Raw genomic sequence first — 72,089 nt, 5'->3', positions numbered from 1 at the left:
GTCTTGCTGTTCAGCTCAGCAGAAGATTGATGGCAAGATGTCTCTTTTGCTAATCCTGATACTTGTTGTTTGCCAGTAAGTGCCTCTGACACTGTTCACAGAGATGGGAAGACTGCCTGACTGCTGGCTTTGCTGCCCTCCATGCTGTTATTGAGAAACTTCTAGGGAAGTATCCAGAGGAAAATAAAACAGAGCTCATTTATTTGTGACACTTCCTTTCTGATTATGACATTCACTCATATTTTGAAGATAAATGTATACTTAGGCAACAACAAGTTAAATAGCATTTTTCCCTTTTCTGATATATGAATTTATCAGAGTTCTTTTTCAAAGAGAAAACTGAGAATGAAACTATATTGTTCTGAGTGTTATGGAAGAGAGTTTTGAGTGATGATTCATGCTCCTCCAGACAGAGTTTATAGTTTATTCCTCATGCTACAGTAGTTTCAGTGTGACAACAGTTACTCATCTTCCCCCGTAAAGTACCTCTCGTGAAAGTGGTTCTTCATGCTCTTGTTTCCTAAGCTGTTTCTGTAATTTACTATAAAAGATTACATAAAAGTTCACAATTTTCAAGGAATGAAGAACAGCACAGTTATTTTCAATCATAGGCTGAAAGAAAAGGATCACATGTTTATATTTCTTTAAGACCTTGGATAAAGAGTTTAATAGAGCTCATTTAAACAAAGTTCTTTTTCAGAACTTTGGAAAAATAAACAGCCCGGCAAGTCCTGCTTTTGCTCACAGTGAACTGAAACACCTTAAAAATTGCTTCTTTGCTCTTTGTAATTTGATTGACTATACAAAATAAGTAGTCTTAACTCAGAGGTCAAACAATCAGCATCAATTAAAAAACCATTCTTATACACAGCTGTGATTAGGAACATACACAGCTGTGCAGGGGTTATACCTTTATACCTAAAGTTCAAGCTCAAATGTATGAGAGTAGTACATATTCTAAACCCTGGGGATAGTTCAGCTGGGTCTTTTGCAAATGCTTTGCCTTTTATCTCTTACAAAGTGCTTCTGAAAAATGCAAACATGACCAAGGATAAAGTTCTCATATAGAAAGAACCAACATGTGTAGAGATACTCTGCATATAGGCTACCTGCAGTGACAAAGTTGAATATGGACATATACATCCTTCTGTGTTCCTGTCCCCCTCCAAAGCAGCCAGAATATCAGTCCTGATGGTCCAGCCTGCTGAACCTCAACTCCACCGTGCCATGGCTTAACTGAAGGGAGTCTATTCCAGAGACTCCCTCCAGTGTCCCTGGAGCTCCAGGCTTTGTGGCTTTTGGAACCCTAACCCTGAGTGGAGCAGTAAAAGCAGATGTTTGCTGAGGCTGAGGTTTCTAGCACATGGTTTTTGCTACACATGCACTTTTTCTTGATCTTTTTGACAGTGAAATCACAAAATAAAGGTATCCTCACAGGAAAAAAAAAATAATTCTTCTGAATACTCGACATCTCCTTCTTTTGACAGTCCCTCTAATATTAAACTGCTTATTATAAGGCTTACACTCCAGGAAATCACAGTAAGCCTTCCAGTGATCACACTTGTTAATACCTTCGACAGAGCTTTTCCTCTAATTCAAAGAGCAGTTTTGATTTTCCATCATATTACATGTAGGAGGATGTGGCATGTGTTCTTGATCTGACTCAGTCTACTGACACCACTAAAACCAGTAAAGTTAAACCATTGCAAACATGGAAGCAAAAGTGATTCTTCCACCCTCCTAGGTCACAGGTGCAGAGCTATTTTGAGCGGTGTATTCACAAATCCTGATTTGAATAGAGCCCAGAAGAGCTGACCAAACCCCTGAGCACAGCCATGACCACCCCTGACTTGTAAAACCAAATCCAAAGTGAGTTCACTGCGATGGAAAAAAACTCAGTGTGACTGAGAAGTAATAGTCATAATAATCAGCACTAACTCTGAGCTTGACCCAGGACACCCACTGAAGCAGAAAGTGCTCTGGGAAAAGTTTGAGCCCAACAGCCTGCAAGAGGAAGTTTGCCTCTGAGTTAAGGAAAAATTAAATGTAACTCCCAAGAGGTCTCTCATGAACCTTCAGAAAGTCATGGTGGTGATGATATGTGAAAAAACATGCCTGTCCTGCAAACCATAAGCATTCTTAAATTGCTTGTCAGAAACATTAATAACCTTAACATACAGCCTTGTAGGATGGAAATAAGTCTAGCAAACACCTGAAACAGGATGGAAACCTATTCCTGTCTGGGTTCTAAGAATCCAACCTGTCCTTCACACTGTGGCACCTGGCCTAGAAACCACAGACTGGTGTCTCAGCTACCTCCCCTGCTGCCAAATGCATCTTTCCTGACCTGAGAAGCAGGGGAATGACGCAATCTCATCTGGGTTTAGATCAGACATCTGAATTTGTGGGCTTACTCTATGTTCACAAATGATTTTTGAACACCTGCTGGTTTTTTAATGCTTGATGTTTGTGGTGCTACCACATCTGCGTGGCTAACATGCCTGAGCTTCTGAATTTCAGTCATCTGGTCACATGTTTGCATTTTGAAAACAGCACCTATTTTAGGTGTCTTCCTAAAATAGAGGACTGCAATTCCGTTTGGAAGATCTTTGTGTGATTAGTGCTGCAAGAAAGTCAGGTATAATTGTTAACTTAAATGCCCTAAGTCAGTCATGTCTTTGAAATCAGATAAGCCTGAATCTGGATAACTCAAGACTCTTTATCCCATGGGCAGGAAGACAGGGGCAGCCACAGACAGGGCAGAGTTCCCTGCAGGCAGGTAGAGGCAATGGTCCTAACACAGGCAGGTGTGACATGCCCAGAACTGTACTTTGGGGATCACCCTTCAGACTGTGGCCTAATTCAGTACTGCCACCTAGAAATTAGATGTGCAAAATATGGTCATACTCAAGAAACTGTGAATAAAGAAGTCAAGCATTCAAAAGTTTTTGCTGTCACAGTGCTCTGTTACCTCCCCTTGGGAACAGAGTGGAAACTGTCCTTTTCAAAGTGCTGCCACCATCCTGTCATGATAATGTAACAAAGAAAAGGGGAAACACTGCAAATGCTTAATAAATCATAAGAGACAGCTGAAACAGTTACTCGGATGGAGAAGGCTTTTTCCATATAAATAATGAATGGCTTCTCTGTGAAAATGGCAGATATGGCACATATGTAAGAGGGAGCGATGTCACTCCAGCAGTGTTTTGTTGAGGAAGGAGAGATCCCTAAAGGCAGGATTTTGTCCTAGAAAAAAGTGCTTCCAATCTGAACAGGAGCATGCACAGGTGATAGGACAGGGCGCTTCCAACATCTTGGGAATGGTGCTGTGCAGGGCAGGGAGTTGGACTCAGTGAGCCTCGGGGGTCCCTTCCAACTCAGCTTATTCCCTGATTCTGTGAATAGCTGTTACCATGATGCACACAAGTCCCTTGAAGCCCATGGAAGGGGATGGTGATTTTAAAGCTCACAGAAGCAGGAGCATGGTGTGTGAATGTGGGAGTATGGTGAGGTTTACACAGCAAAAATTTAAGGAGGCTACCAACTAGAAATTATCTATAGGAATCACTGCCCTGTTTGTCAGAGGCTGGAGGATAAGTTTTCATTCACAGTAACAGCAACAACCTAGACAGAAATTTTGCTTCCATTATAGTTGTTCAGAAAATAAGCAAATCCCATAGTTTCTGAATAAAGTTTCTGTTACTTTCCTCTTTCCTGCTTAACTCCAGTATCAGAAATCAAGTTTTTACAAATGTTTTATTGCTTGACAAAATGGAATGAAGAAACAAACAACCTATAAAGAAGCAATAATAGTATAATTTTGAATGTATTAGCTAGAACTCATACTGTTAACTCCTGAAGAAAGAAAGCATTGATGCTATCTGTTTTCCATCCAATGTTAAAGAAATCAATCTGACCACATAAATGCTTTATAGCATCATTACTTGAGTCACTATAAATTCTATTAAATCAATTTCCTAAAATGTCAACAATTCATCTCTGCAGAAAAATACAAAACACATTTAAGCATCTTAGCCTTAGGAAAATAAGCACTAAATTTATATTTGCTGCAAGAATCTCAAAGAGTTTAAGGATCATTTTTATTTGTGCTTTCTTAGTATACTAGCTGTAATTTTAAAAAACCTAATGAAAGAATATCTGTATTATTGACTTAGAGCAGTGTTATTTAGAAAAGTTGTACTCAATGAATCAGTTTACATTTAAAATTAAGTACTAAACAAAGAAATTATACAGTCAAAGCTGGAGTTGCAGGTCTGAGTAAGATTAGTCTAAAAATTAATGTCCAATTAGAGAATTGATGAGGATGTGCAAGTCCTTTGCAGGTTTCAGCAGTGGCCTGCCAAATAGGTGGTAGTATTATTCTCTCTGAAAAAGCAAGAATATCTTAAATGTAGAGAATGGATATGTGTTCTAAGTTGGCTTCTCTTCTTTCCTATTATGACGTAAAGAACTATCCATTAATTTGTTTTTCATTTTTGCCTTTCCACATAGAAGATGCTTTAATTTTTGACTAATAAGCTTCCTTCTCTTAAATGTTTAAATGTCAGTTGGAGAGTTATTCTTGATTTCTGATGGATTTGCTGAAAGCCAGTGAATGTATTGAGTTCACATCTGCCTTGCTATGTGCATTTGTCTCTATGACAAAGGATTTTTCTCCTGTTACCCACTCTATCACCAGAGGCTATTTCTAAGCTTCTCCAGCTGTTTACTACTCATAGAGAGTTCACTCACCTGGCTCTTTCTCAATGCAAAGGTTGCAATAAACCAGTCCACAAAGATGTGTTGAAACTCCTTCTGATGATCCCACATGATGCCATTTTATCAATTACTTTCATCTCCTAAAATATTTATTCAGATGATAGTGAAAATGTAGTTAGAAATCATTATAAGAACACAGCAGGACTCCATCATTTATTTTTCCTTTAGAAGGCTCATGTTATGATGCTTCATACTTTTTTCTGGGATAGAATAATTTTCTCAGTCAGAAGGAGCATTAAAGGTTAGAGGTTCTTACTTTCTTGGATAGATACATTTTCCCAGGATGGACTTCCAATATGAAAGGTTTTTTTCCTCTATCCGTGCTCTTGCTCCTTTCCCTCCTTTTTCCAAAATGAATTTAAAAATTTACTAAAATAGCAGCTGGATGTCATAATTTCCTTTTAATGTCTACTGCACCTTTTTGCTGCAATATTGCAACTTTTGTGGATGGCCTATGAGCCCAAGCTTGAAGTCAAGGCAGATCAAGATAGTGCATCCCTACCAATGAGGTCTTTGGGGGACTCACTTTGAACTTAAAGTCATTTTCAATATGGAATCATTTTATTGTGTGGGTGCATCTGCACATAAAGTTTACATTGGGCTCTGAGCAGCATATAAAGGCTTGTGAGAGGAATTAGGCTAAGTAAAGCACTCATCATTAATCAGAGTACTAAACAAGCATGAGCGCTAGAGAATGAGCACAGCTGCCACTTCATTTATCTTGCTGTCAGAAGGTAACTCTCCTACAGAGAGAAGCTCCAAAGTGGTGGCTGAGGTTCTTTTGTGTCTCTCAGCTTGCAGAGAAAATAAATGCTCATATATCTTAAATGCACATCTACATTACAGACAGAAATGTTTTAAAATTAAAAAATATACCATATACAAGCACATTTTCTACTGCTGTGTGTACACTGATGTTTGTGTTCTCAGTAGTCCTAAACTCTACTTGGGAGCTTAAAAGTGAGAAATATGCCAGTTTACTTCAATATTTGTTACTGATTTTTGTATAGCCTGAGTTTCTGACTCAATAATAGAAATCTTTTCTACAGTCTCACAGTTGAGTTACCTTCTGTGATAACTTTCATCAGTTCACCCCTCATGGAGATATGATGTGTAAGTAGCTGATATGGTAAATCAGAGTATCTTAGCTTCCATTTCAGAGTGAACATGTGATGCTGGAAGGTGATAGGACCTATATTCTAATTTTCTTTGGGTAAAAAACCCCAAATACAAGTTACTGAAAGTCTCCAAGTGTTATTTTTATAGTGGCTCTTTGTCAAAGGATGTTCTGAAGACAAACTAACAGACAGCTTGTCATATACTAAGTTTATAGGGCAACTGGGTGTCTGGTCTTCCTCAGTCTGACCTTTTACATGACAGCAATAAATCAGTAGCCCTCCATGTCTCTCGTATTTTCCCAAGCTCTTGGGAAAAGGATGATTGAATGGGAAGAATTAGTGCTGCTGCATAGGATTTAGCATAATGGATAGATCATTAACCTTTTAAAAGTCTGGTATCCTGGCTTCCAAACCGGCCTTCCATGACTGCTTCAAGGGAGCAAAAATCTCCATACAATAGCAGGGTTGGTTTGTGCAGGCAAGGGGGAAGATTTCTGCAGCCAGAGCCTTGAGAATGGGCTGCTGTGACACGGGTGGCACTGCAGCCACAGTGGAACAGCTCTGTGAGTTACACAGACAGGGACATGGCACGTGTATGGCTTTCTCCACACAGCACAGCCAGAGCTGGGCACTCGCTGTGACAGGGTTCTGCTGTCCTGGGGTGTCATCTAGACCTATCTCTGAGCTAGCTGAGATGCCTATAGTCTGAGGGAACAGAAACCCTGTGTGGGCTGCAAGCAGTCAGGTGGTTTGAATTTTGGGGCATTTTCATTGCTACCTTGCGAAGAGCATCCAAATTAGGTAGTTTCAAGGGAGCCAAGGAGTGGACACCTGACCACTGATGCAGGATCTGCACTCATTTTGATGGCAGTTTTTAGTTTATGTGAAAGAGCATGTGTGATTTGCTGCTCCTCAGCCAAGAACTTTCAGGAGAAAAATACATCACCACCTAAAAGGACAGAGATACCCATACCCGGCACTCTAGTATGTGATAATATCAGACACTCTGGTACCATTTCCTTGAGTATCCAGGACACCTGCAAGAACAGGTATAGGGAGGCCTATGTGTTACAGGGAGACCTGAAATTTCTTTTGCAGTGACAGATGAAGCCCAAGCATGATACCCTCACTACCTAAAATGTGCCTGCTTCCCTGATTTAGGCAACTGCATCCTGTCCCGGATGTATGATTACAATGGAGTCCTATTAAAGTTGGAATTCAATGTTGAAAATAAATCAAGTTTCTCATCTCATGTTGGATATATGGTCTGAAAGAGGCTTCTCAAAGGTACAGTTTCAGTTCCATTTGGTTTGAAGTTACTTCACAGCACGTGTTGCAACACTTGACAAGGTATGTCAGAGGACTCCTCTTGACAGGGCTTTCCATAAGAGAAAACAGCTAGATGTAGACAAAGCTAGATGGGTGACATATAATCAGATCAACCTCAAAAGTACCAGCTAAGCACATTCTTAATTCTGGTAATTTTCATGAGCCCACACTGAAAGCACGCATCCACAATGCAGTTCAAAATGATAAAATTTCTTTTAAAAAAGATTTTATGCTCCAGGAACTTTAATTCATGTCCTAACAACACCCCACACTGGTCATTATAATGCTTTGTGTGTTGTCATGCCATCTGCCTACAGAGAGAAGTGACAGTCCCATCACATTATACTGTTGATACCATGCTAAAGCATAGGAAAACATCTGAGAAGTTTTTGGCTTGATTGATGCTGTGATATTTTATACAATAATATCAAAGGTAGCAAGTGTATCAATTTGAACTGACTTACACCTCACACTAACAATGCCGTGGAAGTCTAATTGTGATATTTTGTACTTCCTCATCTCTTATGACCTGTTACTGACAAGTGGCAGTAGCACAAGAGGTCAGAGCAATAATCTGACTTTAAAGGAACGGAGAAAAGGCATAAACTTGTTTCCAGTCATAGTAACACCTCCTTCTGGCAAATCACATGGGAAAGTGGGGAATTTACAGGTGGACCAAAGCTGGAGTCTGACTGCTGAGGCTGCCTGCTTCTGAGATGATCGAGTATATAGCCAGTTGCTTGGCTGCCTGGGTTGTGTGTGCGTTCACAAAACTCTGTACAAAACCTCTGAGCATATATTAGGTAGAGATTTCTCTTTTAAGAATTGGCTATTCATGTTTAACCCTGCCCACCAGGTGTTTTACTATTATTGCCTCTATATGGTCCCCTGGGCTTTGCTGTCCTTCCCGTGCGGGTATGTTGCCACTTGCCCACTGCCTGACTAATCTCACCTCAAGAAACCTTCTATTTCTGTACTCTTCTCAAGTCATGTCCTTACTGGTCTGGTTTTCCTGCTGTGCAAAAGTTTTTATTAGTTTTATTAATAGTGTAAAAGCAAATTGTTTAAAAAGCAGCAAGCATCACAAACATCTGAGTTTCTACCAGTTATCTTCCGTCACTGGCATGCGTACTCACGTACACGTGTAACAGGCTTCACCCTTGGGAAATCAGATTTTCAACTCCCACATTTGTTTTGTGCTCTGCTGATTTTAGCAGATCAGGTGAGAACTGGGGAGCTAAGCACCTCCTATAAACACAAGTGAAAAAAAATTAGTCTAGAGCTAGCTGTATGGGAAAACTTCATCAGGTCTTATCAGAACCCAGGATATTCCTCTGGCTGCCCTGGAGGACTTCAGCCCCTGCCCAGGGGCTCAGAGACCTTGGCACAGAGCCAAGACCCCTGTGTCTTTGATTTAGCCTTTGGAAAAAACAATTACCAACCTTATATGAAGAATTACAAGCCACAAAAGTTTCAGTAGAATGACAGTGAATTTATCACAGGGTGAAAAATAGATCTGGGGGTTTTTAGAATGGGGGTTCAGGGGGCAAGATGGAGGAACCTGGGTGTGTCCAGCCTTTCTCCTTCTTCTTCTTGGCCTCCATCTTCTGCTGTGATGTTGGCACTTTTAGATTGGTTTAGAATAGAAGTTTACTGTCTAACACTGATGATAAGTATTAGAAAGTAATTGTAAATATTGTATATGTAGTTTTTAGCATAAAAAGATAACACTGCCCCAGGGGCAGGCAGAGTGCCTTTGTCTGACCTGCTGAGCAGACCTCGGCAGGCCAGGAGAAAGAATTTTATAAATAAGCAACAATAAACAACCTTGAGACCAAAAAATGAAGAGCTCTGACCCTTCTTCAAGTGCCGGGTTGGGAAAAGAGACTTTCTAACACATCTTGGGGACACTCTGACCAGCTAAAGTCACAAGAAGGTCTAAAATTCACAGTTCACCCGCAGAGACTTCTTGCATGGTCAAGGTGTGAGTGTCAAGAAACCAGAGGACTCTCACATTGTTTCTCCATGACTTCACCTTTGAGGAGATGCAGAAGTTCAAGAAGAAAGCAAGGCTTTTTGCCTCTTCAGGTTTTTCTGGGAAGATTGTGGATATGGTGTCTAATGGCCACATTTGAAAATGCTGACAGAAACAAAACAAGGTTTTGAAAACAAGACAAGTTGTTTACCAACTTGTCTTGTTCTTGTCAACAAGAACTTGTTTTTCAAAACAAGTTCTTGTTTTCAAGCATGTGTACACATAATTCAAAAGCTATTGTCTTCAGTGTGAGTCAATCTTCTAAGTACCCCTACTTTCACAGCGCCTTAAATACTTTCATGTACTTATGTTTGTACTATCCATGTGAAACAGGGAAGGCACTAATCCAGTTTGTGAAACAGGGAAGGGCACTAATCCAGGTATTCAGAGGTATTTGTAAAGATGTACAAGCAATCCCCTTTGAACTAAGGGATTGCTAGGATTACACAGAAAGCTTACGGGCAATGCAGGGAAATGGATTTTGTTTTCTGTGATTTCAGGACCTCAAATACCACTGCTGTGGTACTGCCTATCACACAAAAATAACTGTCAAAGTAATACATGAATGCCAAATTTGAACATAAGTCTTCCTTGGCAAGAAAGATAATGGCAGAGTTGATATCACAGTCAACAGGTTCAGTGGTTAAAGATCAACTGGGACTGTAAGTGCCAAGTTATTTTAAGGGGAAATATCTATTCTGACAAGCTGTGTTTCAAAAGATGCAGGAAGTTACAGAGCAGCTGGCTCAGCAACAGAAAGTCAGCCTTAGAATGACTAAAGACCATTCCTTTTTTTTTTCTTTTTTCTTTTTTCTTTTTTCTTTTTTTGCTACTTGGAAGAAACCACCAAAATTAACTTAGTTGGCTAGAACATGGTGCCAGTAATGCTAAGGTTGTGAGTTTGATCCCAGCATGGGCCATTCACTTGAGAGTTAGACTTGATGATCCTTGTGGGTCCCTTCCAACTCAGAATATTCAGTGATTCTATTTTATACTATTGGGGGGAAAAAAAGCAGCAAGCTTTTTCAATTTTTTTTTCCCCAAAAAAGTGTATTCTGTGTTTCAGCAGAAAATGTCAATTCATTTACTTCTCAGGCCTGGAAAAATGTGGACACCCAACCTACTGTTTGAGATGTTCTAACCCGTGCTATGTCTTGACTTTTTTACTCCTGCTGTAATTTAAAACCAGATTCCTATTAATGACTATTACCTATGAAGGTAACTGAATGAAGCAGCAGCACTTTTGACTGGGCTGAACTTTATGTTGAGGTTATTATTAGTTATTATTAGTTTTAGTTACCTTGCACAGTACTTGGCTCCTCAGGCACAGAGAAGTATACAACTTAAGAGCTGTGACTCCTGTAAAAAACCTGCAGTCCAGAGATAACATGCTGGAAATGCCTGTTGTGCCTACTGAGGAAATGTTTTCTGGAAGTGAATTATACGTGGTATTATCATCTGTAGTATAAAGGATATCTATAGTAAAAGCAATAATTTTTCTCTGGCTGCTGGAACCTCATAATGTTGTTCCACATCCCTACTGCTGTCGTGTGAATAATTCTTCTCTGCGTCCTGACATAAATGTTAGTTATCAGAATAAATATAGACACAAATACCAAATGGCTTGAAGTTTACATACAAGAAAAATAAAGGGCATTGTCTGCAAAACACTCATAGTACACCAGTGGTGAGGAGGTTTAAATCAGTATTTCTTTATTATACTTACAACTTCCTTGGTTAGAGACAAGAAAGTTGAAAAGAGCTACTTCACAATTCAGTGCTTCTGGTGCTCACATGGCATTGTGCTTCCTTGCACTGGTAAACTTTTTTTGTATTTTATGTTACTTCAGAGACAAGAGAAGCCACTCCAGCCAACATGCTGGTTGCCATGGCCCAGTTTCCCCCTCCCACTCTGCCCACCTCCTGGAGGAGGGCATTGCAGCACAGCAGGAGTGGCTGCTGCTGGCTGGCACAGCCCAGCCTGGTGCAGCCCCTGGGACACACTGCAGTGCCAGCAGCCTGATTTTGGTGACACCCAGCTGTACCTGCCAAGGAGCTGCACAGCTGTCAGCAGTGCAGAGTCCCCTCTCAGACTGTCCTAAAGGCTGCACCTGTAAGGGAGCAGCACCATCCCTCCAGCATCCATGGAGTCCTGATCCTGCCAACAACAGGGATGAGATGAAAGCCCTGGCCTGTCACCTTTCCCTTCAATAACTTGATGCATGGACAGCTTCAGACTCCCTCCAGGCTCTCCAGCACGCCAGGAAGGCAAAGGCAAGGCACAAAAGCAGCACTCAAGGTATGCCAGCAGGGCAGATTACAACAAGAGAGGCAAGACACAGAAAAATTCCATTCTGGGATTATGGTAATAAGAAAGAGACTTCTCCCCAGCAATTCAGGCACCTCACTGAAGACTGGGCATTGCACTGAGCACGATGCATAGAAACCACGTATTACAATATACTGAGTGCTGCAATGCTGAGTGTTGCAGGGCATGAATCCCATTTGTCTCCCTGTGGAAAGGGGATCAAGGATCCATCAAATTCTTTCTGGGCTTTCTCGTGGCCCAGAAAGAAGGTGCACCAAGTAACTCTGCAGAAGTCCTCCAGCTGGTGATCTGGTGGCACAGGGGAACCGAGGGTGGTCAGCCTTGGTTCATGTCACCTTTTATCTCTCTACTTCAACCATTCACTGGTTAGGATGAATTGTAGCTCTCTGGCACTGACTCATGCTTGGGACTCCATAGGTGGAAAGGCTTTATAATTCTAAGCTTGAGGAGCTTATTCACTGCTACAGTTCTACAGTTCTGTTAATTATTTTCTGTGTGCCCTTTTTCCTCTGAAAACGTCATGTCTCAGGACACAGCTTGTGCCTGAACATTTTTTTCCTGACGTATCAGTGATATAGGAAAGATTATTCAACTGAATCATTCAGGATTTTTTTTTTAACAGAGAGTTTTCCAACTAGCTGAAAGCTCAGAGGTTGGAGGCCTCCAAATGTGTATCAGCAACTGTGTGGGATGAGGGTTTCCAGCTCTGCATTCAGACAGGGAAGCAATCTGCTTGCATCTCTCCATGCTAAGATGTGGAACTGACTTCACTGCTCCACATACTGTGGTTGGAACATTGGAAGGACCCAGTGATGATGTCTTGCTCATATATTTTCTCAGTTTCCTTGTCCCTGTTCTTGGTCTGGGGCTGAGGACCCCAGACTTCTCTCTGCTCCTCAAGCAGAGGAAAGAGCTCAGCATAGCAGCTGATGGTCACAGCTGTGATTAAGGCATTGCATTACTCCTGTCTTGCCACAACATGTCAGTATAATCCCATGTATGGTTCAGCCACCCTTCTTTTTATAGTTCCTTGGTGTATTTAGAAAACGTTGCCTTGGGATTTGGGATTTAGCTGTTGTCTTTTCAGCTTTAATTTGTTTTCCAATCAGTGAAGTAACAGCTGGATGCACTGACTAGAAATGTATATCTTCTGAGAAAAGTAATGCAGACTTGTTTCAGGAATAAATCCCTCCTTTTTATACTTTTCTTTTAAGAAGGAGAGTTCAAGTATTCATCAAAGGCTCAGTTCTGAAATGTACTTTTCCAGGGCTGGCTCCTGCCCAGCTAGGTACATTTATCAATGAAAAATGAAATTACACCCTATCACTATGGTTTGATTTTTTTTTTACTTGGAGTTTTTAAATTAGAATTTTCTGTACAAAGTAATTCTGACTTTTCTATAGTAGTGAAATATTCACATCTGGTGTTCACATCACGCAGACCATGGCTAAAATGCTGTCCCTAATCAAGTGAACAGATGATCTGTACCACTGTGTGAAGTTAGCCTTTGGACTGTGAAAACTGGCTCTGATTTTGGCACAGCCTGTAGAAAGCAGGGAGTCTGCCCCTGCTTCTGCTTCACAGCCTCTCCAGATAGCTGTGGTACCACCCCAGACTTCTGGTCATCCACACCCATTATGTCCAGTACCACTCTCCAGTACCTGCTCAGAGCTTGCTTAAAACCATGAGTAACTGGCCTGGTTAAATACACAGCCTCCTGAGTCAGAACAGTAAATGCAAAACGGCCAAGAAGAAAGACTAAACCTCTCACTTTTGTCTCCTATTTTGCCTCTAAGAAACTGAAAATAGTTTGGGGGAATTCTGTGTTCTCCAAATCCCAAGGATGCTCTAGGACTTGAGCCCACTGAAGCAGCTGTCCTCTTGTTGAGTTGGTCCATGCTGTTCTCCAGATAACTTCTTTAAAATGCTTTAAGGCTGGAAGGACCTAATCTGCAAAGGTCTAGGTAAGTCCCTCAAAACTTGCTTCCACTTAAGGAATATTTCACTAACACAGTATGTTTAATAATGTAAGCAGCTAGTTTCCCTGCTCTGTAGGTTGCTGTGTGCATAGCATGGGTGTAATGCCTTCCAGCGTCCTCTTTTGGCCTGCTGTTTGTGTCACTTCGGTCTTCAGCTTGCACAAGTCTTGAAATTCAATAGAAATACTAGCACTGGTGTTTGGATAGTAAACATTAAGCAGATGTTTGTAATCTTGACTGTTTGTGGGAGTACACCCTGTTCTGCGCTGTTCACCACTGAAATGAAGTGCAGGGTGGGAGTTAATACTCAGTTTGCTGCACATAAACCTCAGGGAGCTCTTTGGACCCTCATGCTTACACAACGTTTCTTGGGTCTTGTTTTTTTCTTTTCTAGCCAGCACAGCAAGGAAACAAGATGTTGTGAAGTGTAATTTGTGAAACTTGCACGTTGTGAGCAGGAGCAGAGCCCCTGGAGCGAGGAAGAGGCTTGATCCAAGGCAGAGGAAATTCCTTTTTCTCTTGTCACTGTAATGCTGATCTGTCAGTCTCTGCTGGTGAAGTCACAGGGCTTCTTGTCATTAACAAGAAGCTGAGGGTGGCTGGAACAGCTCCTGAAGCAAGGCTGATGAGTGTGCAGAGCAATGTCCTCTTTTTGCCTCCTGCCTCGGATTACGTGGGCTTACTGCACTCCAGGCAGGATTGTTGAATATTATATATTGAACTGTACCGCCTTCAGAGAAATAGCACCTCACTAAAAGCATTCCCAAAGGTCACTGATTGCAGTATGAGCTCTGACTGGATGTGTTAGATAAAGATTGATCAGAGCTGTCAAGGACAGTTTTCATTCCGGTCCTACTCCAGGAAATTTAGACATGTCATTGGAAATCTCACAGTCTGGAAAATTAAGGACACAAGGGGCTTTTTCCCACAGAGAAGAGAATCTTATTTTATTTTTTTTCACTCAAAAAACAAGATGCTGCCAATTTTAATAAGTGGTATTTTTTCCTCTCAGCAAAATTCCAGTTTTTCACTAGAAACGTTTTTCTGGAAGTGTTTTTGTTGATAGTCTCCACAGGCAGGGCAGAGGCTTATAGAAAATCAGCTGAAGCTTCTATGCTATTCAGTTTGCCCTCCTCTGTCACAGACATGTTTTATGAAAAATCCTTTCCTTAGGATTTGTTCTGAGAAGCTGAGAGGCCTCAGAGGAAAAGAAAAACAATAATAATCTGTTGCTGTGGAATGCAACAGGTGCATCTTTGATTGGTCTCATGTCTTTGTTTCTAATTAATGGCCAATCACAGTCAGCTGGCCCAGACTCTCTGAGATTCACGAGCTTTTGTTATCACATCATTCCATTCCTTTTCTTTGCTAGCCTTCTGAATAAATCCTTGCTTCTATTCTTTTAGTATAGTTTTAATATAATATGTATATCTCATAAAAATAATAAATCAGCCTTCTGAAACATGGAGGCAAGATTCTCATCTCTCATCCTGGGACCCCTGAGAACACCACCACACTCCCCTGCTTGTCTTTTTTCCCCACCTTACACCATAACATACCTGGCTATCCTTGGACCTTAAAAGGTTGTGTTTCTTGCCACAGGTCATCAGGTGTTGGTTACACCAATGCATGGCTCTTCTGTTTGGTCAGATTGATGGTTTCACTCTGAAATGTTATGAAATGTTACTTTTCCTACTTCATCCGAAAGTAGCAGAATCTTTTTTTTGTTGTAATGGTCAGTCATGGTAAAAACATGAACAACATAATGTTCCTTTGGATGACTGATGGTAATTTGAGTTGGTTCTTTCAGCTGTCTTTAATATACAGCAGGTATAATAATTAGGGAAGGTGCCTTTTCCCAGTCCTAGCAGGCTGTCCTCCAAGGCATGACAAATACTGTGTTTGCACACACTGAAAGGGTCACACAGCTGCAGCAGCTCTTGCTTGTTTGTGCCTCTGGTTCTTTTTTGAGGTCATAGCACAGCTTGTAGAGCAGGAGGTGTATGACTGGAACATTCAGAATCACTCATCTCACTACGTCTCCCAGATGGATTCCCTAGTTCTGGGCGTGTCCTGCTCAGCTCTTCCCATTGCTTGTGCTTGGCCCCAGCCTCTTGTGTTTTAAAATCTTGGGCACTCAAAGTACATTGCACTTTATATCACTGTGTCTCCTGTTATTTCAGGGACTCTGTCTTTTTGTGGCAAACACCAGTGAGTAGAGAAAATTGGCAAGAAGTAATATCCTTATGTGCTCAGGGATGGCATTATGATAGATGCTGTGCTGCTCAGAGGATTTTGCTATTTATTTAGTAAGTTTCGGCACTTTTAGCATGGATTTTCATGGTACTTATGAATGGAGAAATATTTCATTGAATGAATCAGCTTCAAGAAAGTATTCAGAATGAAAGTAATAAAAAGAAGTACCAAACTGGGATCTCAGTCAATTCCTGAAGTCTCTTCACGTTCATTTTCCAGTTTCATTCATCCTACTCCATTTCCCACAAGATCAAATTTAAAAGTGATCATTCAAAGGCAAAGAGAAGATCTTTGGCACTAGAAAGGCTACTGTGCCCAAGGTACCCTGCAACTCCAATGTACATATCAGCATTATCTCATTATCATACATATCAGCATTATTTCATCCCCATAACCATGTTTTCTCTTCAGATTTGTTAATGTAACCTTACAAATCAAATACACATGACTCCAGGGTCCAGCTTATACCTGGTAAATATCCCATTAGTACATTACAGCAGTATTTCAGTGGCTGGAGTAGAGCTTCAGTCACCCAAGCACAGATGTTGTGTGCATGACTTCGGCTGCCCCCGCCCCAGGACGTGAGGATCTCATGCAGATCCCTCACTGTATCTGCCAACCACACATGAATTTCTCTCTCTGGCTTTAGAAATCTTCTCTGTAATGGCTTTTCTGCATTGCTGCTGAAATAGCTGAAATGGTCTCTCTGATCAGAACACATCTATGTTGTGTCCTTATCTTCTCCTTGACTAGGGACACATATGAGAGAGTTTTGCTCCACAGAAGTATGGGTCTCCTTTTCAAAGGCAGAAACTGCTTAATGTCTGTGTAATTCATCAAATTACTTTGCTCCTATTTTGTATGCTTGTTGAAATACACATTTCTGCTCTAATGCTTCTTCCTAGCCCTAATGTGCACTTTGTCTTCTTTCCTTTTCTGTCTTTTCCAGCAGTTTCTTCTCCAGGTTTATGTCTCTGAGTCTCATTCCACTCAGGACATGATTCCACAGACCCTCTGGAAGTGTTTAAGTTTGATTTAACACAGACAATTCTATTGTTTATCTTTTTGCTGATATCTTTTGGGAGCTTTATTCTTTCAAATATAAGAATTTATATTCAGAAGTTAGCCTAGAAATAAGACCTTATCCCTATAACAATGATGTTCTTGTCAGCTGTTCAACAAACCCAGTGTCACCTAACAAGCAATGCTAAAAAATACTCCTCTGTTGTAAAAAATGAAAAACAGGAGCTTTCTTGGAAAATTGTATGATTTGTGATTTCTTACACCCCAAAAAAGAAAATAAATGTATTAGAAAGACATTGCCTGAAATAAATAAGTTAAATTAATAACAATTTTCCTGATGCTCTTTTTTGGGTATAGCAATTAGCACAAAGGCTCTTCATTGTCATCCTGTTCTTGTGTTTAAAAGTAAGGACATTTCTGAAGAGTCTGGTCCTCAGTGTAATACTCCTGGGCTGCATTTTTTTATTAGTAAGGATATTTAGGCAACTCAGCATCCGGTCCCCAATGCCTTAGAAAAGAGCAAAATATTTAAAAATTTAAAACTGTCTTCAGTATTTACCTCAGATCATGGAACTTTTTCAGGTATTTCATTCCTTGTAAGCATCAGGGCTCAAGCTTCCTATTTTTCCCTATCCCAAGCCAAAATTCTGGTATCAATGACCCCTTTAACTTGTTTTCAGTGGAATAAACACATAACAAAATAAAACAACCAGTGACTTCATAATTTGGAGAATTACATTTAAAAGGTTTTTTTTTTTCCCTTTGGAAATCTTTTTAAAAAGATTCTGAAAACAAGTTGCAAAGGAGACTCTGACTTTCCTGACCATGAACACCAGTGACATTTGTTTCCCTTCCCTTCTCTCCCCTTGCTTTGTGTCCTGTGTCCTTTGTCACAAATGACTATTCAGGAGTTTGAGATTTCTCCTTTTCTTTCTTTTTTTCTTTTTTTTTTTTCAGACAGGTTTTACAGATCAGTGTCTTTGATCCTTGTAGCAAACAGTGGAATCCAGAGAAATCCCCACCTATTTATGATTAATTCCCTGCAGTCTGGAATACTTGCTAATGTCTAACAGATCTGTGGCAAAAGCCAAGTGTCATTTCACAACAGAACCCCACCCTGAGCCACAAAGCGGTTCTCAGCTGAGATCAAGCCATGCAAGTGTGTAAACCCCAGGTCCACTTCTGATTAAAGCAGATTCAGGGGAGGTATGAATGGGACTGGCCAGATGCTGCACCATATGATAAACACCCAGGACCATGGCATCCTATAAAACTGGCCATTTATATGGTACAGCTGGCTATGCATAATCTTCTCCTAATTTATAAGGCTGGAGCATCTGGTTCATTGCTGTTGCTCTATCAGCTTTTCTGGAGGCCTGTTCTTGATTTTCTGGTGGCTGAATATTGCTCTTCTGAGTGCCAGTGGAATGGGAAGTTAAATCCATTTACAGTAGGAGATCAGCTCTTATTCTCTCTGGCAGATCAGATAGGTTCAAGCAAAGTCATGAAAGTCAGAAGGGTAGGCAGGCCCTCGTGGGATGGGTTCCACTTCACAACAAAATCCACAACTGCAAACTCTAAAAGAATAATATCTATTTCTCATTGGCAGAATCCTCAGATGAGGATTGTGGCAGACTGTGGTCATGACTGCAGACATCCCTCAGCAATGTGGCTGGTGGGAGTTCACAGAACAGATCTCAAGTCCTGCTTTTGTTACTGCTTGATCTTTCCCTCCCAGTGCCATGGCCCTAGGAGTCAGCATTTCTCTCTTTCCTGAAACAGAAGCTGGCACTTGGCTAGAAAATACCTGCTGTGTAAGTGACTAAAAGTACAAGAGACAAGTGTTCTCATCTGGGTCTTGAAAACTTTTTGCAAGGAGGAGCCAAGCCAAGAAGGTGAAAGCATACTGAACTGAATGGTGTGCACATGCACAGCCCCCTGTGCAGCTGTGTGCCAGCCTGGGCAGTTCCAGAGGTGTGGACCCACAGCAGATGGTTTGTGCCACGAGGAGAAAGAGAAAGGAGGCTAGAACTCACTCTTCCAGGTATTTCCAAACTGACTTGTCAACAGGAAAGTCCTGGTTACAGTTAAGAGAACTCTTTCTCCATTCCACCCTCGTGGAGTTGCAAACAGCAGTGCAGCATGCAGTCTAAGGCACAATAAGTTCTTTTTTGAAGTTACAGCATCACCAAGTCTGTCTAGAAGCTGAGAGTACAGATCACTCAGCCTTAGGGGAGAAAAATTCAGCACCAGTTATTCTATCAAACCCTTCCCCAGTAAAATTATATGTCAGACCAGCACTGAAAGAAAATTTGCATTTCAGATGGAAAGGGAAAATATGCTTTTGCAGAACATCATGGGGTTGGCAGTAATAAATCATGGTCCTGTCAGAATGGAAGTGAGTTCCTGCAACTCTTGCACTGCTTTCTGTAAGCCTGTGTTGTTGCTGAGGAAGTGAAATCTGGTTAGCCCACAACTTAGCACACAACTGTGCAAGACTTCTTCAGATCTTTTATTGCTTTTCCCAGCATTCGTGCTGCACATTTTTCATAATTTCATCAAATTGAGAAAATTTCAGGTTTCAAATGTCTTCACAGACCCCTAGCATGGCAGCTGCTATATTTCTAGCTAGGTCTGAATGCTTCAGGTACTCTTATAGCTCTGCTTCTTTTCTTTTATTTTTTTCTTTTTTTTTTAATGTTCTCTATAAAACAGTTTTATCCTCTGCATCTGACATAGGTACAGTATCTGGAATTGTCAGAATCTGCTCTCTGATAAAGCTTTACCTTTGTGTAACGACGGCAACACCAACTCCCATAAGAAAATAAATGAAATTCAGAAAGAACTTCAATTACTCCAGATACTGTTTTCAGGCTGTGATGACCCACTGCTGAAATACAAGATTGACTATTTCTTAATTGTTTGCCTGCACAGTTTTTCTGGACAGTGCAAGACAGGCAGCTGGATCTCACACTTAGCTTGGCACCAGGTATTTTGCTTCTCAAAAAAATCTTACCTAAATAAAGAAACTGTGGGATATAAGAGGGCAAAGCAACTGGAACAATTGAGAAAGGAGCAAAAAGGGAAATGTGGTGAAAGAAACCTGGTTTTATGGACTAGATGTGTGGATATGGCTGGATGTCTGCAAACCTGGTTGTTCAAATGTATCATGTGTAACAATCAGGTGTGGAAATATTTATTATGTAACAACCTCTTTCATTCTGTTAAAGGCAAGAGTGACCAGCATTAACTTCCTCAAACGCAGCCTCTTCCCAAATGCCTGCTGCCATCACCCTGAAGCAGTTCTCAGCTCTGATGCCTCCAGGGGAGGTGCTAGTGACAGACCATGAAAAATGCTTTCAATCTGGCTTCAGAGAACTCAATGTCTGTTACTTAAACTGAATTGATCCACCTTTGTGTACGTGAATCAAGGAAAAAGTGGATAGTGGTTATGTAGCTGGGACCTCCATTTTTCTCAAGGCTTTCTTTGCCCTTTTGTGTCTGGGCCACTCTCACCTCCTCCCATTTAGTCTGCAATTACAGAACATAGTCAAGTACCAAGATTCTCATTACTTACAGACCTTGAAGATCTACAAAAGCTATTTCAACTCTCCCTCCTGGTGTGACTTAGGGAGTTGCTACCCAGACCTTGCCCAAGCAATTTTTTCCCTTGTATGATAAGGGCTAAAATAATCAGAAATCCCAGGTAATGTTCAGCATTCAGTCACCATTTATTGTGAGGTGGCTAAAATAGAGGTCACAGAATCACAGAATTCTTAGATCTGAAAGGGACCTCTGGAAATCATTAAGTCCATGCTCCCTGTCCAGGAAGGGCTGCCTAGAGGTGACACAGGAATGTGTCCAAGTGGGTTAAATGTCTCCAGAGAGGAAAAGTCCATGACCTCCTTGGGCAGCCTGTTCCAGTGCTCTGCCACCCTCAATGTAAGGAAGCTTTCCCTCCTGTTGAGGTGAAAGTCCTTGTGTTTTAGCCTGTGGCCATTGCTCCTCATCCTGTCACTGGGCACCAGTGAGAACAATCTGGCACCAGCCATCCTCTTGGCACCCACCTTTCAGATATTTACATGTAGTAATGAGATCCCTTGTCTTCTCTCCCCTAAACTATCAGACTCAACTCCCTCAGATGCTTCTTACAAAAGAGATGCTCCAAAGCCCCCATCATCTTTGTGGTTCCCCACTCTTTGGTCACATCTTGTCTCTCTTGTACTGAGGAGCCCAGAAGTGGACACAGCACTCCAGATGTGGCCTCACCAGGGCTGAGTAGAGGGTTAGGAACATCTCCCTTCACCTGCTGGCCACGCTCTTCCCTATGCACCCCAGGATACTTCTGGCCCTGCTGGCCACAAGGGCAGTGCCAGCTCATGGTCATCCACCAAGACTCCCAGGTTCTTCCCTGCCAATCTGCTCTCCAGGAGGTCAGTCCCCAGCCTGTGCTGGTACTTGGGGTTATTCCTCCCCACTAGCAGGACCCTGCACTTCACCTTGTTGAACCTCCTTACGTTTCTCTCCACCCAATTTTCCAGCCTATCAGGGTCCCATGAATGACAGCACAGCCTTCTGGTTCATCAGCCACTCCCCACAGTTCTGTTTCATCAGCAAACTTGCTGAGGGTCTCTTTCCTCTCCCTGTCTTTCACTGAATGGAAGAGAGGGTCTTTCCTCTTTCAGTTCACACTCATTACTGCCTAATCACATTTCACTGTCAGAAATATTATGTTGAGGGTCCTACGAAGACACTGTGAGCATGGAATTGCCCCTGTATTGCACATTTCTTATTTTACAGGAAGGGCACTTTTTTCATTTTCAGTTGTAATCATTGTAGAAAACATAAAATATCTGAAACTTCTATTTTATAGATAGTATTTTAATTTCGAGACATAAAATATAAAACTCCTAGAAGCAATCTTTAGGATATTTCCACAAGACTTTTTTCATGGTTTTATTTTTATATTACAAGTCGGTTCAATTTGAAAATGCAAATATATACCATCATAAATTGTAATATGGGACATACAAAGACTCCTTGACCTTCATGTAGCATAAAAGGATTGTGATCAAATAATCAAATAATTTAATGCAGCAAAGGTTAATTTAAAAGGTATCCAAGTATGTATTCCAGACATAGACAGCAGATGTTGATTTCCAGCTGGACCTGTGATGGAAGGCATCTTCTGCCATTATCCCTGTAATGGGGAAGAGAAAGAGAACTGCTGCTGGCCTGTGCATTTAAGCTGGGTAGGATTAAACATTCAACAGATGCCATTCACCTGCATTTGTCCTGTCCCTCTGCAAGTTGTTTGGAAGTCCGGCTCTAACCTGAGTTTCCAGCTCTTTACAGTACAGGGCAGGCAAGGGAAAAATGCAGGAAAATCCCCTAGAAAGTGACTCCCTCCTTAGCCTAAACCCACTGACCAAAACTCAAGAGACACAAATTATAGGTATCAGGTTATGAAGCAGAAGAAAGGAGAACTTCTATGGGTTTAGGGTACAGAACTCAGAACAGAAGCCCACGTTAAAACTGACACTTTTCCAGTTTTCCTCTGTTGCCCCAAATCTGAGCTTGCTAAGGCCAATTCCAATGAAGTCAAGTTTGGGTTAGGTCTTTGTACTCTCTGTGCCTTTGTGCCTGCAAGGCAGGATTGATAGCAAATCTTTGGCTAGGCATATGAAATGTGACAATAGCCTAGCGATTGATGTAAGTAAAAAACCTGATTTTTCAGATCAGCTAGTGGAGATAATTCTTGCATTTTGGCCCATGGGAACTCATGACATTTGATGACTGATTTCTTTTTAAAAACACTGCACTGAAGAGTATCCATGAAAAGAGGACAGGCTCATTTTAATTATTCCTTTGGATCAATTCCTGAGCAGAAAAGGCTGGCAGAGCTTGCAGGAGAATTGTATGTTAATAAAGTTGGAGGTCACTCATTTTTCTAGTTAATTATTACTTGACAGAAAAACATTTATGAAAGCCGTGCTATGTACAACTATTTAACTATACTATGCATAGCTGTTTAAAGAAAGGGAAGAAGCAGGTATTTCTGAGGACAGTGCCAGCATGCAAATAATTATCTCTCCCATTCCTATAATCATCTTGGCCTTATCATTCTTACCTGGTGTGCATCTGAGATTATGTAAGTATTCCAGCTAATATTGTCATGTGGGATGGCAGTTTCTACGACACACCTTGTTCTCTGCTTTTGGAGAGTATCTGCCTTTGGTGAGGGGACAGATCTTGACTTCCAGAGTCATCTCCAGTTTCAGACAGTGACTCACCTGTCTCAGAGGTGGCAGCCCTGTCACTGCAGCACGGTACATTGCCTGCTGCTGTAGGCGCTGCTGTGGTCCAGCACTGGCATGTACATTTTAGCCACGATGCAGTAGCTGACTCCAGGCCTCAAATCTTCTATTTTAATAACCTTGTCTTTCCCTTCATACACCAGGACCCTGTGTTGCTTCATACAGAGTGGAGAAAGGAGAGCCAGTCAAGCACATTTCCCTAGCAAGTGTGTCTGTGAGTGAAGTTTGATGAGAACAGAGGATGCAGAACAGCACATGAACTTACACAAACTCAACAGTATTTATAACTTATTTATGCTTTTTAAAGAAAATTCCCTTCCCCCCTCAGATTCCTCTCCTATACCAATTTTTTAAACTAGATTATGAAGTATTAAGTTGATGGAAAATAATACAGGGAGGAATTACAAATCAATTCAATCAAATTTAATTCTTGAAAAATAAGCCTACTTTGTTTTCAAACACTTGCACAGTTATTGCTGCTCTCACACTCCCAGAAGACTGTTTCAACAGCAAAACAAATGTGTTGTGCCCACACTTTTCTGACTATTCAGTGGTAAAGAGTTCATATCTGAATATACTCTTACCTCATCTAGCAAGTTGTTAATTATGAAGACTTGATACAGCAGATCATAATAATTTGTCATTGGTATTTTGCTGCCTCTCTTCCTTCTATAAGGAGAACGTGGAGCCTGGAGCTTCACTGTTATGGATTTGTTGCTATGAACCACAGTCACCATTGGAGGTCCTATCATAGCTATGGAAAAAACCCCAAAGCTATAAACACAGTTATAGTTTATGAATAATATCTCTAGAATGCAATTTGAATCCGTTCAACAAATGCTCATGTTACCAACAATGTATTATGCTGTATTTACTCCTCAGGTGACACTATGTAAATTGTCACTTCTTGGTGTTTATTGGGCTTGGTTATTGTTATTTTGGAGGTGACATTTCCTGTGTTTGTAAATCTATCTTTGAGCCAAACTTTTTGAAATCCCTTAGAGCTGATGTTGCTATGTGCTGACTGGTCAAGAAAAATTCCAAAATTGCCCTGATTTTCTTTTCCCCTCATATTTGTCTTTGTGCTTTCTGCACAAAACATCCATTTAAACCATTTCAGCTGTGCCAAGGATGCAGCTTACGTCATCTCTTTCAAATATTTTGCAATCAGCTTGGTTAAACCCAGCTAAGGCTTGAAGCTAGTGCCTGCATAGATGTGTGTGCAGCACCAGGAATTTGGGGACAAGGGCAGCAGCTGCCACACTAATCTCTCCAGGAGGAGGTGGCACAGAGCAAGATGTTCTGGTTTTGCTGCAAGGTACTTCTTTATGTCAAAGCTTGTGGTTTCATCTGTGCAGGAGGCTCAAGGTAGTTTGCACTTCAGGGCTGTGGAGTGACCCACACTGACAATTTGATTTTGCATTGGCCAGTGAGGGAAAATGGGTTAATTCCTGGTGAACTGACTGGTAGGTAGACTGCTATTGTTCATTGTGGGCAGTTCTCCATCTCTAACATACTGTGGCTCTATAATGACAGTGCTAACCAAAAGCTTTGCACATGTCCTTTCTATGTCCTTTCCTGCAGTCAGGATAACAGAGAAATGTGAGAAGAATAGTGGCCACACACCATGCAGCTCTGTTCTCTCTTCTTCCCACAAAGAAAAAATGCTTCCTTTTTTATTGTCTCGAGTCCTGTCTTTCCAGCAGCTCCAAAAATGCCTGAAAATGATTTGTGTACTTCCATGCCCAGAGGAAGAGGTTGAATTAAAGGGATCTTTTGATCTTCTAATTGCTGGTAAATGGCTCTTTAGCCATTTGATGAGAACAGAGGATGCAGAACAGCACATGAACTTACACAAACTCAACAGTATGACTTATTTATGCTTAATAATTGCTTGGCTTTCAAGTGTGTGGAGAATTGCTCTGGCATAACACTTCACCTCAGAGCTATTGACTCACTTCTTTACATACAGCTTTGTGGCTAGAAAAGGATAACTCATGTTTGCAAGCTGTAAGCAGAAATGATGCTTTCCATACCATGGAAGATCAAATTCCTTCCAGGAGGCACATATGTTTGCACTTACTTTCTCTCCAAGGAGTGAATCTGCAGCTGAGGCTCCAGTTGGAATAGACACCAGCCAGGGCTGCTCTCACTCTGCTGTAGTAAGGCTCCTGGATGTCAGAGGTCTCGTGTGTTAGGTCACAGACATGGCTTGAAATCCCCCAGCACTCATCTTTGTTTTGCCATGTGCTCTGCCCATACCTATGGAGAAAGAGGAGGAAGGATATAAACTTTAGGGGTCACTGTCTGTGTCCATGCAGATTCTCAGCCATCTCTTTTACTCTCGTGGCACAGACAAGCATCCTACCATGGAAATTAAGTGCCTTCAGTTTGGTTACAGGGAAGGTTGATTTCATGGGAGTTTGGGAGCTACAGGTTTCTGTCTTTTCTGAAAAAAGTCTAAAGCAGAGACATGGGTCACCAGCCCTGTCAGAAGCCACCTCTTAGCTGCTCCATGGGAGAGGTGGGTAAGCTTCTCCTCAGCCTGTGTGTTCACTGATGGGCAGAATGCCAGATCTCACCAAACTGTTCCTCCAGGGCAATAATCATTTCAGGCACTCACAGTGTGCCAGGGATGGGAGCAGACCCTGGAGACCAGCCTCTAACGTTGCCTCAATCTCTCCATGCAAGGCACCCTGAGACAGTGATGTGGGCAAGGCAGGCCACTGAAATACCTTTAATGTTCTATTACAGAATAACTTGACCTACCTAGACCTGCTTGAGGCAGGTGGCTGGAGCCAGTGGCTTTCAGATATCCCCTGCAAACTAATTTTGCTTCAAATCCTTGGTGCAATGAGGGTGCAGAGCTGGAGGTGCTCACTCCTTGCCTGCCTCAGGCTGCTTGACTGCACCTCCTGACTGTTGCCCAGGAGTGAGAACCTCCTGTCAGCTGAGAAATCATTTTAGCCCCAGCGGGGCTGAGCCCCAGCAGAGCGGGAGGCGCCGGTACTTACACTTTATACTGCACAAAGTAGAGCACATCTCTGGCCTCTCTGGCCCACCCAGGCTGCCAGTGCAAAGTGGTGTTGAAATTTAACGAATGGAACTCTACCTTCTGTGGCTTAATCGAATCTTGCAGGTCTTGGTTCTCCAAAACTAAAAGCGCTGCGGATAAGAGGGAAAGATAGCATAAGGTGTTTGTCCCAGACACACTCCTACATATTTCAATCAGAGGGTATTGCTACAGACCATCTTGTTTCATGACTAGCAGACCACAGGGAAATGAAATCTCCTGGATCTCGCATTCAAAACTTTCCAAGTCACGAAGTCAAGCAGTTACAAAAGAAACACATTTACAACTATGAAAGGAATACTTTTATGTGGTCTGAGTGTTTGAGGTGGGGTTTTTTGCTGTTTGTTTTGGGTTTGTTCGTTCATTGTTATTTTGTTCATTTGTTTTTCTTTTTCTTTTTTTTCTTTTTGGTGGGTTTACTGGTATATTTTTCCTTAGTGAGTTTGCTGCTGTGAAAGATGCAGCACGACCATCCCAGGAAACAAACCCTTTGGGTCTCTTCACAGAGTCTGCAGTGAGCATCCCCATCAATACTTAAAAGTCAAGTGCTCTTTCCCTCTTTACTCCACAACTCAACTTTAACCTGAAGAGATTATAGCTCTTTTAACTGTTACCACAGTTGTGTTTACCAGCTCCTGCATAATAAACAACCACCTGAAATTCACTTCTTTTCCTGTCTGTACCACTGGAAAAGCTGTCTGACAGTTTTCAAGATCATCTGCTTTCAAACTGCTATATTACTTATAACAGATTCAGTTAACAACCTCTCTGAATCATCAAACCCTAACATTTTTGTGGGTTTTGCAACGCAGATGACAGCAGCTTTTACCCTGGCACAGCACAGAATCAGATAAGACTTGTACTGGCTGAACTAAAACTGGTTGTACAGCCATGAAAAAATCTAATGGGCAACACGTTCATTTTATCTGCATTTCAGAACCTGGAAAGATAAAATAGCAAACTAATTCGAAAGTGACTAGCATTTGAAACCTACCAAAGGATACAGAATAAAAAAAAATCAGTAGCAAGCCCTGTCTTCCCACTCCCCATTCCCTTCCCATACAGGAAAAGAGCAAGAAGCCCTTACTTACAAGTTGTCTCATCCTGAAGCAGGTGCATCAGTAAGCAGAGGAAGGAAAGCATGATCCTCCTCATGCTTAGGAGAGCATGACTGAAAATCACCTCTCTTCCTCTTGGGCATGTCCTATGAGGAAGTAATTGTTAAGCACTCCAGAGTTCCCCTTATTCTCAGTGGTTTCCAAATTCCCCAGTTTGGCTTTGGTTTAATTTAGCTGCAAAACATATGAGTAGCTCTAAATTAAACATGAGCAATTGTTCTTTCTTGGCAGCTGTGGTCATGCAGAGTTTGGAACTAATTATGAACCAAGCCATTATGAAAAAGGTCCTTTTTTTTAAGACACTATTTCCCAGATGATGTCTGCCAATATTGCTTTACCCCATAAATTTGTAACAGAAGCTTTCTTGCTTGCCATGCTAAGATTTTTAATAATTATTTGTATGTTTTAAAATTTATACATTTATTTATTTATTTTCAGCACACTAGTTGCTCAGAGCTGAAGAACACGAAAAATTTTGCTCCAAAGATATAAAAGACCTACCCATGGGATGTGCTTTAGGTTTGATGGACTGCCTCTGGGCCAAAAGCAAGAGCTGGAGTTTGCAGGTGTGCTGGTGGCAGGACATCATCTGGGGAACTGTCACTGGAGGAATGAGGGGCTGTGAAATCACTTCTGGCTGTTGGGCAGCACATTCATCCCATGCTGGCTGCGGGGGAGATGCTGGGATGCTGGGGAAGTTGCCAGACTGACAGCCTCCAGACTGGGATTAGGAAGATAAACCCAGCCCATGGGGCAAAGTGCCACTCTGGGTTGGACTTTCAGACTGCTCGGAATCGTATGCCCCAGCTGGGGCAGGTGTGCTGCAACACTGCCTGCACAAATATTGGCATTTGTCAGTGCTATCCTCTGCATCCTGCCTGCCCAACATGTCCATCCCTACGAGCGTGACCCCAGGGCTGGGGATGCTGGGGCTCTCCAGTGGAAAAAATCTCACTTTGTTCTTGCAAATGCTCTAATGCCACATACACCTCTGCCTGGTGGGAGACGAGTTTTGTGCTCCTGGGATGTGTGGAAAGCTCAGGCGATTCTGTTGCTGGTGGTGAACGCCGTGCTACTGCCTCGGCTTGCCCCTCTCTCTTCCCTCCCGGAAAGCTCCCCGATGCTGACACCCACTGGTGCTCACTGCTCATGCACTAGTGCAACTGAGCAAAAGTCAGGATGCTTTCTCTTTTTGCAAACTCACAACGATAAGCAAGAGGAGAAAAATGCTAATTTTATAAGACTTAGTGCAGCCCTGTGTAACAGCTTTCACAAAAGGAGTAATGGATGTGAAGGCTACCTGTCTACTAACAAATAATTGTCATGAAATCATCTTTGGGAAAACGTGGAAACAGAAGACTTGTCAGATCAAAAAATATGCAAGTTCAAATGAACTTACTTAATGTCCACCAGTTATATTGAACAAACTGAACAACATCTAGTCAAGAAGCTGATTTTGGTCAGATAGACAGGCACAGGGTCCCAGTTCAGCTGACCGCATGTATCTCTTTATACTAGCACCAAACCTGCCCCATATTTAGTAAAATGCTGTGTAGCTTTGAATAATGAACTAGTCAAATCAATTAAGGGAATTAAAGAACTGAGAGAAAATGAAGAAAAAAAACTCCCACCAAAATGCAGGCAGAAGTCAGAAATTCTATCTCTGGCTGCAGATTTTTTATCTATGGAAATGGAAAGATTAAAAAAAAATTAATAGTTTATTTACTTTAAATACTTCCCAATGCCAAATTCAATTAGTATTTCATCACACCATATGAGCTCAAGTACGGGAATAGGGAACTTTTCCAAACCAATCACTAGACTGAAAAGTCATCAGTGTTTAACTACAGGTCATGTATTTGTTTACTTGAATTGTACACACCTTCCCATATCCCGAGAAGCAGCCCATTGCCAGGAGCCGAAGGGTGGACCTTTGTCAAGGTTCCTTTTGATGGCGGTTCCTCCTGGCAAGGCAGAGCTGAGGGCCAGCCTGCCGGCACCTGTGGGTTTTGCTGGGAAAAGGCTGCCGTGCGATGTGGTGAGAGAGAAATGCCTGTCACATGGGTGCTGGAAAACACCCAGGCTTTCCTGCGCCCTGCACTCCGATAGGGTTTTATCTGCAGCTGAGCTCGGCGCTCCGCAGTAATCGGTGACTCCTCGCACACTTTTGTTGTCACTGAAACAGCCGCTGCTGCAATAGCCGGCAATTAGCACCTGTGCTTCTCGTCGGCATCGGTCACGCTGCTTGGGTGCCTCGTGGGACAAAAACCACCACAGTGCCAAGGAGCAGCTGCACACACGCACACGTACAGACACGTACCTGTATGTCTGGAGTCTCACAGAATACGTATACAGTGTATATACAGTGTATATAGCATATTTCAGAATGTACACTGTCGAGGAACACAGGATGATGCACGCTGCAATGATAGTTAAAATACGAGAACTTCTAGAAACAATATTAAGGGTACTCTGAACAGTACTTTATGAAGAAATGGAAAGTTGAAGTGCATTACTTAGCCCAGCAGAATCTACATAAGTAGTTGTGCTCCTAGCTCATCCTAGCTTACACTGCAGCATCTTTCTGATCCAAACTGTTGTGAAACAGCAGAACTGATATTTTTGTGACCCAATATAGAAAACCATGGGTATGAGAATTTTTGCCATTGCTGGAATAGAAACCTATCTGCATGCTGTGCAAACAGCTTGCTTTCTCTTGAGGACAGATTATTGCTACACAGAGGTAAAAGTCAAGTATTTTTGCTGGAAGCTGCTTGACTAATTTCATTTGAAAGGACCACCTCCTTGTTACTCTTTTTTTCTTCTTTTGCCCTTGAAAGAGTTGTTTCCCCATACATAAGAGGGGAAAATGTAACCCTGAAACTGCTACTGTAGCACAACATTTGGTTTTCTGATGTGAGTGTGGTATTTGCAGCGGATGTGAGGGTGGGTTTTGCTTACATGCCTGGATGAAGATATGGGAGGATGAAGAAAGCATACCCAAAGCATACAGGGAATGCTTCTAGTAACTGCCAGAGGCAAGGCAATTCTCTCTCATGTGTGGCATTTCACACAAAAATAAAAAATGTGAGTGGTTCATGTTACTCTAAAGACTATTCGCAATTGGAGCCACAGTTTTCAGTCTTTTCTAAACAGCCAGTGTGGACTCAGAGGAAAACCTGTCTTGGGAGGGGACTCTGGAGTTCATCCTGTCCCGCCTCAGCACAGGGATAGTGACAATTTTATCCCACAGTTAACCCCTTTAACATGAATTTCCTCCTGCAAATCCTAGTGGGATTCCTCTGCTGCAATTTATGACAGATGCTTTTTGTGCTTTTACTGTGCTTTTACTTTAGATAAAAGTCTGCCATTTCTGCTACAGTTTGCTATAGTTGGCAATTAGATCTGTCCCAGTGCCACCCCTCCTGGCTGAAGGGACCCAGCTCCCTCAGCTTCTCCTGGTGTGTCATGTGCAGCAGGACAGCTTAGTGGGGACTGGGACAGTGAATCACTGCACTGCATACAAAAATTAAAATGAAAGCAAAGAAAACCCCCACAGTCAGGCAGGAGGGACTTTTTGGATCTTTCTTCCCTGCTCTGTAGGGAAGAGACATTGCATCACACCAGTTCTTACAGAGAAGTTTCTGAGGAAGCCACGCAGACTTTCACCGCACAGCGTGTGCCTTCCCTGCTTCCTGCACACAAACTTCGTCTCTCGCTCTTAAAGAGCTTGGGCCAACATTTTAAAGATTGCAGTTAGAAATTCCAATGCTGTAGCTGCATCTCCACAGGGAGAATTTTGACCATTTAAAGATGAAGATCTCCTGAAGGCTCAAAAGCAGTGAGTCATGATTTGAAAATGCAGTATTTATTTAACAATGTGCAACACACTGAACTGACCAGGAAGTTAGTAACCAGCACTAACATTCATTAGGAACTGAAATTAATACAAACCCCAAAATAGCTCCAATTCTTTCATTTAAATGACAAGTTCCTTTAAAATTGTTTGTTTTTCTCACTGGAAAAGCCATAGAATTATAATTTTTCCTGTTAGTAAGGAGTGCTGTAGCTTGTTTAAGCCCATTAAGACACACTTTTTGGGTTGTGGATCCCTCACCAAATCATCTGCAGACAAAAAGCTACCAACTTGGAGACACATGAAATTAATATTCCAGTATTTGTTGGTTTTTCTTAGGTAATCTTCATAGCCCAGTAAAGATGCCAAGTGCTCACTCAGCCAATAGAACCCACAGATATAACTGGAGAGGTACATCACAAACATTGCTCATGCTTTCTTGGCCCACCTCCTGAAGTAAAGAAAAGCTCAATTCTGGTAGTGCCAATGCTCTCTGACACACTGCCACCAGAAGCAACTCCTGATATTTTGGTACAATATGACCCACACACTGATTTTTTTTTTTTTTTTTTTGGCAGGGAGTGGTCCAAAGCCTCTGCATCTAATCACCAAGTCCAGACCACACTGGGCTGACTCAGCACATGGCACAAGAAGGGCAAGGGGTTGGCAGGCCTGCTCTTGGGAAAAGACACGCAGAGCTGTGATGCCTGCCTTCACATTTGTCATCAAAAATTGGGCTGCAGAAGGAGCAAACACTTCTGGTAGCTACTTTGGACAATAAAACCTGGAAAGATGCAGGTTCCAGGGGTTTCCCTGGCCAAGGGAAGAAAGAAATACGAGGGAAAAAAAAGAGAATCTGCCTTTCATTCATCTCTTCTGCGAGGAGATATTTGCAAGCATCACACTTTCTAGCCTGTGGCTCAGTTCTGTGATTGTCTTTTGAATTCTCAGTATCATTCACCATCATCCAAGGAATGCAAACTCTAGACCAAGGAGTCCATTCTGACAATGATCTTTACCACTGTATTTGTATATACACTGTTTTACAAGCCTTTTTTGTTTTCCTTAATAAATATAGTGTTGAAAATCTTGTGTGATAGTCCCTAAACACTCAGGGATTAATGTTCTGAGCTTTTCAGGACAGGACCCTTCACACTTAACTGGTTTTCACACTTCTCAGAGGTGTTAGTTTCGAGTCTACTGCAACACGACTGTTTAACCAATGAGATCACTCCGTGATTCTTAAAGACAAAAAAGCTTTGTTCCATATTCTTCTTAAATGAAGTTTGGTGTATCTCTCTGTTTGCCAGTTTTGCTGCACGCCCAGAAGCAATTGACAAATTAACTCTTTGTAATTTACCATCCAAATTCACAGTACTTTATTGCAATTACTAGTCAGATTTGGGAGTGAGTACAAATTAGTACTGTATTAAAAGCTGATACAAGGCCAGACTGATACTTGAGATGAAGCCACATGGAAGAAGGGACTGAGAAAAATGGCATAGATGCTCTCTACCTCCTTGCTACCACTGCCCTCTAGCCATTCAGGCAAGCTTTTGCAACCTTTCCTTCCTTGTTATAATTTATCTCACACTTGATCACATTTGCAGCAGCTTAGCACAGGCCCCAACTCTACCAAACCTGACAGCAGAAGGCACACAACAGTACACAGAGTTCCCGTCTTCTGGAATGGAACTGCACATGCCCTCCACCCTTCCTGCTATTAACTGAGCTGCCAGAAACTTAAATGTGCTACAGAACATAACACAGAACAGTCATGCCCAGAAAGAAAACAAAGTGTATATACTTTTGTTCTTTTCACTCTGTATTTTTAGTCTGAAAGGACTGTATTTATTTACTCTTTTTAAAAGGGCATTTCTGAAGGGATGCTATGTTATTGAGTTTGTTATTCAAGCGATGTTGGCACAGAAAAAAAAAAACTGTATCAGAGTCACTACTCTTACTGCTGTACTGTGAACATTGCAAGGATGTGACAACTGCAGGATTAATTTTGCAGGACACATAGCAAGCTGGCAGGCAGAACCTCTTGGTTTGCCTGCTCATTGTTTGCTCTGCTTGTAATGCTTTCCCTCTTTCAAGCTGTGGCTGGACAGCAGAAATTAAAACATCACACAAAAAAGACTTCTGTGATCTTTAAACTTCTAATGAACAGTAGTAAGTCCCAAGGAAGGCCAGCTTTCCTCTCTGTAGCAATTAATCCATTCAAATGGTTTGACCATTTAAAACTTGTTCATAATTTTAAAATAGAACAGAAGGAAGCAGCCCCAGGCTGAAGCAATAGGACTGGCCAAGTTACTGCAGGCTGCATCAACAGCATCAAAGGGCAAAAGAGAAAGTGCAATGCTGAGGATGATGATGGTCAGAAGGATCCAGGAATTGCTGCGCACATCCACACACACAGAGATGGGCCACACACATCTCCCCCAAACAGTGCTTTGATTCTCAATAAAGCTCAAGCATACACCATGTAAGTAACATGAACTGAGAGAGCTTCAAAAGTACATTTAGTGTTCAGAACAAAAGCAAAGTCATAAAGAGGCAAGGACGCACATTTTTCTTCTTAGATTTTTTTTATTTATATATAAAAACATTTAAACTGTACAGTATTTACAGGAATCTCATTACAGATTTCAGCCCAATGATGGAATCCATTTAGAGAATATAGAAAGAGTATTAATAAACAAGAACTTCATAGTTAAAGGACTGAACTATAAAAAAACACACTAAAGGAATCTACACAGGTCACTTTTTCCTAAGATAAAAGATGCCTTGTATTTGGTTTGTCATTTTGGTTGTGTGTTTTTGCTTTTTGGGTTTTTGGTTTTTTTAAGATTAATTTGAGCCAAGTACAACATCTTACTTGCTAATACTCAACTGTTTACATAGAACCCCTTCAGAGCAACTGGCTATTCCTAAGCCTGAGAAAAACAGGTTTTCTCATGCAAGTTTCTTTTTCTGCCATCTTCTATGAAGGATGAAAAAAACCCTAAAAATATGTGCATCTTTTCCAGGCAACTGTCTTGTTTCCACAGATGTCAGTAGATTTGACAATTCTATTTTTTTTTTAAACTATATTACTGACTTATGTGGAAAACCACACAAAAGCAGATTTGATGTTTCTGTGCCAGCACACAGTACTGCTACAATAATTCACTGTTAACTGCAGATCTAATAATAAAAATTACAATAACCACCCAAGAACAAGAACTAAAGAAGTTCTTAGAAATACTGGCAAGTATGAGGCTAAAGTTTTGTGAAGCTCTCTTTCACAGGATAAAATGAGTGTTACCTCATCACCCAAATCACCCTGAAGGGAGAGGAAGGGAGGAGTGCTAAGCAGCCAGGACAAGAGTACAAATCAGCTGAAAAGGTTGGAAGTGGCAAAATCTTATAAGTGTGCCATACTGGATTGCTGATAGGCCTATAAAAGGCAGGAATATTACATTATTTTCAGTGTATAAATGTTAGGCAATTTCATATTCAGGTTCAAGGTGCAATGTATGAATATTCAGAAGTTCAAGGAAACTACCTAATCACAAGAATATGAATCAATTAAACAAACTCAATTAGATGATAATGTATAGATAAATACTACCTGACAGGCTGCCAACAACATTGCTCAGATATTTGGTATTACAGAACTGCAAAAGCAAGGCTAACTAGCTGTAGCTGGAAAGGCATTTCCATCCCCATCCCAAGAAATCCTCACACTGCAAGCTGCTGGATTGTGTCTAAACAGAGATCACCACCCTGACTTGCCCTACTCTTAGCTCTCAATACCACTACTGGCAACTGCTACAAACTGGACTGGTAGTAACAGAACTTACTGACCCAGAACCACATCTTGTCTCACTGTGACCTCACATTTTCAGCTAGTCACAGCTAGTAAACAATCCTGTGCTTTGTGCACCCTTAAAACTTCTTTAATTCTCAACTAGAAAAGCTCTAAGCTGGCCTGAGCAATTTAAACATCTAAACTATCCCTGTGCCACTAGGTAAGTATGCAGCACACAGAAGAGAGGCTGCAGGGATGGTGCTAGTTCAGTGGCTTCTATATGTACAGCTCAGAAATTTTGATTTAAAAGTACATTTAACCTTGTTTTATTTCAAGAGCAGGTCTGTTGCATATATATGTGATGTAGTGCAAAGCACTCATACTGCTGTTCTTGATTTTCAGCTTCTAAAATTATACCACCTTTCCAATACATGTGACTATCTGCCATGAAAAATTTTTCCCAAGTGTTATGATGTATTTTTGTCTCATTTCTTATTGATCTTAACATTGCTGTTCTTAATGATAGCCTAGCTCCTGTCTGGGTCCTTTTACTCACACTTGACTCCATGTGATTTGAAAGATTCAGAAGAATGTACAATGTAGTTGTATTGCAGGGGCAAGAGACAAGAACCTGAGACAGTCACTTGGTTTTAAAATGTTCTATCTGCATTCCTCTTCCACTGTGTAAGCAAAGGAAAATCTTCCAGAGCAATGAAACACTTAGCTCACACAAACCTGAGATGCTAAGTCTTAGTTCTAACAGCACCAAGGTTTCCTGATGCACTGCTAAGAATGTAAACCTGATTAAAAAAAAATGTCATGCTTCTGACAGAATCTTGGTCTTGTGGCAGATACATCAAATCCAGCAACTGCCAGAGCTAATTCCTGATGTTCTTGGACAACATCAACTAATTTTTTTTTTTTTTTTTGACAAGACTGACAGAAGGAAAACAAGCCACCAAGTGCAAGGTTAAATACTCTGAGCAGCTGCAAAGAAAATACTCAGCAAATTGTCTGGTCAGAAACATCTTCCCAAAGAACAAGACTAACTTTACAGTTTCTAATGTTGTCTTTATCCCTTCAGAGCCAAGTTTAACTTAGGCACTTCTCTGACATTTATAAATTCCTGAGGTATTTACTGCAATTCATATTCATCAACAAACCTCCAAACTCAGAAAGAAATTACATCAACTCCAATCTCTGCACAAGACACAGCTGCTCATCTACTTTGTAGACAGCTAGGAGCTTCAGTGATGAACAGCATCACTACCTGGAAAGTCAGTTTAATTGAAGCTTCAAGTGCAATTAATGCTGATTTTCAAAAAGCCCTCCTGTAACACCAAGAGTGTTATTTTCTGCACCTCTGCCATGGGGAGACCTACACACTAGTGCATTTGAGCAGTAAGTCAATAAGCACTGACTTCTAGGAACTCAACCCAGAACATGACATTGAAAAAGTTGCTAGGGGGTCTCACTATGTCTGAATATAATGTAAAAACAAATCACAGCCAGCTAACAATTACTGACTGGGCTTTCTGTGACATCATAATTACAAAAGTCACCTGCTTGATTTGGCTTTTCCTAAAAGGATCAATACCCTGGTAACCAATCGGCTGCTTTCCTGTGAGTAGTGATGGGAAAAACAGCTATTGTTTTAAAATCTTTTGTACCATTGTGGTCAATATCTGATACAGACAGGAACAGGAGCACTCCCGAAACAGCTGTATAAACTAACTTCACAATAAGAATACTCATGTCACTGAGAAATGTAAGGACACTGGTTTCCCCTTAAAGCCACCTGCTGTAACAGGCTAACAATTCTGATAATCCTACAGAAATGTCTTTTAAAACAAACCCACAATTTTGTGTAAATGGACCAACTTATACCCGTAAAGCGTTCTTTTTTCCTGAACTAAACTTCATTAATAATTCCTATAAACATTTACTACAAATAGAAAATACCTATCAAATCTTGATTAAAGGGAAATAAATGGATTGCATGGATTTCAATATGAAAAAAATATATAACAATATAAAATTGTTATTCCTCAGTTTTCAAAACTACCACTCTATGATACAAAATTCAGAAGGCTGTCAGATGACAATAAAACTTACAAAGTACAACTTAATCACACTATTTTTCTATTGTATTGAGACATATTTTTAGAGGGTGATTTTACGTAGTTCCTGAGTTATGTTATGAAAACAGGGGAAACAGCAGTGATTTTCATCCTGCTAGAAAACATGCTTGGAAGAAGTACTATTCATTTCTATTTAGAGAACATACTGTTCTAAAAATTAAGATAGAAGTGTCCCAGAAGAAACCAGGCTTTTGAATTTTGAGGTCATTTTCTAAAGAATTTGTGCAACCACTCATTAGACTTGTTTTTCTCAGTGATGATCAGTCAGCTTGCTAATATATTCTGCCAGATCGTGACATGGTTACTCACACCACTAGGTCATCGTAGGTGCTGTGGCACTGAAGTTAACAGCAAAGACTGCAAATTCACAGAATTCTTAGGGTTGGAAGGAACCTCTGGAAATCATGCAGCCCACCTTGCTGGCAAGGCAGGGTCACCTAGAGCAGCTGACACAGGAATGAGTTCAGGTGGGTTTTGAATGTCTTCAGAGAGGGAGACTCCATGATCTCCTTAGGCAGCCCCTTCCAGTGCTCTGCCACCCACCCTCAATGCAAAGTTCTTCCTCATTGAGGTGAACTTCTTGTGTTCTTAGTTTATGGCTATTACTTCTTTGACATGGAATCAAATTCTTAAGATATACAGAAAGAGCTTATAGGCATAATCTTATTTAAAAGAAATAAGAGCACTTCATTTAATATAAAAATACTCTTCAAAAGAAAAAGATAAGCAAGAGGATACCTCCCATAATGGTAAAAATTCTCAAACATTTCTTCCACATGTCTATCATAATCAAGTGAAGTATTTCTTAAGCATTATGTTCATTGAACTAATTTTGAACAAGATTTGAAGCAGAAGTGAATAACGGTACAGCTGCTGCTTTATAGTTGAGAGTATGTTTTCTATAGAGTATTGTTAAAAAACACGGCACTATTCCAAATAGGAAATAATGAGTTATATCATATATAAAAGCATTTGAAAAAGTGGTTATTATGAAATTTCCCCACACTTTTTATGCCATTTTCAGGTACTGTTTTCAATTGTGCACTGATCAGAACGAGTACAACTTGTAGATGTTCACAATTTAACCCAGACTTTCCATAAGCTTTAGTAATGCTGCTCTTTCTGAGTTGTGGTTAAGCACTTCAGCACTTCATCCTGGCTACTCAGTTGGCCTGTAAGCATTCACAGGCTGTTCTTCACCAACATCTATCAACAGCTCATCCAACGGAACATGAGGCTTGTCATAGCCAGAAAACTTGAAGCAGCTGCTTGGAACGACTGTTTGCTGTGTTTCCGTGGTAGGAACCTCTGACCCTGAAGACTTACTGCATACATCCATTTGGCAACTGTTAGAAACGAAGTAACTCTCTTTTCCTTCGCAATTTTGTTCATCAGCATCAAAAGAGACCTCCTCTGTGCTTTCTTGCACAGGCACCTCTTCTGCTTCGGCTGGTGCCTCCGGGGAAGGGACAGAAGACTCTTCTTCACAGTAACTCACAGGACTAACAGTTTGTTCTTTTGGCTCTATCTCCAGCAAGGTTACTTCACCATTCACTGGCAGCTCCGAGGGGCTTGATATTACACACATATACTTCCCCTCTGATCTTGGTCCCACCATTAGGGTGCCTGAGTTCAGGTTTCTCATCACACTGACCTAAATGGAAAAAAACAAACAAAACAAAACAACCAACTTTGAGTTTAAAAGTTGGAAAAATATGTAAGTTGATAAAAACAAATTAACCATCACTACTACCAATTCTAAAACAAAACTGCAAAATTAAAGTCTGGCACACTCCCTGGCCTATGTCCATGAGTTTAACTGTTCCAGTAACATTTATATGCAAGATCTCAAAAATGCTGACTTTGGGCAAGCATATTTGCAAGGATCAAATCCATTTCATGTCACCCCACTACATTGTGCAGTTTCCAACATAGAGGAAAACAGCAAAACAATAAGACAATGTAATACTTTTCAGCTGGGGAAACCTTTCATACTCTATAGCTAATGAGTGTAATGTACACTGCCTATGATAATTTCTGGCACCTGTCCCAGCCAGGAGGGAAGCGAACAACACACCCAGTAACAGCTTCTATGCTGAAGTCTCTCAACTTCTTTCACAGAGCCACTAAGCAGTCCCTCAATGCTGCAACAAACTTTCATGTTTCACTTTGAAATCCCTCTACAGGTTGATCATATGAATTCTTTCAACGGCCAGTCCCCAGCTTGTTTTAAACAATTACAATATGCCTTCAGGCTGCTTAGATTATTTAGATTTTTTTAATGTCTTTTCAAGAGTACATACAAATGAAAAACAAAGTAAGGTAAATTTTCAGCTATTTGATGGTGTTCCCTAAAGATAACAGAATGGCTAGGGAGAGTTAATAGTGTCCTTTCACAAATTTTGTAATTCACTATGTATGTGTATCACACAATATCAAGTATTACAGATCTGTGAATTTCTTAATGAAATATACAATCACTGTTTTTTCAGATACTTTGTAAAAAAGTAATCTGCCTGAAAATTTGGACGGAGGCAAATTTGGAAGAAAGAGATGTATACAGGAGAAGGAAAGACAAAGTAAAATAATATTAAGAAAAATTACCAACAGACACAAAGAACCTCCCAGTCTGTAGTAGTGTAAGAACCAAGAGGGCCATCAAAACCAGATGATTCAATCTGCCTCTGATTAAAAGGTTGTGAGACTGTAGCTTTACATTCCTACCTTCAGAGCATGCTGACTTCATTATAAACTGCTTTCACCTCTCACTTCAGTCTGATTACCTTACCCTTCAGTAGCCCCAATACCTGTTGATGCTACTGGGTGGCTAAGGCTGGATCAATAAAAGCATCACAATTTAGGAAAACCAACCAGCTGAAAAACACCATCATAAGTCAAGCAAACACCCCCTGAAGAGCAGTTACTGGTCATCTAAGTTAGCTGCACAAACAGCTTAGTGTGTGAACATCACTAAGGTGAGGCAATCCCCTGGGAAATCAAGGGTTGCCACTGAAAAGTGAATTCAGGTGGCTCCTGACACACTACAACTAGCTGCCACTCAACCATCAGTGTCTCCAGATCTTCATTTTCTGTTATGGAAACAGAATACTACATAAAGAATATTCAGAGTCATTTCCATGAGAATTCATGGAAACCATAAGAAGCAGATGCTTAAAAGTTAGTTGCAAGTAACAGATTACAATCAATAATGGGCAGATACTGAAAATGTTAAGAACACCATAAAGGATTAATACACTTTTTGAGTATCTCTTTATACAAGTATATTGGATATATATCCAGAATATTGGGTACTTATGCTATACAACACTGATCTTGAAGGGACCAGCATCTATAGTTTTTTGGGGTGGGAGTTAGCAAACATCTGACTCCAATAATCACACAGCAAGTGACAAGAGAAGGTAATTCTCTGTGTAAGGTGGAATACTTGAGGAATGTGAATTACAACAAAGTATTACAGAAACCATGGTCAAAAGCTGCATTTTCAGCTTTCCATTTCTCCCCATACCAGTTCAGGCTAAACAGAAGTTAAAAACAAAACCCAGTGAGTTCTTGTTTCTGTCCTTTTAGGATTTTCACACAGCTCTAAAAAATCATAATCCTAAAATGTATTAAGGGATCACCTTGCATTCTACACAGGTCCAGCATTTCATAGTGAGTGCTGGCAATACTTTGAGACTGGGGATAAAATGCATATTCTCTGTACAACAACATCCAAGACTTCTCAAAAAAGGAAACCCATTTTTCTCTTGACAAGTTTCTGACCAAGGCAAGATGGTGCAAAGACACTCCTATTCCCATTCATGAAAGAAGGAAGCGATCAGAAGAAAAAACTCCAGTGTGTTTCCCGGTATCAAAAGGTTTTTTAAAAGCCACTGAGTCATAAGTACAAGACAATTTAGCAACTCATGCAGTTGTTTCTAGCTTCAAAGATAAGAATCAGTTTATTACAGTAACTGAATGCCTATTACAGTAACATTCAAAAGATCTTAAGTAACAAGGGTAATTATGATACGGTTGCTATTTGAAGAAAAGTATTTACTATAGGTAAGTTAATATTTTTCTTTTATTCACATTACCGAGCAAACTGACAGCCAGTGATGGGTATCAGCAGTATTTCCTGGCATGTGCAGGACTTACATAACTTCCTGTCTCCAATAACAGCACCTGAGCTTTCAGGTCTTTCACTGTCTCAACAGACTAGACACACTGCTGGAAGTCAGGCTCAAGGACATAGATAAATAACATAACCCAAGGAATCCATAACAGCTAAGGTAATTACTAATTCTTTCTTCTTTTTCTAATGATGTGTCCACCTATGAGTTTCAAGTAATTTTTAGGTGCACATTTAATGAAGGAGAGTTTGAGAACTCCATTTCAAATCTTATTAGGATGATGGCAAAAATCTTTGTGGTCTTTGCATGGCTCCACAAAATATTAATGCTAAGTAAATTTATAAAGAGAAGACTATGTTACTGCCCCCTATAGATGCTCACAGGGGGGAAAAAAAAGTTCTCACAAAAACAATGAAGCAGCTTCTCTCTTATAAGATGACAATTATTTGTGGCAAGTGTGAGTCAATATTTACAGGAACAAATAGTTTCTCCACATCAAAAGTATTTGTTTTATAACCAAAGAGCAAAGCCTTGTCATTCCTGTCAGAACCAGAAAAACCACCAGCAGAAAACAGAAAAGCAGATTGAAGTAAGACTCAACTTTCACTTTTCTCTTGAGAGTAAATGTTTTCTACTCCCAAAAATATCTGCCACCATTCAAAGACAAAAGACACTGAAGAAAAAGACAGGGAAGTTAAAGCAGAGAGAGAACGCCCACAGCACATGAGAAAATTATGGTCAGGTTCCTTTAAAAATGGGTATATCCTTATCACAAATCTTAAAACAAAAAGCTAGTACAGGAACAGCCACAGGACAAATGGCAATGACTGAAGACAATGGGTGGAAAGAGACAGCCTTCTGCAATGCTTTCTGTGAGATAAATGAAAGGGAGTTTTAACTACAGCTGAACTGCTGAAATATTAGATTCCTTTGATCCAGGCAGAAGACTGACATGACATCTTGTAAAGGAATCTGTCCTATCTCACATATGCTTATTCCTGGTAGGATCCTACTGTTTATAATGATAATTAAACATTTAAACAAACATGTTTTCTGATGAAGACAATCATTCATTGCCTGTATCAAATGACAGCTGCACTGTGGAAGTAGGACCAAGACATGACTGATATGCAGTTCTTGGGAGTCACAAACAGCACAGAAATACAGTATAAAAGCTCTGGAGCTCCAATTGGCAATGGAATTTTTTCTTTTCTCTGACTATGTAAGACTCGCAAAGGTAGCTGCTCAATGGTTGCTCCTTCCCATTTTCCCTTCTGTTGGAAAACTCCAAATTGCTGGAAGTCACTCAAATGATGTTTTAGCATCTACTTAAAGGTGCCAGGAAGGAGATCACAGAAAATTAGCAGTCCTAAGGTAGGAAATCTTGCCCAGCCTTTTAACAGATGGAAAAACTCTCTAGATGTTGTATTTTCAGACAAGCTCAGGTAAGGCACAATGATGATAACCTGTACAAAAAGAAATGGCTAGTACATATTCAAAGGTCAGTGACAGGTTCCAAGTGCCATTAAGTCTACAGAGATAATGTCATATAATTAAATTTATCGTTCATATTAATTAAATTGTTTGTTCATTACTTTAAATGATTAACCATAAAATAATTATGCTTGTTATTAACTGCTCATTTAACATTCCCACAGTATTCACATCACCTATACTGAAACTACCTCTATGAGCTCTTCAACTTATATTTGTCATTAGAGTCTTCATTGTAAGTGGAGAGAAATACAGAATATCCTGAGTTGGAAGGGACCAACAAGAATAGGTGTCTACTTCCTGACTCCACCCAGGGCAACCTAGGAGTTAAACCACACATCTCAGGGCATGGGCCAAATGCTCCTGGAATAGGATTTGGGCAGTGACCACTTCCCAGGGGAGCTTGTCTCAGTGCCTGATCACCTAGCTAACAATATTTATAAATAGTTAAAGGCTTTATGCAGCTCCTTAGCAATAAAATATGATGTAACATGTGAACCATACTGTGGTACTGGAGCCTAGGAACCACAAAGTAACATCTAGCCCAGTAAAATGAGAATATGGGCACACACGAGTTTCTCAAGGTGAGCTCAAGTGTGAAGCTGGAGCATGCATCAGGAAGCTCACAGGTGTTAAGGAGCACACATTCTATTTGTGATATTCTGCTTCCTAATCCTTTAAATCAGATATCACAGTGCTACTGGAAAGCCAAAATAAGTAAGGATCCTCTGAGTACAGAACTGGATCCATTGATTACAGCCCTGGAATCCTGCAGAGCCATCTTTTGCTACATGAATGGTCTTCACAGAAACTACTGTTGCATGTACATAGGACACAGAGTTACATATTCAGAGAAGTACACCCTGGTGTGAACATGACAAAAATCTCCTGGTTCTGCTCTGATATTGGGGCCTAGATGGAGATGTCAGAGAGGTTTCTCTCATCTGATTTTTTATAGCCTACAGTGTGAATGGCTACCTCCAAACTAGTCCCCTGGGTTCATCACAGTCTGTGGAAACAGGAATTTTAGAAAGCGTTTTGTCTGACCAGAAGAGCATATAATTTCAGAACAAGATTAGTCATGTGCTGCACAAGCTGGTGGACTAGATCACTGCTTTATTACAAAGGAAGCACCTCTGGCTTGGCATCTCCATTTAGTCAGAGCAATCTCGCCTCCTGATATTCTATTCTAAAGAACACAAATTCCAGAGGAATCTTGGGCACTCACTATGGAGAGGTCATCTTAAAGGGTTTTGAAACTGAAGACCAGACCATGGAATTGAAGATTATTGTCTACTCTCCTCCATCCACTGAGAAGATACCCTTGATGTGATTTCTGTTTACCACTGCCTCAGATGGCAGCTCTTTGAAGTTGTGGTAGTTCATTCCTTGTGCCTAACAGGAGAACATTTCAACAGTAGTTCTTAGATACTCCACTCTGGCCTGACAAGAAACCAAGGAGTGCTGCTGCTCTTTAAAGAACAGCCACTCTGTTTCCTAACAATAGCTACAGAAGTTTTTAAAATAGAGCAGCTGTTGACTTTTCTTCCCTGTGACTGCTCAGTGTGAGAACAGACTTCCCCATGCCCTTCCTCCCTCTTCCTACAGAACTACTACTCCCTCCCCTTACTCTGCACATTACTAACACTATTGTAGCAATTAGCAGAATTGCCAATACTACTGTTTAATGAAGGAATCTCACGGCTCCTGTGACAGGACAAAGAGAAATGGGCACAAACTGAACGACACAAATTTTTTTCTGAATGTAAGAAAAACTGTGAGGGTGGTTTAACATTGGATAGATTTCCCACAGTAGCTGTGGAGTCCCCTTCCTTGCAGGTATTCAAAAGCCATCTGGATATGCTCATGGCTAACCTGCTCTTGTGCTTGAGCAAAAGGCTTTGGGTGGATGACCTCAAAAAGTACCTTCTCATGTCAGTGATTCTGTGGCTTTGTGCTCTGCTACTAGAGTGAACACAAACCTGCCTAGGTATGCACACATGGAGTTTTTAAGAACCAAGTTCTGAAATTAGACCAACTACTGCTACTTCAGTTAAAGACTGAAGTCTAACCCTAAAAAACCAAGAGGCATCTGCTTGCAAAGGCTATCAGATTATTAGACTGGCATAAATTTTAAATATCCACAAGACCATGGAAAAAAAGCCAAAAAAACCCAACCAACCAAACTCAAGAGACTGGCATAAGCATGCAGTAGTTACAGAACTTACCAAAGACTTAGGCAGCTGTATGTTGTTTTTCCTTAGTTTCTTGCAGCCACAATATACTGTCGGTATTACCGTCAAGATCCCAATAACAACACACAGAATGATGATACCCTGTGTACCTAAGAAGTTAAAGCAAAATCTACTATGACTTTTGGAAAAATAAGCCACTGCTCTATCATTTAGAATAATTTCAGAAATTGTAATAGCTCAGAATGCTTAGCTGTAATGTATTAATTTGTCAATATACTATCTTTTTTCACTCAGGAAAACTTAATCCATAAGACTTTTATGGAGTCAATAAAAATTAGAATGACAGAAGCTTTTCAGTTTATATAAACATAATCACATTTTTAGAGAAATAAAGGAATTTTGCAATTAATTTTTTGTTCATTAGAGATGACAGATGGAGATAATGAGATTTGTACACCTTCTATATGATAGCATATTAACTGACATAACTACACAAAGTTTATGTACGATAAAAGTAAAATATTATCTCTTTCCAAACACAGAATTGTTAATGATTACAGTAGGACTCCACTAGTTTGACTCTCCTTAATGCCCTCCCTAATCCAGCTGCTCCTGTGTGTTCAAGAAGACTGCTTCTATCTCTTTTATCTCTTTGCTGAAATTACAGGCCATGATGAAGTACAACCACAATGTTTGCCTTTTGTTCTCTTTAATTAAGAAAAAGACAGTAATATCTTAATTTAATGACTTTATAGTTGCTTCCAGTTAAAAGTTTATACACATTACCCTCAGTGATGAGGCTGAGCAAAAAGCCAGTTGCCAGAACAGACAATGCCTATGAAAACCATATAGCTCAGTGAATGATCCATTTGTGATTTTTTAATTATACCAGTGCTCACGTGCAATAGAAATAGGTTTTGTAATATCAACACAGGAAAAACACCCCCAAAAAATTCAGGGTCACTTGAAAATAAGACATGATTTATAAAGGTCTGAACTCTCAAAGTGCATATAGAAAAGATTGACTAAGCTTTCCCTATTTTTTCTATTCTCCCAAAGGCACCCCAAGCATCAAATACTTGCTAGATCAGATCTGTCTTCAGATTCAGTATGTTTTTAACATAGCATTTGAATCCTCTTACTCAATGTCTGCCTGAGAGGAACAGGAGTGCAAATTTCCTCTGATGGAGTGCCAAACATCAGATCATCAAAATTTGCTATTGCTGAAACACAGTAAGTGGAACTTTCAGGAAGAATTGGGATTTTGAGGCTACACTTTTGCATTGTACAGTTGTCCTCCTTGAGCTCTTCAGTCTGAAAAAAGAATGGAAGACATGTTTTATCATTTGACTCACTAGAACAATGTTACAGTACCTTCCACTACTCCCAAAAATGTTAAAACACTATCAGAAGTGTTTCCCACATGACTCATATGCCTTGCAAAAGCTGTGTGACCATCAGGTTACTAGCTACCTTAAGATGCTATATTTAATCAGAGCATACTATTTTCCAGCTAAAATTTCTGCTGTTCAGAGTAGAGATTCACATTTATAAAACTTGCACCTGGATGCATATGAAAAGCTAACTGTAAGTTAACACACCTGTTGTAATTTTCCTTGCCTTCATCCTCCATAATTACTAAATAAACTGGTATAAACACCTTGAAAGACAATTTTCTTAAGTGAAGTGTCTCTCTAGACAAATGAGAGGGGCACAAGTTAAGTTACTAATGTTTGCATGAATGCAGAAACAGCTGCATGTGATCCAGTAACACTTTTGTGTACAGTAAATGCAATAATCTAATTTTTGTTGCAAGCACTCATTTGGAAAACTAAAATACAGACCTTTCACCCACATATCTCATTGTAATGTGCTCAACATTTTAAGTGTTCAACTACCTGTTAGCTCCATGCATCACAGGTGTAAATCCCTTGTTTGGCATTTAAGGTAAACGAGTGTTTTTAATTTTAAATTTTGTTTTTGGAACCTACCCCATTTTTACTATTCCGAACGGTAACCTCGTAGGCAAGAGATGAATAAATGTCTTCAATACAAGAAAGAGGGAATACAGGATGGTGAATATCAAGCAGGATTTCATCACCATGTCTTGAGATATTCAGTTTTGGTGGTCCTATTTTTCCTGCAATACATTGCACCATTGCTATTAGACCAAAGCTTTTAACATAAAATATGATATTTATTGTTAGCTTTCCAAAATTCATCAGAGATTTGAAAAGAATTACATCTTTATTTCCATGCTGTGAATATTGCAAAGCTGTGGTAAGACTCTCTGTGGCTTAGAAGTAATGGAGGCATTTGGATACGTTAACTAATCAGCTTCTAAAATGGAAACAGATTGTCCATGATGAATTTCACTGTTAAGCAATTTCACTTTCCTACACACATAAGGCTATAAAAATTCAGCTGACAACAGAAAAAACTAACAGCAATTAAACATATACATGAATGAGAACCAAACACAAGATCCTGCTGACTAGATGCCACCATAAATCACCTCAGTTAAAAACAATACTGCACTGAAACAAAGGCTATATGAAAAGCTAAACAAATCTCACCATGAGCATCCAAAGTTTCCAAACTTTTGATTTCCCATGGCAATGGCCTATGTGAATTTTTTGTGTCTAATGGTCTGACTGAACACAAGTTTCTTGTTCAATGGGAAAAGGATTTTGTCTCTTTTCTCCATACATGGCTACCAATTTTCTGGAAACTGTCACACTGAGCATTACTACCATGATTTATGTCCCTCTGTCAAACCATAGAAACCAGACACTATTTCAATAGGACTGTTGAGTGGGAACGGAATTGTATCAGAAAGCAAAGAGGGACTCCACCCCTTCAGCTCCAGCAATGCAGAAATCCAGCTCTAGTTAAAGCATAGCCCAGGTCAGACAGAATCTCACGGGCGAGCCTCTCCCTGAAAGCTGTACGCTGGGAATGGAGCAAGCATTGTAAGAAGTCTCTCAGTCTTTCCTGACTCTGCTGCATTTCCTTTGCACTGCCCATGCAATGCCAGGGCCTGCCAGACTGGACTGTAGACACAAAATTTACTTTTACGGTACTGATGTTCAAGTCTGATTTTTTCCAAAGCAGCCTGAAGGATTTTCATGAAGAACCAGTAACTTAGTTATCCAGCTACAGCTTTTAGTATTACCTAGACACCTGAAGCTATCAGTACATGGCATTCTAGTGCCAAGCAATACATTGCTACTTCAGTGATGCCTAAAGATCCATGTTGTCTGGTGACAGTTTCCTAGCCTAAAGTGGTGTCTGGAACATGGGAATGATTCAGAGTGCACCATCAGCATCACTTTCTTGCCTTTAGACATTTTGAAACATACTCAGACACCACAGAGTAAGAGCTAGCAAGCACCATGAAGCTCCTACTAAGCAATCATCGTGCTTCATTTCATCCTGGACTCCTGGCTTTAAGATGTTCCCAAATGCAATGCAGTAACAGAGCAAAAGGGGTAATTACTAACTCTCTAAATTTTTGGAAAAAATTACAAGGTTTAGTTTAGATACAACTTACCATGCCTTTGTAAAATAAACTCATTTGCCTCAACATATTCAGACTGTTGTGACCCAACAACAGCTTTAACTTTAAGCCAATGAGATGCATAAGGGTCACATATTTCCTCTGAGAGATCACACGAATGAGCTGAAGTGTTCACACAGGTTGAGACCTCCTTATAGTGACCTAAACTGTAAAACAGATCAAGTAATAATTAATACAATTTCAACGATTTTGTACAATACACTGCCTGTAACAAAAAACTGTAAGGGCACAAATTGCCCAGGGAGGCTGTGAGTCTCCTCCCCTAGGGATATTCAAAAGCCAACTGGACATAAAAATGGATGACCTGCTCAAGCAAGAGGCTTGGACCAGATGACCTCCAGAGATACCTGACAACCTCAACCATTCTTTACTTGACAAATTTTACCTTAATTTACACTTGAGCCACCTTCACCCTGTGTGACTTCACTGCATAGAAACAAGAGAATTTACCATGGACTGACTACTTTTATGTGCTTCTAGAGAATATCAGGTATAGGAAATAATGAAATAGTAAGAACTTACTTGTAAGGCTTGATTTCCACAACAAAATGAGGAGTTTCAGACATAGGTGGGTACTGCCAATGCAAAACTGTTTTGAAATTTTCAGATGTTACTACAATCCCCGTCGGTGAAGGCACTAGAATGAAGAGAACAATTGCACTTTGATAAACAGACCTTTGCAAACACAAGAACAGCCAAATGTACTTCTAAATTATTTGGAAAAGACAACATGCTAGACATAAAACTCACAAATACTACCCCAAAATGAGCTCATCTGTCACCAGTATGAACACCTATGAGCCCTGTAAGATAATTTATTACTCACCTCTCATCCAGAAACAGCTTTTGTCCTCTTTACAACATCAGATAATCCATGCCCACTGAAAGCAAGTCTTTCAGACAGCCTCTATCAGATCCCTAAGCAGTGATGATTATACCCCTGGTGTTGGTCTTTTACAGATACAACAGCAAGACAGGTACTAAGACTGTTAGAGGAGTTTAGCCAGTTAGAGGAGATTAGCCAGTTCCTGTAGATTTCCCTTGCTGTTCAGAAATTGAATTGGAGTGGATGGGCTGGGACATGGCACCAGAGCTGGAGTATCAAGGCCAAAACACCAGAGGCCTCCTAGGGTATGCCTGGATTCTAACAGTGATACTTCTACCACTCCAGAAGTATCTTCAGTAAGCTATGATGCCCAAAATAAAAGACAAACATTTGTAAGGAATTTGAACACTGAAGCTATAACATAGCTCCATTTGAAGGAACCCATTTGAAGCATACTTAGCAAACAACATCAGAGGTAATGTAGTAAAGCAATCCAAAAATAAAAAGCAACACTGACAGTTTCCCATGTGCAGCAAAGTATCAAGCAGCAAGCTCAAGGGAGCAGCTGCCAGGGAAGGAATATTACAGCATCCTGTGAATGTTGAAGGCTGACACATGACACTCAGGAAGAGAAGACAAAAGAAATTAAGGTCACTCAACTGAATTTAACTGTTTCAACTCAGCCTCTCAGTGCCTGGTTTGGCACCCCTAGTATTCTCAATGTGGCTTTTATAAAATGCTGAGGGAACTCACGTTAGACCTGCTCTTGTTCACAAAGCAAGTACTACAACTTCACTCTGTGATATATATAGGGAAAGTAAACAATTTTCACATCCTGAGAACAAGACCACAAATATAACACATTACTGAAAGTGATACGTAGAGGCTGAGATATGCTATTGACAACCACAAAGGTTTGATTTAATATAGGTCATTCTGCAAGCAATACTGTGGTTTGCTTTAATAAGAGTGGTGTTTCAGCTATTGGAAGAAGAGGAACATAATCATCAAATTCACAACCACAAGAAAAAAAAAGGTGACAAGTTGACAGAAGAGGTGTCAAGCACACAGACAGGCGAAAGCACATAAACGTTACTTCAAATATGCGCTTTTAAGCCGGCGTAGCTATCCTTACAAAATGTTAACTTTTGTGTACTATTTCACTAAAAAAACTGCTTAACGTAAGGGGTTGACCCCCGAGCACTGAAGGAGGTAGCAAATGTTACATTAGGACCCCTCCATCGTCTGCCTAAGGCTTGGGGAGGCTCCTGCTGACTAGTAGCTGGCAATGCACTGCCTAAAGCAAAACTTAATTCAATTAATGGGACATTTCTGAGATGTAAAAATCAGACAGCCTTCAAAGCCCGATACTTGCATCTTATGCAAGACTGAATTTCCCTCCCTCATCCTGGCACTACTGCATACACAGAGGGATTTGTCAGCACTGCTTATGCAAGAGGAATACAGCTGAAGTGCAAAAATGCACGTAATAGAACAGGGCCTGATGAATCCACAACACAGAGTTTATGGTACAGCTATCTGAGACAACAGTGGCCCTAACAGCCATAGAAGTTCATTCAAGTCATATGTGACTTTTAAACATCATTTAGGCACTGAAATACAGACTGAAAGCACAAACCGAAAGCTTGAAAAGACAAACTGTGAAAAAATAACAAGTAAAAGTGTACTTTCAAAGTTTGTTCCTTTTTTAGGTTTCCATTAAAAACAGACCAATCCTTATATTCCTGAAGTGACACATCATAGGCTTGCTTATAAGGCACTTTAACAGGCCAAGAGGGACAACAGTTTGAACTTTGCCACAGAGTCACGGTTAACTCATCATTTAAAGACAGACAGCTGCAACAGTATGCAGTCAGTCCCTTCTGGGCCCCTGACTGGGGAAGTGTGCCTTCCTTGTGCCAGCCCTGTACTCTACCTACAGTTGCTTCAGCTCACAGATTCACAGAATATTCTGAGTTGGAAGGGACCCACAAGGATCACTGAATCCGAGTCTTATGGAAGTGGCCCATGGGGGGGACCTGAGCTCACATATCCAGTTAAACTGCAGCCAGAAAGGGTAGCAGCTCTGATGACTTCACAAATGCAAAAAAGTCACTCTCTGTAGCTTTTGCCACCCATGAAGATGAAGAAAACAGAAAAAAGATCAGATAGATCTGCACTACCTTTGAATGCTTCTGCAGTACTGTGCAGCCATATGCATTGGAAAAAACACCCAAACAGAAAAAAAGGTGGCAGAAAGGCAACTCTGAAAGATGGATTCAGAAGACAGCAAGTCAATGCTAAGGATGAAAATAATACATAAGAAGAATTTAGTCATTCTCTGAAGGCTGCATTTCCTTAGTTGTCTTTTGTTTGTTTTTTTTGAGGCCCAACTCGAGATTCAAAGGGTTTGAGATAACAACAGACTTGACTAGGATGTGCCACACTAAATTTACAACTGCTAGTGCTGTTTAGCTAGTAACGAGCAGGCTCCTGTGGCTTGCTCTGAAGCTCCCTTTCCTGACTGTACATTCGAGTCCAGTGCTCCTTGCTCTCACTGCTTGCAGTACTGCTTATCACCTCCCAGGAGTGTGTCTGGGAACATGCCAGGAACAGCCATGGTGATACACACGGGCTGGCAAGTGGCCAGGGTATTACTGCCTTCTGTGCTATATCACACCCAGTACAGAAAGTGGGAGGAAGAAGGAGGAAGCACGGACATTTGGAGTGATGGTGTTTGTCTTCCCAAGTAACTCTTACCCATGATGGGGCCCTGCTCTCCTGGAGATGGCTGAACACCTGCCTGTCCGTGGGAAGCAGTGGATTAATTCCTTGCTTTGCTTATGTGCACACCTTTTGCTTTCCCTATTAACTGTCTTTATATCAATCCACGAGTTCTCCAGCTTTTACCCTTACGATTCTATCCCAAATCCTGCTGGCAATAGAGTGAACAAGCAGCTGTGTGGGGTTTGGTTAAACCTTGACAAAACGGTCCTCCTAATTATTTATAGCCTCACTTCAATCTCTTCTAAATCAAACAAAATTGGCCTGCACTAAAAGCAGAGCCCAGCCATCTGGGGGCTAGAGGAGAGTGAGGAGCACTGCCCAGCACTACAGGACTGAAACTGAGCAGGAGGAGGTCACTGCTCACCACAGGCTGCAGGAGCACCAAGCAGCGGTTCTGCCTTCTGCCACGTTCCCCTTCAAGGCAGCACACCTGGGTCAGCGTGGCCCCTCTCTGTGCACGTGTGGCAGGCCAGGCACTAAACAGGTCCTGCTCCTACCAGACTGCTGGAGGGAAGTTGCCTGTTGGCTGTGCTTGGTTGGGAGACTGGGAAGCACCAAGCAGCAAGGTAATGAAGAAATTTTGTACCTGCTAGCTGACTGGCTTCCTTTTAAGAGGCAGCAGCCACGAGGTGTATGTGAAAATGCTTGCATGTGCTGGCCTTGGCCAACTTTCATTTATCTCTCCAAAAGAAACACAGGACATGCATTTCTCTTGTAATGTCACTCCCATACCTGGATGGTACTTTAAAAAATTTACTGAAAACAAGCTTAAATTAATGCATATAAAACATTTTATGCAGAATGTTCTACCAGAAGTTCTCGAAAGACCTCAAAGCCACAAAGGAATTAGTTTACAAATTAATTGAGTACAATGACTGGCATAAAATTTAAAGCTATTAATTTTTAAATATTTACTGTAATGAACTTAAATGATTTCCCAAGTATCATGAATAAACATTATACACAGTAGATAGAGCATTTTTACAGCTTCTATTTACAACAGAATTTTATTTTCTAAGGACTCAGAGGTTTGACATTGCTCTACGGAGTTTTTATCATTATTGTTTATGATAAAAATCTCCACAAGGTTGTAAGCTGTACTAAGAGGAAAGGTAGACTGAGACCACCATCTTGAAAAAAACCACAGCCAGCTGCACAAGATGGACACTCAAAAAACCAGATGTAATAATGCAAGCTAAATATTGCTTTATCTATTTTATGAGTGTTCATCCCGTTTATTATAGCTGAGAAGAGTTGTAATAGATGATATCTAAACACAGCACTTTCTACCACGTAATTTGTTTTTGTTTGCAGCTTGACAGTAAATTGCCATGAATGTCAGTAATCTGAATCATAAACAGCAACTCAAGGCCACCATGATTCTCACGCATAACAGGAAATCAGCTGCCTAAATGAACTACACACATCCTTGGAAACGTGGCTTACAACGTGCAGTAAGTACCTGAACTGCTACCACAGCCTCTGAATCTTCTTCACCTTGACCACAGACCTTGTCTTCCACAACACTACAATACAGCCTGAGAGTTCCCATCGACAAGTGCCCAGCTCCACCGTGGAGTCAGAGGCCTGTCAGTGCAGGCACTTTGGGCACCCAGCTGCAGGAAATGCAGGAGGTGTTCCAACTGCTGCTGGGTTATCTGGCTTCGTTCCTTTTCTAAGGAAAATGGTGTCCTACAGCGGAAGATGAAGATGACTGAACATTTCCTCATTACATACTCAGCCTTGATATATGTATTATACTACTGGCACTTTGAAAGCCCTGTAAGATTTAAGGGGAAAAAATAATCATACAACTGTTGCCACAGAATTTCTGGGCTCCTCAGTACAAGAGAGACATGGAGCTTGTGGAGCAGGTCCAGCAGAGAGCTACAAAACTGATCAAGGAATTGGGGCATCCCCATTATGAAGAAAGGCTGAGGGAGCTGGGCCTGTTTCATGAGGAGATAAACAACAGGGGACTTTCATCAATATTTACAAGTATCTGAAGGAGGAGTGAAAGAAGTGGTGCCAAGCAACAGAACAAGAGGCAATGGACAGAAACTAATGCACAGAAAGCTCCATGTGAATATGAAGAAGTACTTCCTTACTATGTGAGTGACCAAGCACTGGAACAGATGGCCAAGAAAGGCTGCGGAGTCTCCCTCACTGGAAATACTCAGGAACCATCAGGATGCTATCCTGTGCCATGTGCCCTAGAATGACCATGACTGGGCAGGAAAATGTTGGACCAGATGACCCACTGTGCTCACTTGCAACCTGACCCATTCTGCTATTCTATGTGACAGCATCATAAACATGGGTCAGACTTCCCTTTCTACCTTAGTTCTTGCTCTGCAGTTCAGCACATCTACTTGCATCAATATTATAACAAAGTAAGGGCATGTTATTTGTCATTGCATATAAAACCAGCATTTTCATTCAATACATAGAATTGTCAATTAGAATTACCTTCGTGATGCTTTTGTTCACTAAAAAAAAAAGGGTTTATTTATAGTGGCTGTGACCAAGCTCAGTGCAAGTCACCAAGAAAATACTGCTGAAGTTTTCAAAACCTAACTCAAAAATAGGTTCTACTCCTTTGAGCTGAGGGTTTGCTGCACTTGCATGCAGAAAAGTGAGCTTTCTGCTTCTAGGCAGCCTGTTACATGACCTACACCACAGCACTGCTCTCTATGCTTACAGAGATTAAGTGTTGTGCTGGACTAGGCTGGATTATAGCAGGTTTGTTTGACAAGTGATTTACTGGTATTGTGTTTTTTACCCTAAAAATGCTTAATACAATGTAGACGTGGCATATTTTACTAGCAATTAAACCATGTACTTCAAAGAGACTAAGAGCAAACAAGACAATATTTAATATATCGAGCTATCTTACTGATCCAATGGGGAACACAGATAGTATCCCTGAAAAGTTTGCCAGTTATAATCAGACACCAAGTCAAACGAACTGGATATTCAAAATGCAAAGTATTAAGGGACAAAAAAAGATCACTGTTTTTAGCACCACTAGTCCATATCAGACAAAGCTAAGCAGACTTCCAAAGCATGGTGTGGCCCATGATCAGGGGCAACCAAGTTCAGTCACTTCACCTGGGCATGAATCTTAACTCCAAGAAATCTCCATCTGCAGAATCCAGGGAGCCTGGGCACACAGCCAGCTCTCAGTAGCCTCAATAAAAATTAAATACGTGTTCGCTTTTGATTATTCGACAGCAACCTCTGTTTTTAATGAATTTTTCCAGTTTAACACGAAACTAGTAAGCCTGACAATTTCTTTCGTAATTTACTTGCCGTGCAAACAGAGACAGGACGCTGTTCCCCGTTGGCAAGCCACTCCTCCCCAGGAGTGCCTGGCCAAAATGTGCGCGTCCCGGGCCACGATCCCGGTACCTTCTTTACACTCCCCTGTCCTGTGCTCCTCATTTTCGAAGCGAATTTCCCAGTTTCTCTGCTCCGTTGTACACACGAAGTCATAAAGCAGAGCGGAGCCGGCCTGTCCGACGCGCACGCCGCTCCTGCTCTGCGTGCCAAAATGCGCGAACCGCCGACACCAGGCTGATGTCACCAGCGCGCCGCCGGCGCGCCACCACACGGCCTCCGGGGCCGGGCTGAACCGCACACCCCGGAGAGCGCGGCCGGGCGCCCTCGGCGGGGCAGCACGGCCCAGCCCCGGGCAACGGGGGCTCCTCCCGCCGCCGCCCGGCCGCTCGCACTGCCCCGACGGCTCCCTGCACCCGCAGCGGCGGGCGGCAGCCCCGCGGGGACGCGGCCCCACCGGCGGCGCTCGGTCACGGAGGGTGCCGGGGCAAGGCAGGGCGCGGCACGGCCGGTGCCGGTGCCGCCGCCCCGCAGGTGACCCGTGCTGCCCATCAGCCGGTCGACCCGCCCGGGCCGCCCCATCCCCCGTCCCGCCCCGCCCGTTACCTGCGGGCGGCTGCTCCCCCGGGGAAGCCGCGCTCTGCCGGGGCGCCAGCAGCGCCGCGACAGCCAGCAGGGACAGCGGCACCCGCATGGCGCCCGGCGGGGACCGAGCGGAGGCCGCCCCGCACACAGAGCCCCACGGCGCTCCCACGCCTAGGCGTGCTCCCGCCCCGCTCCGCTGCGGCGCCTGCGCCGGCAGGAAGGGGCGGGATGCCCGGCAATGATAGTGCGGGGGAGGCGGCGGCCGGGGGGTCACGGCCGGGCGGCGGCCGGGGGGCGCCGGGGAAGGGGAGGAGGGGACCCGCGGAAGCGTGGGTTGGCGGCTGCGGCGGCGCCGGCCCGGCCGCGGCCCCAGCAATGAGGAAGATGGTGTGCTCCGCGATGCCGAGCTGGCTTTGTCAATGCTCTGTTTGAAGTGCTGCTGCTGGGCCATACCTGCCAGCCCCAGCTGCTCGGAAAGTACCGTCCAGCTCGTCACGTTGCTACTTGTGCTCGCTCCCCATTTCTTAAAAAACACGAGGTGTTCACTCTGTGGAGTGTTCCAGAAACAGCACACTGAGCTCATACACGTAGGGGAGTCCTAACTTACACTGGGAGGCTTTATTCTTTCTTGGAAATAACCTAAATGTATATGTACTTAAAAAAATAGAAGTTTGCTGAGTGGGATGAAGACTGCAGTTTTTGTCACCTTGCTGTTCCTGTGTATCCCATCCAGTATCCCAATGCCAGGTAATTCTGCGCCTTAACCTTTCAAAGTCAAGGCCACCCTGGGCCAGATGAGTAGAAGGACACAGAAGAACCCTCTTCTGCTGCGTGCCTCTGCAGCTGTGATGAGGATGTAGCAGCTTTATAAGCTCTTGACAGTGATTTTGCAAATAACAAAATCTCCATTTCAGGTCTGCTTTTTTCAGACCTAAAATGGAGGCACCTTGATGGATCCTTGACATCCACATGTTTTCTCAGGCTTTCAAGGAGACGGGAAGGAAGAAGCAGAGCTACTTGTCAGAGCCACTACGCTTCCCCTTTCCTGTACCTCTCCTTGCAACAGTTCAGCTGCTGCCTCATCTTTACTTCCTGTCCCAAGCATTAATTCACTCCCTAGAGAAAGGTGTGGAGAAATTGATTTTCTTGCCATCTAATATGCACACAGGAAAAACTCAGGAGACAGCACAATATGCTGTGTGGGAATGAATGAGTAGCAAGGAGAGAGGAGGTCACAAGCTGGCAATGGATGCTGAAGAAAGCACCTCACTGTTACAGCCTCAGAAATCAGGTGTTCCCAGAGGTGATGAAGTGGTGCTGTGGGGTGTAGGATCAGTGTGGCCAGGTACAGAGCTAACATCTCCTCCCAGCTGTGCTAAGGTTGAAGAGAATGGATTGTGAAACTACACTGACTTTGTATAGCAAACAACCCTCACAGACTGACCTTTGTGCTTAATGCAACAGCAAACTTACAACCAACAAGCACTTAACTGCCTTGCCTGAGGTATTGAGCGCTCACTGGCACATGATTTCAACTGCCTGAATTAGGTCATGCTTGCATGGTATTTTCTGGCACATAATGATAGGATGAGAAGAAAACAGCCTCCCATTCTGACAGAGGAAGTTTGGATTAGATATTAGGAAAAAATTCTACATCAATGCAGTTGCCAAACATTAGAACACGGCTTCCCAGGGAAGTGGTTGAGTCACTATCCCTGGATAAAAGAAGCGCATATGTTACACTTACAGACAGGGTTTGGTGGGGGACTTGGCAATGCTTCAGTAACAGCTGGATTTGGTGATTGTAACAGTTTTTTCCAACCTACATGATTTTGTGATTGAAATGATATTTTACACAAAACTTAAGTAAGAACAAGGCATCACCAGCCCTGGACAGAGTTCAGGTGTTCTGCTGGTTGTATCAAAGGCTGACAGTGTACCTAAGGTGGCTGTCACATAAACAGAGCTTGATAAGATTGTGGGTGTTTTATGAAAATACTTCAGAGACTTGAAAAAACGTGAAAGGGGAAATCAATTAATAAAAATTAAGCCATCTCTGTATGGAGAAAGTAAATATGATTCCACTTATGAGAGCTGTTCCTGGTGTACCCGCTGCCTGTGCCACCAGAACCATGTTTACAGGTCCTGGCAGGAGGTGTTCTTAACTGTGCAGTCGATGTAGTCTATCACCACCAAAACCTTGCCAACTTGCTCAAATTATTCTTGTCTTGAAGTGTTACACGTTGGAAAAAAAAAAAAAAAAGAATTGGCTAATATGTAAACTGTCTTGTAACTTCCTCCTTTGCTCTTCTCACTCTCAGCCCAAGTGCTCGTCATGTGCCTTTCTCCCAGAAAAGATCCTGTCAAGATTAACAAGTTCATGCATCATGGGACAAATTTTCACAGCCTTTTTGCTTGCCTGTTTGTTTGCTTGTTTGTTTTTTTAGCTATCCCTTCGTTGTGTCACAGGGGTACTGTGCCTTCATGTGCATAAGCAGAGTCCTCCATGTGGTTTTGCCATCCTTGAAGAGGTAGGTACAGGATTTTCACCTCACTTAAACTGAAATGCCTGCTGCTTTGATTCAATATCACAGTCATAGCACCACATTTTCTTTACATGCTATCATAAAGAGAAATCACAGACACAGAGAAGTTATGTCTAACCAGAATTTCCCCTAGTGATTAAAAGCACTAGCTGTGCTCACCTCCAAAGGTAAAAGCAATTAAACACATACACAGCCCCAAAAGAAATAAAATTTAAAATTGCTCATTTGTGATCATTTCACTTCTATACAACCGATTAATCTGTTGGGAAGTTTAGTAATCTTCTCATGTACACTTACAGTAAAAATACACATTTGATCTTCCAGGAGCATCATTCCTAACTCTTCATCAGTCATTTCAAATGCATGCCCAATTTTATTTTCCTTGGCTACCCATTCTTTCTAAATTCACAGTTCCAGGAAACAGAGAACTCCATTGGAGCCCCCTTTATTTTAAAGTATTTAAAAAATATATTTTCCAGTTAGACAAAGGAATGCAATACATTCTCCTTGACAACAACCATAAGATCTTGATATCTGACTGACTGTGCAATGGCTGTAGAGTGCTGAGCCAAGCAGCAGGTATATGACTCACACTGGCCATTTAAAGTGCTGGTTTTGCATAGTGAAGGTATTGTGGAGCGCATAGTGTGAGCGTGGAACTTGGGAATCAGCAACATAAATCCCTAGGAAAGCAGGCTTCATACATTTGTTATGTGAGTATATGTTTGTTGAAGCAAGCTGTGTGATCTGAAAAGGAAGGAGGCCAAATAAACAGTAACTGGAATGAGTAGCAGAGGTAGAAGGCGAAGTCAAATAGATGAAGCAATATATCAAAGTGCCAGTGTGTGTACTGATACCAGCCAAGCTTTCATTCTTTTCACAAACACCCAAAGAGAATTAAGCAGCCATTGCAATAGGTGTCCTGCAGTTGAATAGGAACAGGAAGAGGAAAATGTGGATCTTCAGTTACTCATTTGAGCACAAAGTTAAGCTGTACCCCTGGGTGAAGTTGAGATGGAGTAGGGATCAGTTCAGGATCCAACAGGGAAAGGGGTTATTCCTGATCAGGACACGGTTGGGCTTTTCCAGGAACATAAGAGATCATCTCAGAGAAAACTCAGATGGCAGAGACTTACAGAGACAACTATCTTTCCAAATTTATCAACTTTTTTTTTTTGTTACCTTGGCCATTTATTAGATATAATTTTTTTGGCTTATGCTTCTGTTTTTTAAAAAATAACAAAAGGATATTTGATAAATTAGTGGTGGGTGAGGAAACTGTCACTTCAGCTGAAGCCAGAACAGACACCTGGTCTTTGTTCTATCCAATGATTTATTGTGTTGGGAGACTTGCTGCAACTGAACTGTGTGACAATTAATAGACTATGAAAACTGTTATCAGATGCTGTTTATTATTAGCAGCAGGTTAATAAATTATAAATATGTTGAATCCAGTAGAGAGAGGGAAACAGCAACTCCAGCACTTGAGGAAGCAGATATTTTCTGCAGCAGTGCACTGGACTGCCCATGTCTGTCCCAAAAGGATGTTGCAGTCGGGAAAAGGGACTGAAAGGAGCTATTCTGATCAACAGTTGAAAGTGGGTATTCTGAGGAGAGGCTAAAAGTGTTTTTCTTGTCTAGTCTTGTAAAAAGAAAGGTTAAAATGGAAACATCTCCTCTCTGCAAATATGTTCATAGTTTTTAAACCAAAAGATGGAGTTTAAACATAATCATGAAATACAAAATGTTTCTGCCTGAATTAAGGCTGAAAATTACAAGAAAGGTTCTAATTTTCATGAGATTAGACCTTGGGACAGCTTCAGACTAAAATTAATGGGAATAAAAATCTAGTTAGGTGTAATAAGGTTTGTTTATATTATAAATAATTATTAAAGAATAAAGACTTTTTCACTGCTATAGCAGTGAAAAGAGTTCTGCTAATCTCTCTGGATTACTAGTGAACTGAAGAGTGTGTATAAATATTAGCTGCTAAAAGTATTGTATTTTAGAGCTTCTTTTTCTTGTAAAGTCTATTATTGATAGCCTCCAAGCCTTTCATTTTTAAAGTTGTAGACAAAAAGCAAACTACATCCCCATAAAAGAAAAATGTTCTTCTGACAATACTTTGAAATAATGCTAAAAGAGAAATAAAACCTGGTAAAAGAAAAAAAAAAAAAGCTCTTGATTTAATGATAAGTTTTTCTGATTTCTACTGGACCTGTGCAAGCATACTGAAACAAAATGCCCTGCAGAGCTGCACACAGACTGGCACCATCCTGACATAGTACGATCAATAAAGCATGTCTCATTGCATCAACTAAGAAATTAGTTGTTAAGAAGAAAATTGTCAAGAATGGTTTAGATTGTGGAATTGTGCCTGAGACTGTTCTGTAACAAACTTACATAGCTTGCTGTAGAACATAAGTAGAACATAATTGCTACTCAACAAACAAGCAGCTAACCAAGCAGTTAGTAGTTTGTGTGATTTTGTTTTCCTGATTTTTTCCTGAGAACAAAACTTTCCTAAACTTTTCTACAGTTCTTGAAGAACAGCATGGAATTTGTGGTGGTTTTCTGTTATTGGGAGGAGAGCCATATAAAGGGAAGAAGTTAAACATCACGCACATGTCGAGGAATGGAGTGGTGTCCAGGTTTTTGAGAGGTAAATTGCTTGTTGGTAGAATTGTTTCGTTGAAGTTTAGGGCTTGACATGGATCTCAGTCCTAGGTGGAGGTTAACAAAGCTTGGGAAGAAGGATGTACAACTGACAATAGACACAAGGAATTCAGAATTTATGGGCCACAGGGACATTTGGCAGAACTCCTAAGGGTGGGTCGTTACGAACTCACAAAATAAGGAATAAACAGAGCCAACTTAGCAACTGTGCTGAATCCTCTCCAGCTGGGTAAAAAGCAATTCCTGCAGGGAGAGATCATCCTCAACTCATGAACCACCGACCCAAGAAACCCGCCAACTCAAGAGAAGAGAGAGACTGACCATACTCACTAATTAACATAAGAAGCAAAGAAATCATTCAACCAATTAAGATAGAATATTACTTGATAAGAGAGCTGGGTAGCTTGTAGCCAATGAACATTAATGCCTTTGTTTGCTAAGATGCAATAAATAGTGAAAATTTTTGAAAGCCAGTGTGCTGATTTTGTGGATTTGCCATCCAGCACTGCTTTCTGCACGGAGCTGTAAGTACATCAAACACCTCAGCCCTGTGTTGGGTTCAGCCTCTTGCACACCAGGTGAAAGAACACATTTTGGAACAACAAGAGGATCTCTGAAATGATGTGCAATGATAAAATCCCTCCTCTAAAATGTGTAAAGCTGGCAGGGCCATGCAGGTATGTTCTGTCCAGACTACACAGGTACAGTGTTTTATTGCTTTTTCTCTAAACTATTGATATTCAGTCACAGAGTTAATGATCAGTTTTACAGGAGAGAGAATAGGAACCAGACACCTCAGAGGGGTGTGTGCATACTGTAACCATTACACCACAAGGGCGTGTTAGGTGAAACTGCAACTTTTGCATTCCAGTGTATTTTATTTGAGAGAAAAAGCTTGCTATAAATCAAACAACAACCTTGAAAACCATGTTGGAGAGTGGCTGACTGCACACATGGACCGTTTCACAATTTGGTTCCCTGACCACCCCCTTCCTGAAGGAAAACTGGACACTGACATTTTGGCAAATAGTTGAACCTACACAGTGAATGAGTAAGAAAAAACTACCCACAATCACATCAGAAAATCATGCGCCAGTCTTTGTTCTCATCAAAGGCATTTGTTTTTGTGGAAGTCAACCAGGAAAAAAAATACTTTTCTGGTATCTTTGATAAGAAACGCACCTTTTAACTTCTTGTTCTAGTACAAATGAAGGCACATGCTTTTGTAGAGACACATGAAGGTTCACAAGCATACAGAATGGGTTGTAGAAAAGCAATTATTCTTGGCCCGATGGTCCTAATTAGAGTCATCTACTCTCTCTTATAATCATCTGCAGAGTAAAAAGAGAAGAGTAGCACGGAAAAACCCAAGTCAGATGCACAAATCGCTTATTCCTTCAGCTGACTGGAAGGGAAACAAGGTGTCAAGTGATGTTGAAGGGCCACCTCCTCCAGGTAAGGCACTGACTTCAACAGCTGACATAGAATAGAGACAGTTGAGTCCCCTCTGCTTGGGCTGGCAGAGACAGAAAGTCCCTGGTGCAGGCATACACATCACAATCTCTGGTGCATAAGCACACATGCATTCATGGATCCCCTAAGCACCAGCATGACCCCTCCGATGGTCACCTGCCTGCATCCAACCCTCCCTTGCCTCCCCCACAGGTCTCCCAGTTGCTGGTTGGTCTGGATTGAGGCTCTTTGCAAACACCCATGCACTCACATCTCATTCCACAGACATCCCTTGTTCACAGGGCCCTCAGGCATGGCAGCACTGACTCCCTGTCAGTGGGATGCCCCAGCCTGAGGCCCCCTTGCTCACTGGCTGGTCCAGCTTGAAGTTTGCTGGTAAAGACACACACACCCTCTCCCAACTCTTCGGGGAAGATACAGACACTCACCCCCAGCAGCTGGCACAGGCACCCAGGCTGTGACCCACAGCCCTGCTGCAGCCCCTGGTGCAGAGCCCCTCACTCAGCTCACTCACCCCTGGGAGGGACAGACTGCTCATGCGCAGGGCTCAGACAGACAAACACACTGTTTGGACCTGTTTGCATTTAACAGGTCTCTTCATAGCCTTTTCTGCCCACTGCCCTCTTTGTTCATCCATGCACCCCTTTGCCTGTGTTCCCACGGGGATTTGCACACCTTATCCCATTCCTGTAGCTATCCTAGTCCAGGTCGCCCTTGGCCTTTGGTCCCAGCTGTTGCAAAACCCAGGATCATGGAACTAGATCCCTTCCAACCCAAACAAAGCAAAAGTGAGCTCATTTTCCATCACTTTAATAATAAAAGAATTGTTAGCACAGGTAGAATTTGTCTGATTTCTTTGTGACGTTTGTTCAGCTCAACTAGACTTCATGGTGCAAATAAACATCAGTGAAAGTTAATAGAAAATTTCAAGATGTTAGCTGGAGAGATCCAGGAGAATTTAAACACAGGAAAGTATCTTACTAATCCAGTTTGGGATAGGACTTTAATAGGAACTGGAAATCAATCTGACAGAGAAAAATAAGAGGCATGACTTGAAAGTCTGATTGATCTGTAGAGAATTTTGTTTTCCTGAGATATCAGATAAAAATAAAGACATTGAGATTGGACTGGGAAGAAATGAAAGTATGTGGGCATGCAGCTACCTTTGGTCAGGTGCATTTTGGTCTGTTGAAGGAGGTTGACAATGTATGGACAGGCTCAGGATTGTGTAGCAAAGAGTGAAGATCAAGAAAATTTGAATTGTGTCCGTGGGAAGATGCTGTTTCCAGATATTTTCAAGGACAAAAGGCACAGCATTGATGCTTGCTGGCCAAAAGGGGTGGCCAACTAGGTTGCTGCCACACTGTCACCTGGTATGCTAAGAAGTACATAAAAAGTGTAATACTGCTATCAGTAAGGACCAGAGTCCAGAACTCCCCAGAAGGTCACTGGCCTTCACAGCCAGGCTTCCTCTCTCCCTGGCCAGGTGCATCTTCAGCGTGGGGAACAGGGAGTGGGGAGTGCCCCCCTCTGGAATCCTGCATAGATGCCTTCACTGGAGCCCCTGGGGCAACAGCAAAGGTTTTGCTCACGTGGCAGGGTGTTTGTACATGAATGCTCTTCAGAGTTTTGGCTTCTCTATAGTAGTCGCATTCTTGCTATTTGCAATCTGTTGTTATTTCTTTTTCCTTCACTTTCTTTGGTCCGTACAGAATGTCATGCCTCTGAACTTCACTGGGAAGATGGGCAGAGCTGAGGGAGAAGGTATTTTAATTGCTGAGACTGCAAAACTTCATTGCAGCTGGCAGGCACAGCTGCAGTCATGCACTAGGGGCACGCGCACCTTTTGCAGTGGAAATAGCCGGAGCTACTGCTCAAACAGAGGCCACTGTGCAAATCAGATGAACTTTGTGAACACGGTGGTAAGGGACACGTGGCAGAAAACAATACTCAGAAGGGTGTGAAGAACAGGAAGGAAAAGTAGAAAACTCCCCGAAACTATGAACAGAGGAAATAATTAATAGGGAATTAAACAAAGAACAGGAACATTTTAGGAAGAGCAGTGCTTCGGAGGGAGCTTGAATGTATTAGGAAACACATTTCTTGTTTGCTTCTTGCTGTTTTCAGGTTCTGATAGAAAGGAAATGACCTTAATTTTTTGCTTATAAAGGAAACCAAAATCCCTGAAAGTTTCTGTAAGTTAGAATCAAAAGAAGTAACTGTGTTAGTGAATCATAGCAGATACAAGATAAACAATGAAGACCCAAGACATCATTTCATACACTGTGAATCTTGTTAATATAAAGAAAATATGAACTTTATTTTCACTTTATGGAGCGAGGATAAAATATTCATTTTCATATTGGTCTCAAAATACCAATAATATGCTATGAAGGAAAAAAATGGTTTTTTAAAAATTTTCATTATTTTTCTCCTAATGCTATGCATTTTGAACAAAATTTAATAAATGTTAAGATATGCAATGAAACTCTACTCAGCTGTTAAGCTGTGACATGTAAGTACTGCTATTCGCAGGATTGCCTGTGTCAGTGATGTTGGTCTAAGTCTGAGGTTTGCCAGCAATTTTGAGTTGCAAAACAGTCCCTGTGCTTTCCATTAACTTTTTTGGTTTCTGGGCAGAAGCCAAAAGTGCTTCTGTCATTTTTGAATTTTTTTTTTTTTCCCCATGGCAGCCTACCATGTACTGAGATATTTCACCACATCTTGTGCTGCAATCCAAACCTCGATACATCAGCAATGCACTGCATGCCCCAGACTTCTGAAGAGCACCATGAAGCCTTTGTGTGGTTTCATGCTTCAATGTCATGACTATCTATACTGCCTAGATGGCTTAAAAATTTAAGTGCATCCAGGAAAGAGTAACTTGAGATGTGGAAATTGCTCCTTGTGAAAAGGAAGCAAACAAGTCAGTTAGTACAGTTTGTCTGGCAAAGGGCAAATTGTGGTCTCCCTAGACATGAAGGGTTTTCCGACAGAAGATAGATCTTCAGTCTAGGTAAGATGATGTAAACAGATGCAATTCATAAAAGGTATTTACGTCTTTATTAACAGTACATCCTGTCAGAACAAATTAGGAAGAAAACAGACAAGATCTTTAGTGCTAAATATTAAATCAAGATCAAGAATTTTTCTTGAAAATATGCCATAGCCTAACAGAAGTTCTAGGATTAGTCCAGAAACTAAGAAGTGTCATGCAGGAATTAAGAAGAGGTCACACTGTACAAAGGTGGACTAGGTGATCATGATTGTCTCTTCAATTCAATTATACAAGAGTACATGAGAATCTGCAAAAATTACCAACTGTGGTTGGTAAAGAGTTGTGCAAGAATGTTACATGATAGGGAACATTTCAACTACCACTTCCCTTAAGAAGTTTTGAAATCCTTTTTTGTGTTGTCTGCAGAACTGTAAAAAAAATAGGAGAGAACAGTTCCTAAATGAACTGAGATTACACACCACAGGACATGCAGAAGACACGAGAACCCTTAGAGATTTCTAGGCTTCTTATAGGAAGGAGAACTGATTACAGAGCATGTTATTTTCCTGACAAAAACATGTTTATTTGCAATAATGTCTCATAACTTCTTTATTTTGGTTTGGTTTGATTTTAACTCGTTGGTGTGGGGAGAGTGGTAGACTTCAGATGAAGTTTATTAGAGAAGCCCTTTGGTTGAATCACGAGGTGCAGAACCTCCCTTTTCTTCTAAATGCCTTCTCAGAGAAAAGTCTAGGTGCAGCTACATCCAACCCTAGACTTTGTCAATGGTTTAAGTTTAAGGAATTAGAGAGGTGAGATCTTTGTACAACTTTGTCGCATGGTCTTAATGATGGCAAATCAGATATATTTCTGTGAAAATGAATTCTTTCTTATAATAAATGATTAGACAAAAAGATCTTAATCAGAACTATTTGCTAGTAAAAGTTAAAATTACTCATAGTGGATAGGATAGTGCACTATATCAAAGCAGTTCTATTAAAGCTAGCAGAAAGAAACAATAATTAAAGGAGAGATTGATGTAACTCACCCATACCAACAACCAAGGGCTTAATCTCCTTCAGTCAGTCTTGAGGGGTCTCCTTGGGGGGTGTCCCCTACCCAAGGGAGGAATCCCCACCCTCTCCAAGAGGGAATCTGTTAGAAGAACTGAACCATATGAGAGTAGAGTGGACTTTCGTAGTATAAAGTGATTGACTTCCAATTGCAGGTGTCCAGTTGCCTCACTATCAGTATGTTGATTTGGGGTTGGAGACCCAGACTGGTTTTAGCATAATTCAACACCAAAAGCAGCATGATTCCCCCTCTCAATCCTTGCAAAGAGGGCATTGTCCCTGACTGCATTCCAGGCCAAAGAGTCCTGCTACATTTGTATATAAATAAAGAGCTGGAGAAAATCTTCTTGTTTGTTCTTGGGGTCTTGTGTGCGCATGTGGCATTTTTTCTAAATTCTTAAAACCATTGCAGTTGTCTCTTGAGACAAGAGGGGTGCTGTGGTGGTGGTGAAATTCTTGATGATGCTATTTATACAGTACCGAAGGGTTTCAATTACTGCTGTGATGCAACTTGCTTTCAGGCAGTGTAAATGTAGCTTTTGTATTTTTTTCTGCTGGGAGCTGTGCCTCATTGCCCAGGACTGTGGCAGTGTAGCTTGGGAGACCTAGTCCTCGTGCTAGCTTTGCAGAAACAGGAGAGATATCTTTACCCACAGATCACTAAAATCTCTGTCTTGTGTTGGCCTACAAGCTCAGTCCTCCAAAGTTCAGAAGCTGGTTCCCCTCAGCTTCTCAAAGCCTGACTGACCTCCTCCATCACTTTCCTTGCCATTGGCTTCTATCCCACAGAACTGAAAGGGGTTTTGCTCACTCAGGATTAGACAGACATGAGCTGGTGCTGGAGTCTGGTCAGAAGTCCCGTCAGAAAGCAGGTTTGGCAGGAACAGGTTGTGTGTGATGTGCTCACCACAGCCACGCACAAGGATTTCACCGCTCGCTGCCCTGCCTGCTCATCTCTAATGGACTCGAGTGTCTGGTGCTGCAGTGCTCTGTCCAACAGAGAGGGAACAGCATCTCACACACACGAGACAGGTAATTTCATCTCTGCATACCTCTTTCCCATGTATATTTAACCTCTGTCTTTTTTTCTCTCCAAGGCTGATCATGCTGCCTTGAAGATCTCTACTTCCAAATGGCAAGAGCATTTCAAATGAGCATTCTTTCTGGATATCCACTTGTTTGAAGTAGTTTATCCCCCTGAATTAAACATTCAATGTGGAAACACTTCTAAGCCAAGATTTTTCTGGTTTTAGGAACTAGTTTCCACTCCATGATTTCTTATTTAAAGTGTTTGCATTTACTAGTACAAAAGACAAATCTTTTCCCCCTTCTCACTGATCAGGCATCCATCACAAGATGCCTTCCTTAGGAAACCTGGCACAGCCCCTTACAACAGCACACCTTGTTTTCTATGGCATGATTTCCATTCTGGCACCAGCTATCCATGGCAACAAGAAACTTAGTCTGCCTGTATAGGTCTTGGTGTTTTAGATACAGCTATTGCTTCAACTTTTCCTGTCATCTTATGCTTCTCCTTCTGGCTTAAGGAAACAAAAATACAAATGCACCAGTCACCTTTGAAAATTGTTCTTCTCAACCTCACAAACATGTGATAGCCCTTTAGATTTTTTTTTAAGGAAGAACAGCAGAGTTAATATTAGCAGAATAAAATTCAACAGTAGGAAAATATGGAAATTAATTGATATAGGTGCCCAGCACATTTAGCATCAGAATGGCATCACTAAAAGGCATAGGCTGCCAAGTTCATCTGCTCTGGCAACTGTGATTTGTTTTTAATCATTGCAGTACAAATGAGGCATTTCCAGCATATCCTTTGTGAAGACCTTCAGGATAGTAACATTATTTATATTGAGCAGGCACTGTTGTGCCTGTTTTCCTCTTTCCATTCTTGAAAGAAACAGATATTTCTGTTCTTGCAGAGACATTGTTACATAATTGTTTGAGAGGCAGAAAAAGCATTTGAAAAAATTGCCAGCTGTTCATTACAACCTTTCATCTGGATATTGCTCCCCACACAGCTGAGCTGCTGGAACAGATCTGAAGGGTGTTTCTCTACATTAAAAACTGAACATAGTAGTGCAAGTTTCAACAGTGGTTTTGGCTAAGTAAGACTAATTTTTCCAGGAGCAGATTGAGGGTGCTCGTACAACCCATCAGTGCTCAGCTTCTAGAACTGGGTGTTACAGCTGAGCAGGGGGCAATTAAACAACCAACCTTTAAAGTTCATTTAAAGTGTGGGTGTTGGGATTAGCTTTTGCATCCTTTGTCATGAGTGGGGAAATTAAATTTAAAAGTTGTTTGATTCTGGCCCTTCTGTGACTGAGAACAGCCAGAGACTTCATTAACCAACAAAAAAAAAAAAAAAAAAAAAAAAAAAAAAAAAAAAAAAAAATCTGAGGATATGAGGGTACAGAGAACAACTGGTGTTCTCTGCATAAGCTTTGATCTCTGCCCAGTTCTTCTTCTATTCTACACCCAGTCCCATTTTTATCTCTTTGTTGATGATCTGGGTGAGGGGATCAAGGGCACTCCCAGTAAGTTCACAGATGACACTAAGTTGTGTAGGAGTGTTGATCTGCTGGAGGGCAGGAAGGCTCTGCAGAGGGATCTGGACAGGCTGGATCCATGGGCCAAGGCCAGCTGTGTGAGATACAACAAGGCCCAGTGCCAGGTCCTGCCCTTGGGGGACAACAACCCCTTGCAGTGCTACAGGCTGGGGACAGAGCAACTGGAAAACCACCTGGAATATAAAAGACCTGGGGGTCTTTTTTTGGGGCTTGGCGGTGTCTGAACATGAGCCAGCTGTGCCCAGGTGGCCAAGGTGGCCAGTGGCATCCTGGCCTGTATCAGGAGTAGTGTGGCCACCAGGACCAGGGCAGTGACTGTCCCCCTGTACTTGGCACTGGTGAGGCCACACTTTCAATCTTGTGCCTGCTTTTGTGCCCCTCACTATAATAAAGACTTTGAGGTCCTGGAGCAAGTCCAGAGAGGGGCAACAGAGCTGGTGAAGGGTCTGGAGCACAAATGCTATGAGGAGCAGCTGAGGGATTTGGGAGTGTTTAATCTGGAGAAAATGAGGCTCAGGGGGGACCTGATCATTTTCTACAACTCCCGCAAAGGAGGCTGTAGCCAGGTGGGGTTTGACCTCTTCTCCCAGGCAACCAGCAACAGGACAAGAGAACACAGCCTCAAGTTGCACCAGAGAAGGTTCAGGGAAGACATCAGGGAGAATTTTTGATGGAACAACTCTGGAAAGGGTTGTTAAACATTGGAACAGACTTCCCAGGAAAGTGGTAGAGTCATCACCCCTGGAGACGTTCAAGAAATGACTGGGTGTCGTGATCTAGTTGACAAGGTGGTGATCTGTCAAAGGTTAGAGTTGATCTTAGAAGTCATTCCAACATAAATGGTGCTGTGGTTCTCTGACGTGCCCATGGTCTGACGAACAGCACAGTAGGGCCATTGTAGCTTGTTTAGCCATGGATCTGCATCTCCTCTGGTGTTTAATAAGGTCTTTCCTGCAACTGGAAGAGTCCCATTGTGTATATGTGTTTATGTGCACATCTCTCCCTTTTCTCAAATTTCTGCTGCATAGCAAGGGGAGAGCTTGCATTGCTGCTTTCCTTCCAGCACAAGCTAGAATCGCCTTCTTCCTTCTATCTCTGTTTTTTTTTTTTTAAATTTTCATTATATTTGTAAGAATTCACATGGTATCTAATGAAAGTTGTCCAATTAACTTGCAAGCTTTTGGAAGAGAGGATGACCACTTGTACAGAAGTACACACGGCAGGGGTGGAGGGACTGTCGACTGTCACTCCTATGTGCACATACGCAAGCAGTGCTCCTCAAATGGAAATGAGGCTATAAACATTTTTTGTTTTATCTGCAAACTGTGTTTACAGCAATCACAACATTTTTAAGACTAAAAAAACCAACAACAAACCAAACAGAAACATATGGGCAAAGATACACCAGTTTGGTTTTTTTGCTGACTCCAGGTTAAGTGGGAAAACTAGAAATCAGCAGTAATACAAAAAATAAACATCCATTTAACCTTTTATTTTTGTTGTTGCTGTTCTGTTCATCTGGCATAAATTTGAAAAATAATAATAAATCTTTGGGGGGCTGTGATTGTTTTAACCTGCCAATAACCCCCTTGAGTTCATCAGAGCAAAAGACAGCAAAAGCCTGTTTATTGTCCAGCAGGCACCTACACATGTTGTAAGTGAAGTTCCATCTGGTCACAACATCGTGGATCATCTGGGTAACAGCCAGGCTTCATTTGCTTCATGTCCTGGACAGCATGAAGGCAGCCAAACAGGAATATTTAAATGACTGACCAACCGCAACCAAGTTTGCCCCTGAGAATTCGTTTAATAATGACTGCTCACTATGGAGCAGTAGCAGCTCTGCGAGTTGTTTTCTGTTTTAAATGAGCCAAGCTGGGCTCCATGGAATGATTTAGCCTTTTCATTAGGTGCCAACAATTTCCTGGAGGCACACTCTTGCTCTTACCTTGGAAGATCGGGAGGTGGATATTGACTGTGCCAAAAATTCTTCCTGAAACTTGTTTATAGGAAAAACCTGAAGAAACCTGGACTGCATAGCACAGCTGACAGAGCAGTTGTGTGGAGTTTAGAGCTGGCCTTTGAAATTATTCATACCTATTTCTCACAAGGGCAAAAGACAGAGTGTAGATGCACCACTCAGTTTTTTGTAACTCATGACCTGAGCACCCTCAGAGAGCCTTTTGGTGGCCAGCACTGCCATCCTGATGGCAGTGGTGGATGGGTAAGTACCCCCAGGGGCATACTGCCTCTACCCCAGCTGAGCAGGAGTAGCTCACAGCTTTCTGCAATGTCCTGCTACCAGATGTATGTTTTCCCTGTAAGACTCTGGTCTGCAGATCTGGATTTGGGTGCAGATCTTTGAAAGGGTAGCGGACAGCTGCCTAACACAAACACCTGCAGCTTCAATTACAAATGTTGACAGAGAGGGTGCTTGCTAGGTGAATAATACCTTTCACCTGGGGCTAGGAGGACACACAAATCCCAGCATGCTACCTGGACACTAATGAATGCTTCCAAAAATTAATTCTCTCTATAAATACTGGATTGGCAGTGCCCAAAGAAGCCTTTTAAAGCACAGTGAATCTTGTGGAGTTCTGTAGGTTGCTCACTACTTATTTATCATAACAAACTTATTAATAAATTA

The 72,089-nt window shown here is 41.5% G+C and overlaps 2 protein-coding genes across 2 annotated transcripts; both read right to left on the bottom strand.

Moving 5' to 3' along the window:
- Window positions 1–21,993: 21,993 nt before the first annotated feature.
- Window positions 21,994–27,393, bottom strand: IL22RA2 (interleukin 22 receptor subunit alpha 2; the record flags this gene model as incomplete). Its single annotated transcript, XM_084202768.1, has 6 exons — window positions 21,994–22,048; window positions 23,142–23,320; window positions 23,750–23,919; window positions 25,249–25,427; window positions 26,180–26,330; window positions 27,330–27,393. The coding sequence occupies 5 exons, from the start codon at window positions 27,391–27,393 to the stop codon at window positions 23,165–23,167; spliced, it is 720 nt and encodes a 239-aa protein (XP_084058894.1). The 3' UTR covers window positions 21,994–22,048; window positions 23,142–23,164.
- A 9,617-nt stretch (window positions 27,394–37,010) lies between these two features.
- IFNGR1 (interferon gamma receptor 1) lies at window positions 37,011–56,269 on the bottom strand. The gene is made up of 7 exons (XM_084201877.1): window positions 56,110–56,269; window positions 49,074–49,188; window positions 48,525–48,697; window positions 46,963–47,111; window positions 46,114–46,285; window positions 45,005–45,120; window positions 37,011–38,803 (listed from the first exon to the last, which is right to left on the bottom strand). The coding sequence occupies exons 1-7, from the start codon at window positions 56,195–56,197 to the stop codon at window positions 38,309–38,311; spliced, it is 1,308 nt and encodes a 435-aa protein (XP_084058003.1). The 5' UTR covers window positions 56,198–56,269; the 3' UTR covers window positions 37,011–38,308.
- Window positions 56,270–72,089: the final 15,820 nt, after the last annotated feature.

This window comes from Fringilla coelebs, assembly GCF_963513975.1.
Source record: "Fringilla coelebs genome assembly, chromosome: 3".
In the NCBI taxonomy this organism is placed as follows: Eukaryota; Metazoa; Chordata; class Aves; order Passeriformes; family Fringillidae; genus Fringilla; species Fringilla coelebs.
Note: the sequence above shows the minus strand (reverse complement) of the source record. Positions and strands in the feature narration are given on the sequence as shown.

What these genes read in the sequence shown, in the direction of transcription:
- IFNGR1 (XM_084201877.1), bottom strand. Translation starts at nt 56,197, where the DNA reads ATGCGGGTGCCGCTGTCCCTGCTGGCTGTCGCGGCGCTGCTGGCGCCC. An exon ending in GTTTATTTTACAAAGGCATG is followed by an intron (nt 47,112 to 48,524) that starts GTAAGTTGTATC and finishes AATGTATTGCAG; the next exon opens with GAAAAATAGGACCACCAAAA. An exon ending in TACAGCTGCCTAAGTCTTTG is followed by an intron (nt 38,804 to 45,004) that starts GTAAGTTCTGTA and finishes TTTTCCATTTAG; the next exon opens with GTCAGTGTGATGAGAAACCT.